The following is a 72,089-nucleotide window of genomic DNA, read 5'->3' on the forward strand; positions in this document are numbered from 1 at the left end:
TCCAGAGCTATTTGAATGTGATACATAGAGAGGGGTGGCTGGGTATTTAGAGTATACCTAAATGTTAAAGAAGCATTCCACTTTTTTTTTATCCCTCCACTTGCTGCACGCTAGCGCATATACTTACTCTTGATAATTGGTGTCCCGTGGTGTCATGTTAGTTTAAAGAAGCATTTCACATTTTTTATCCCTTCCCTGCTGCACGCTGGTGCATATACTTACTATTGATGATCAGTTTCTCGTGGTGTTTGGATCAGTGCGGTCTAAGTGCTGACTGAGACCCCCACCAATCTCTAGATTGATGGCACAGAAGTGCTCAAGTACTGTAGGTAATATGCCCCTTTGTTTCTGCTCAACTGTCCTCCGATAGCTGACCGTGTGGTGTACAGACGGTGAAAGTCTCATAGTGTATCTGCCCTTTTGTTCTTGCCATCTGTAGGGTTCTCAGCACCCAAATCCCACCAAGCCAAACTTCTGACATGTCTGTTAGACATGTCAGAAGTTTCTTTACACCTTAGATGAACATTAAGGATTTTAGCAAAGTTACATTTTGCATGCATGAAAATATTGACAATTTGGAATGTACAGTACAGTATACCTATACAGAACTCCATAGTCCTCTAAATAAGAATAACATGCCACCAAAAACAAGCCGTTGTATGGCTATGTAATAAAAAAAATGTATGGCTTTTTCAAGGTGAAAATGAAAAAAATTATTCAAATTGCTTGGCCACTAAGGCTTAAAGCCAATGTACCATCGGGCACCGTTCTATCCATTTGAAAATCTTAAAGCAAATGTACTGATGGTACATTGGCTTTAAAATAGGCCAGTAACTAAGGGGTTAAGAACGTGGTTGCATTTCACTTCTGCAAAAATGTAATAAAAAGACAACTGAAAAGAAAAGAAAGTCACACATCCTTTTTGCTTCTTCTATTAGAAGTTTAGATGTTTTTTCGATGTTGATTAGATGTTTTTTTTTTTTTTTTTGTACTTAGTGTACAGAAGCATGTGATAGGGGATGTTCCAGCTGAGATACTTTACATTAAACCCATACCATGAACTGCAAAATAGAAGTGACATTAATAAGGGACATTTTAACGTTTTAATTTATATCTAATGTAACCTGGAAACAACCTTGACAGTTCACTGACGCACATCTTAATGAGACATCTGCTGTTAATAATCACTTAATTGTTGCTACGTAGGACTAAATGGATTTGATTTTCAACTTGTAAGTTCCCTCTTATGGTTGTTATGAGTTAGTATGGATGTCAAAGATAAAAAAGTAGGATTGTCTTAAAAGAGTTTTCAAGCAGTAACTAAAAATTCCTACCATGCTCATGCCTTTGTCCTTCTCACTGAGGAAGATACCCTGATATACTGTACAATAAATAATATTGTCTATTTGGTAGATATGTATAATGTTACAATAATATACAATATACAAATAAAAAAAAAAAATACACTGATCAGCCACAACAATAAAGGGAAATTGTCCTCAGGAAACAATCTATTGTTTAAATAAGGTTTCTATGTTAAACATATTTATTAAGAATTTTCTTTCTAATTTTCTATTATACTACCGCCTCTACCAACCCCTGTGTCCTGCTGTATACCCTGCTCCCCAGTCCCCTTCTTTTCCTGCCAATGTACTGCTCTTTCTAAAGGGCATCCATGCTGGCTTACCTTAAAGTGACTGTACCATCAGGCCCAGGCTGAAGCACTGGTGGCGGGCCAACCAGCCTTAGTGGGAGGAAACCCTACCCCCTCTATGATAGGGTCCCATTGATTCTAATGGAGTCACGTCATGGAGGGGCTGGGGTTTCTTCCCACTTGGGGGTGGGTCGGCCTGCCTCCAGTGCTTCAGCCTGGGCCTGGTGGTACAGTCACTTTAAGTGTCTGCTCTCTGCCAAGTCCTCTCTCCTCTACCTCCTGATTTTCCAAAAGGGTGCACATGTACATGGTGCTGAAATTTTAAACTTTAAAATCCATCCCTGGGCAGTCAATTTCTAGGACCATCTATTCTATATGAGGTGATTTGCCTCTTTTTCCCTGCTGGAGCATTTTTGTGATTCCATGGTGTCTATTGGGAAAGATGTGCTGACTTTGACCCTGATTTAATGACTTGTGCCTGTCTCCTGGATTCCATTTGTGTTGGAATCTTCCTGTACTGTACCATCTATCCTGTGACCAACTCAGATTGCTGACCCTGAACCTGTGTTGTGTGCCTCGACCCACTAGGTTTTTTCTGACTTTGCTTCTGCCTACTCCCTGTGTATTATGTCACCTTTCGTGCCCTTGCACACTAAGGAAATCACTCGGATAACTTCCTGCTAATTCCGTCGCTCACCCACTCCATGCCCGCTCCCGCTTAAGTTCCGCTGGTCCCATAGGCTCCATTCTATGGTCACGTTGGTTCCGTTGTCTGCCCAAAGAACTGAAAAATCCAAAAATGGTGGAAATCAGGGTACCGCCTCCCACTATCGGAGCGAGACCCAGTGGTAAAAAATTCTTTATATTATCAGCGACGTACATGGACCACTGTTGGACAACTAATACGTAAATTGTAATAATTCATTAAAAAAACGGTCCATACAACATAGACACACATAAACATCCCGTCGTGTATAATATATACAGTGGGCTTTCCTCAGGGGTACTAGTAGATAGGGGAAACAGATGGCCTAATAGGTACAACTGGATATACTGATAGAGGGCTGTAACAAAGAGCGGCAGAGGTAGAGGGAATGGGAGGGGAGTATAGTGCACCCTCATCTATCTCTAGATATCCTCTTACCCTGCCTTTTGGGGTGTCCACCTCCTTAACAGGGTGGCCCCAACCACAATGACAGTCCCTCTCCTGTTATAGGTTCCGAGTATTGTTTATTTAACATGTACTCCTTATATATTCATGTATATATTTTGCTGTTGCAATTATTTGTCTTTTAGGTGGTTTTGAGCTGTCACATTTCTTGTCACTTTCCTGTCTTCTGTCTCGTCATTCGTTTTTTTTTCTCCTGGGCACTTATAACAGGAAAGGGACTGTCATCGTGGTTGGGGGCCACCCTGTTAAGGAGGTGCACACCCCAAAAGGCAGGGTAAGAGGATATCTAGGGATAAACGAGGGTGCACTATACCTCTCTCCCATTCCCTCTACCTCTGCCGCTCTTTGTTACAGCCCTCCATCAGTATTTCCTGTTGTTCCTATTAGGCCATCTGTTTTCCCTATCTACTAGTGCCCCTGAGGAAAGCACACTGTATATATTATACACGACTGGGTGTTTATGTGTGTCTATGTTGTATGGAACGTGTTTTTAATGAATTATTAAAAGTTACGTATTAGATGCCCAATGAATTGACATGTCATTTCTTCGGGCAGAGGGCTGCATCCGCTGATCATAGAATGGAGTCTACGGGAAAGGCGGAGACTCAAGCAAGAGCGCTCACAGAATCCGTGGCAAGTTATCCACGTGATTTCCTTCCTGTGATTGACCTGGATTGCTGTCCACCGGATTTACTAAGAGGCGCACACAGTTTTTGAATAAAATGTCTTGAAAACAGCAGGGAAAATAGAAAAGCTTAAAGGGAATCTGCCAGCTGCATTTCCAGCTAGGATTTCATTGATAGACAGATAATATATATGAAAGAACCCTCTTCAAGTCAGAGTTTATACGAGTATTGCACTATGGGAAATAGGGCGCTCATTTCATTGACAGAATATGATCCATATCTATAGTAAGTAGAACAATTGAAGGACATTTCAGGGCACTCACCATTAAAATCATTGCTTTATTGAAGAAGAAATTAAAACACCATGTTTTGCAGCCAGCGAGCATGCCAATTACTCAAGGCAGCGTTTTATGGTGTTTTAATTTGCATGGCGTTTTAATTTGTTGTTCAATAAAGCAATGATTTTAATGGTGAGTGCCCTTAAATTTTCTTCAATTGTTCTTTTTACTAAAGATTTCATGCTAAGAACTACAAACACTATTGGATAGAAGTTAGGGTGTAACAGCAAACTGCATCTTTCCTGGACCTAATGGTAGTTGTCAGAGTATAAAATTGTCTTTTTTATTTCTCATCAAAGTGTCAAAAAGGCAGGGTCTTGCTTGCCTTCACCTCTTAGCCCCCCGCCAATCAAGGAGTAGCTGGGAGCTGTTGGCAAGCAAGGTAATGTGCCAGGCTGTGGTACTTGAACAGCTCAGCCCTACCTCTTTGACAAACTGTATGGCTTTGACACAATAAAAAAAAATATTTTCTAGAAAAGGCATGCGGTTTACTTTATTACCCCATCAGCTTTCTAAAAGAATTATTCAGGGCATTTTTAATATTTCTTAATAAATTTGGATCTGCCTTTCACTTCAGGACTTGTCTTTATCTGACGAACTAGATGTAAGTTACTGTTTCAATTATGAATGTAATTTATCCTGTATTTCATCTATTTTATTTAAGTTATCAGACATGACTTGTCAATCTTCAAGACCGTACAGCACATCAATCACTTTCTTTGGGCAGTATCTGCAAATACTATCTGTAAACTGTGGCTGTCCAACTGTTGTGAAACCATAACTCTTAATATGGCGACAGTTTCACAACAACTGCGCATGCACAGACTGTAGACCACTGTATTGTGGTGTACACATTAGTGAATTGCAATTAAAATGTTTCTTGAGGGTGCGTTCACACGTACAGGATATGCAGCAGATTTGAAGTTGCAGATTCAATGCAAAGTAACTGTTTGCCATCAAATCTGCTGCAGATCTGCCTCAGATCCTGTACGTGTGAACGCACCCTGATATGACAATTTGAAAAAAACAAAACAAAAAAAAAAACAACAGTTGACAATAAAAAAAAAAATCTTCTGAGTCATCCAAATTCTACATCTCTCTCATATTCAAAGATGTCTTCCATATCTTCCACCAGTATCATATGTAATTCTGTCAGAATAACCTCTAGTGCCTGGATAAAAGACAAATAGAACATACTGTAGAATGAAATTTTAACAGTGGTCCAATACAAGCAAAAAACATACCAAGCCCACATATTTGATTGGTCTACTGCCCCCAGTGCACTGATCCGCCCCCCTAACTAATTTTCAAGCCAGTCAGTTCGCTTCCAGCTGACTGTCAATCAAGCAGGAATAGGGATGGGAGGGGGTGCGAGAAGATATTCCAGCCTGCAGCTTGGGAACAACTCGTTATCACTTAACAGAAAAAAATAACAGCACAGATAGATATATGGAAGCTACCATGTTCCCTTTTGTACTAACAGCTATCTAACAGTGCCAGCAGTTTCCAATGTGAATTACAGCTGACAGATTCCCTTTAATGTGTACATCAAACAGAGGAATAAATAGATTTCACATCGCATGTCGCTGATTATTTGTATCTTCACTTATATTAAAAGGTGTCAAATATTCAACACATTGTGAAGTTAAACTTCCTCCTTACAGATTATATTATCGTGATGTTGTACAATACGCGAGGATGGCGTTTAACTTTGAAATGCATTGTATAGTTGACACCTTTTAATAAAAGTGAAGGAAAAAAACAATTAGCATTGTAACTGAGTTACTGAGAATCAGCATCGTAGAAGAATTTCTCTGTTTAATAGACACATTGGTACACTGACCTGCAGGCAGGGAAAGAGGGCTGAGGCTCCTACACTATAAAGAGATACCCTGGATTTATCTGTTCATCTGTGTATACAAGGTATTAGCCTAAGCTTGTCTTCTTTTTTATTTTGAGTATTGATGTATTTTAGTGATGAGCAAGTACTAAAATGCTCGGGTGTTTGTTACGAATATCTCCTGATACTCTAGTGCTCGTTTCGAGTAACGAACCCCATTGATGTCAATGAGAAACTTGAGCATTTTTGCAGGGGACCCAAGTTCGGTAGAGGGAAGGTCATGTGAAAAACTGTCAACCTCAGAAAATGATGGAAACACCACGGAAATGGACAGGAAACAGGAGGGGCAGCATGTATTGATGCCTCTGAGGCTGCCTAATGGCACCATTATGCCAAATTCTGGGCAACAGCTGTGGGATACAATCTGGTGGTGGCTGCACTTATACACTCTGTGACACCACCGTTACACTGAACAAGCAGTAGTGAACTTAGATATGCTTTGCGTAAGAAATACAGAAGTCAGAAAAGATAGTAGAGGGCCCAATAAAATAGTACTGAGCCCTTCTTAGTGGGCTGTATGCAACAACTAATGTCCCCTTTCTGCCAGCAGACGATCACCACAGTGCGCTGCTGAAATTGTGGTAGCTGCACTGCAAGTCCCAGCCAGCAGTCTGTAGTAATACAATTTAAAAACGATTTGAATCCCTTACAAGGGCTGTTTGGTTGTTTTGCTAGTATTCCCTGCCTACTGGAACGCTAATTCCCTCCCTAAAGCTCTCCATGACCGGCAGCAGCTCTGTCCCTAATCTCTTCCAGCATCCATGTGAGCTGAGCCTTGGCGGCCGAGATTTTTATATGGCAGGGTCATCTGATCTGGCCAACCAATCGCTGCTATCGACATGCATAGGTCCCACGTGATCGCAGGATGTACCGAAGAGTCTCCTGCATGTTTATTGGCTGAGAAATAGCACCCAAACTTACAGGAAACGGATGATGAGATTTTCTCGAGTATCGCGAGACGCTCGTCCGAGTAACGAGTATCATCGAGTACCCTAATACGTCCAACGAGTACCAAGCTCAGACGACCATGTTCGCTCATCACTAATGTATTTGTAACAATAATAGCTACAGCAAATTCCACACAGTATTCTTATAAATGTACTAGTTGCAGTCTGGATCTTTACTATCAACAGTCCGCATCATTGCAGATCAACAAACCTTAAAACCAAGGTCACGGCTATTATAACATCTGAATAAAGGTCCCCATACACAGTATACTTTTGTTGGCCATACCTGCCGCTAGTTGCTGGTTTGGCCATCGGGATAAGGTGTATGAGCCCTTTCGACTAACCACCAACAGAAGATGATGGTGGACAAAGATGTAGGTGGAGGTTAGGCATGATAGAAAACCCCTTTGTTCTGTGAGAGATAAGCCACAGCCAGACCTCTCTGGCTGCAGCACAACCACCCCCACCTCACAGAGAACACAGGATCCCTCGTCCATGTTCTTGTGTAAGAGGAGCAGAGAACGGGATAGATAACTGACGGCTGAATGATTGTTCGGCTGTCAGTTATTGAAGGTGTATGACCACCAAAATGAATAAGCAATACCCCAAGTTTAAAAGGATTTTCCGGGAAGGTCTTTATCTGCTGCAAGAGATGAGTGAACTTTTAGAAGTTCAGTTCATCAGGGTTCGTCCGAACCGAACATTAAATAAACCACACTAAAACAGCTAAATGCAGGCCTTTAACTTCTCTATCAATACTTACCTGTCCATGCTTCCCCAGCGTCCCTCACTGATTGCAGCTGCTCAGCAAATCACTGTCTGTGGCACTCATCCATCCATGGGTCAGTGATTGTCTGAGCAAGCTGTCACACTTGCTCAGCATATCACTGGCCGCTGCGCTGTCCTGTCTCAGTCAGCGGGTTGCGATTAGCAGGGGACACCAGAGACCCATAGGTGGAAACCGGGGAAGCATAGACAGGTAAGCATAGGCTCTTTTTTATTTTCTATGTGTATTAAAATTTGAGGCTGCCATCTTTACGAACAGTAAAAAAACTAAATCTACTGCCTCCAGAGAAGTGAGAATTAAAAAGCCTATAAAAAAAGTTATACTCGACTTCCTAGTCCCTATTATGTTTTGCTCATGTAGAAACTGCCCTCTCAGCCCAGTGACTGGCTGAACAGGAAGCTTCTGCATGAATGAAACATTAGGTCAGACATGTCCCTGTGCCATCCTCTTTCCCTGTCTCCGTACCTCTCTTGACATTCCTCTGAGCCCAGAGTTTCCCTAGTTTGTCAAGCGAATGAATACAGCAATGTTGAGCCACACATCCACATGCAGTGCAGAGCGTTCCTTAGCCTTTGTGTATTTAATCAGGGTACATGCTGCCACAAGCGTCCATGACTGGTCTTTCTGACTAGCGTGTATCCAGTTTAGTATTCATCTTTCCAGGTATCCTTATTTCCATCCTGTGCTTGACCTCTGCATTGACCTAGCCTACCTGTTTTCTCTATCTGTCTTTCTGTTTTTTACCCTTTGGCAAATGATCGGTGTTTTTTTTTTTGTTTTTCTTGGTGTCTAGTATTTTAGTGGTGACCCAGCCCATCTGACCTCTCTCATCTGCTGAGCACCTATCCCAGTGTAGGGACCATTGCTCAGTCGGGGGCCACTGTCTAGGCCAGAGCGTCCAAGTAGGTAAGGACAGTGGCGTGGGCTGTACTGATCTCTACCTAACATGACAAAATACAGGAACTAGGAAGAGGCAGGAAACTAGGGCAGATGAGTGTACATTCTTTTAAACATTGACTGCCTTTGCAGGAATTGAATAAAAATACCTCCCTGTCCAAAAAAAATGCTTTAAGTCCTTAAATCACTTATAGGCCACACATTGTGAACCCAGAAGCCAAAAGGTAAAGCTTTGGATGACTTATCGATTCTATGGACATGTAACTTATTTGCATGAATGCTTTGTCCTCTGTCTCTAATGCATAAAATATGAAAAGTGAGTGTGCATTTACACGTGTTTGCTATGGTTTTCACAAATGCTCAGCAAAGCATGACAAGATTATAACATTTCTCTTTGTTTTCTATGTATATTAGAATTTGAGGCCGCCATCTTTACGGACAACAAACCAACATTTTTGCACAATTTTTAACGAATCTTGGTTTGTGAAATTTGGTTCATATCTATCTATCTATCTATCTATCTATCTATCTATCTATCTATCTATCTAGAAAATGATTGGGTTGAACGGCACTGTGCAGACTTAAAGTCAAATGGCTTCCAGCCGATGGGTGCACGTCCTTGGCAGTCGACCCCCGACTCCACAGATAATGCAGTAAAATAAAGCAGGTAGACGGCACTCCGATAAAGTAAATAAGTGCAGGTTTATTCACCCGTATACGTACAGCGACGTTTCGACTCACCAGTTGAGTCTTTCTCAAACTGACTTGAGAAAGACTCAACTGGTGAGTCGAAACGTTGCTGTACGTATATGGGTGAATAAACCTGCACTTATTTACTTTATCGGAGTGCCGTCTACCTGCTTTATTTTACTGTATTATCTATCTATCTATCTATCTATCTATCTATCTATCTATCTATCTATCTATCTCCTATCTATCTATCTATCTATCTATCTATCTCCTATCTATCTATCTCCTATCTATCTATCTATCTATCTATCTATCTATCTATCTATCTCCTATCTATCTATCTATCTATCTCCTATCTATCTATCTATCTATCTATCTATCTATCTATCTATCTATCTCCTATCTATCTATCTATCTATCTATCTATCTATCTCCTATCTATCTATCTATCTATCTATCTATCTATCTATCTATCTCCTATCTATCTATCTATCTATCTATCTATCTAGCTATCTATCTCCTATCTATCTATCTCTCTCCTATCTACAGTATCTATCTCCCTCCTATCTATCTATCTATCTATCTATCTATCTATCTATCTATCTATCTATATGTAGTAGAGATGAGCAGCACTCCCGACAGAACTTATTAGGTGCCAGCAGACGGGTCCTAGACCAAGGAGCAGTTCACATAGAGTAAAAAACTCTGCAGCACACTGGTAGTGTAAGAAAACGTGCAATACGTGGATTTATTCCATAAAGATATGAACAGCAACAACACAAGTGATACACGACGTTTCAGCGTCTCCTACGCCATTTTCAAGTGCAAATACAATAACAAACTCAACTACTACTACTTTAACCTGAGTGAGTTTGTTATTGTATTTGCACTTGAAAATGGCGCAGGAGACGCCGAAACGTCGTGTATCACTTGTGTTGTTGCTGTTCATATCTTTATGGAATAAATCCACGTATTGCACGTTTTCTTACACTACCAGTGTGCTGCAGAGTTTTTTACTCTATCTATCTATCTATCTATCTATCTATCTATCTATCTATCTATCTATCTATCTATCTACCTACCTACCTACCTACCTACCTACCCACTAACTGAAGATGGAAAAGAACATACCACTTACCACTTTGCTAACTGTATTTTGGTGGAAAACCATTGCTGGATAGTTTTCTAAGGTGCTTTGTTGTACTCGTTGAATGCTGACTTGCTCTCTCAGAAGTACATCAAGCATAATACCTTTAAAGAAAGATAAAGTACAAATAATGTCAGTGTCATGCACATACAAATATATACATGAAAGTACATATCCTTATGAGGCCTACAACATGGGAATGCAATCACCTTGCCCAAGACCCCCCCCCCCCCCCCCTCCGCAAGCCTTTACAGAAGCAAATAAGCACCTCAAGGGTAGAACTGGTATTTTGTGCTATAGTAGATATATAGATCATTTTAATGCAGGTAGAGATGGGAGTAAACAATGTAGTAAATTATATATATATATATATATATATATATATATATATATATATATATATATACACACAAATCAGACCAAGGCATAAAAAGGCTGAGTAAGAAAACTAACAGATGGTCCAGAGTGGAAATAATGAGACAAGTATGGTTACGTCATCCCATATGGTTACGTCTTTAAAAACTTACTGTCCAGCAGACACTGCATTGGGTCCTTCCCAAATGCCAGTGGTTCATGGGATCCAATCATGCCAAGTAAATGCTCCAGAAGAAATATGTCTACAACGTGTTTGTTCGCTGTCACTGTAATCTGCCAATAGGAGAGAGCACTTGGTCATTTATGATAAGATGGGGTATTCAGGAAATCTGAGTTTTATTAGCTAAGCAGTCCAGCCATATGAGTGATAAATGGTTCCATGTTGGAGTTGATCGAGCATTTTATAGTATAATTTGAACCCCCCTCATGGGTTTAAAGGAGAAGTTTACTCAATTTGTTTTCTTTCAAATCAACTGGTGCCAGAAAGTGCCAGAGATTTGCAATTTAAAAAGCTCAAGTCTTCCAGTACTTATCAGCTGCTGTATGTTCTGCAGGAAGTGGTGTATTTTTTCTAGTGTGACAGGGAGCTCTTTGCTGACACCTCTGTCCATGTCAGGAACTATTCAGGGCAGTAACAAATCCCCATAGGAAACCTCTCCTCCTCTCCAGACTGGAAAGAATAACACTTTCTGCAGGACAAACAGCAGCTCATAAGTACTTGAGCTTTTTAAATAGAAGTATATAGCAAACCTCTGGCATTTTCTGGCACCAGTTGATTTGAAAGGAAAAAAAATTGCCGAACCCTTTAAGACTGTGAAAATGCATTATGTATTTCCACAGCCTTAAAGGGGTTATCCAGCGCTACAAAAACATGGCCACTTTCCCCCTACTGTAGTCTCCAGTTTGGGTGGGGTTTTGAAACTCAGTTCCATTGAAGTAAATGGAGCTTAATTGCAAACCGCACCTGAACTGGAGACAACAGTAGGGGGAAAATGTTTTTGAAGCGCTGGATAACCCCTTTAAAGCTTGTTGAAAGGCTGCTCAGCAAACTTTCAGCAAGCTTTTTGTAACCAGAGCAGCACTTGCTTATCTCTATTCAATATGAAATGTTTTGGACTTGTCTCACATGTCTTTATTCAGGTTCTCAGAGTAAACCATAGATACTTTACACGTCTGTGCATTAATAGCTGGTAAAAAGATGAAAGGACCCTTCCGATTGGGTATGGGTTGCATAGCAATAATCCTAGGGGTAGGTTTGGGACAGGTGAAAAGTAGTTAGAATTTTTTATTAATACAATTTCAAACATAAATAGTACTTGTAATGAAGCAATTTGTATCATCATTATTATTGGAATGTGATTGTTTAGTAGTCCAGGCGATTCCGCAGGCAGCAATAGCAAATATATATTTTTTATTTTAAAATAGGAAAAGGGGGTATTTTAAACTTTTATTATGGAATGATTTATTTATATTTAAAAAGTTTTTTTTGCAAAAAAATTACTTTTTTTCTACACACTTTTGTAGTCCCCCCAAGGGGATCCTATGAGCAATACCATGCCCATAGGGATCAATGCAGTACATATATACGGCATTGATCCATAGAATCGTCACTTGATTGTAAGGGGCTGCTGAAGGCAGCTTATAGCTATTGCTGAATACAGACAACCTGGGAGGCATAAAAGATGACCCGGGCTGCCTATATAACAGGTCGGTTCCTCGCTATTTTGCTGTGGGGAGTCAACTACTGAACACCGGTGAAAGGTATGCAGAAGCCGTTTAAATGCTGCTGTCAGTTTTGACAGCATCATTTAAAAGGTTAAATAGCTGACACAGAGTATTGCTCCATGCTGGCTACTAGCGACGGCCCTGAGCTACTGATAGCAGGCAGGGGCTGCCCGGTATAGGGAGAAGTCTTAATGTGACCCATCTTTATACCCCCTTACCATCACCATGATGCAAATGTATGTCATGGTGCCAAAAGGGATTAAAGTGAATCTGTCACCTGCTGACAGCCCATCAAGCTGGTGGCCCCCATGGATTGATATCATTGAAAACATGCAGAACATAACCTTGTTGCCTGTGTATATGTTGTTGTTTTTTTTAATCTTCCTATCTATCCGCCATGCCTCCAGCTCAGTAGCCAGTCAGAGGGTGATAGATTTACTTTAAAGATTGGTTTGAGAGTTTTGTATTAGGAATATCTATTTACAGAAAGAACAGAGAATTCCATGAATAAATGAAAAGTTCTCCTGGAACTTTTCACTCAAAACTATACATGAATCTTATCAGCTCTGCTCAATAACACCTAAAATTGGACTCCATTTCTTATGGAACAAGTTCCCTTTAATCACTTAATTTAAGGTGTAGAACACATAAAGAATAGTTTACTGCATACAAAAGGTTTGCAATGAATTATTACCTGATTTTTGTGAAATTCAGAGAGTTGATCATCACATTCAGTGAGAACTGAGACAACAGTGTCTTTCACTTCCTTATCAATTACGCTCTGAATAAGATTATCAAGCAGTCTGTCATGTTGAGTTTCTGTGTTTAATTCATCGACCTGAAAAAAAAACAAAGCATTAAAAATACATTTTTAAATTGGAAAATTGGAAAAACAACTACGTCATTATCATAATGTCTCTTCTACAAGCAACTTAGAGAAAGCTAGGTAAAGTGGGTGAACTACTGTACATGTGGAGACTGTCGATTTTATTGTATACACTGCCATTAGACCTTTTTTGAAATGATGGTGGTCCTAGCCAATAGTTTCTCACCTTATCAGATTTCTATTCAATTATTCATATGTAAAGAATGTCTATAGGGCAACCCTGGTATAAGTGTTTGAAAACATTATCAACAAAATTAGGAGTGCACTACCCATGAAGTGAGATGAGATTGTCACCTAGGACCGCTCCTCTCCTGAAACGCATGGTGCAAAATATTGACAGATAGACAATTCATTTCTGCTTTTCCATATATCCATAGGATGCTTTTTTGCAAAGTTATAAAATAGCATTTTCCTTCTAAGTCCAAGCCTTCTCGCTTCCTGCACTCCTCTTTGGCCTGCATGATTGATGTATAAGGCTCAGAGCTAGAGATGAGGGTAACTTGAGTATGCTTCCACCCGATCATTTTCAATTTGAATACAGGTGGCTGAAGAAGTTGGATCCATCCCTAGGGAATCTTGAAAAATATGGACACAGCCTATGGCTGTATCTATATTTTCTCAGACTCCCCAGGGATACCTCCAACTTCTTTGGCTACCGGTATTGAAATGGCGAACGATCGGATGCAAACATACTTGAGTTGCACTCATCTCTGCTATCTGCCCAGATCTGCAGCCATGACCATGTTGTAGAGCTGACAGAGCCCCTCTAAACATGCTGTAATAACAACTAATAGGAAACATTCCAATTTTTTTGTCACCATTTCAGGTTTCGCCTCAGACAGCCGAAAACCTACAATCGGCCCTGCTTACAGGCAAAATAATAACAATATTGTTCCTTTATTTATGTAGCTCCAGCTTACAGTACAGAGATTGCAGTCACTTATATTGGTCCCTGTCCTTAATGGAGCTCCCAATGTTTTGGAGGGTGTGATGAAATCCATGCAGACATTGGGGGACACACTGTACATGTAGCTGTTATCCTTGGTGGCATTTGATCCCAGTACTCCAACACTACAAAGCAACATGGCTAATCTCTGTGCCTCAACAACATGGCTAACCTCTGTGCCTCCCACAACAGGGCTAACCTCTGTGCTTCCACAACATGGCTAACCTCTGTGCTTCCACAACATGGCTAACCTCTGTGCTCCCACAACGTGGCTAACCTCTGTGTCTCCCACAACGTGGCTAACCTCTGTGCCTCCCAGAACATGGTTAACCTCTGTGCCTCCCACAACATGGCTAACCTCTGTGCCTCCCACAACATGGCTAACCTCTGTGTCTCCCACAACATGGCTAACCTCTGTGCCACCCACAACATGGCTAACCTCTGTGCTTCCACAACATGGCTAACCTCTGTGCTTCCACAACATGGCTAACCTCTGTGCCACCCACAACATGGCTAACCTCTGTGCCACCCACAAGATGGCTAATCTCTGTGCTTCCACAACATGGCTAACCTCTGTGTCTTCCACAACATGGCTAATCTCTGTGCTCCCACAACATGGCTAACCTCTGTGCCACCCACAACATGGCTAACCTCTGTGCCACCCACAACATGGCTAAGCTCTGTGTCTCCCACAACATGGCTAACCTCTGTGCCACCCACAACATGGCTAACCTCTGTGTCTCCCATAACATGGCTAACCTCTGTGCTTCCACAACATGGCTAACCTCTGTGTCTTCCACAACATGGCTAACCTCTGTGTCTTCCACAACATGGCTAACCTCTGTGCCACCCACAACATGGCTAACCTCTGTGTCTTCCACAACATGGCTAACCTCTGTGTCTCCCACAACATGGCCAACCTCTGTGCCTCCCACAACATGGCTAACCTCTGTGCCCCTCACAACATGGCTAACCTCTGTGTCTCCCACAACATGGCTAATCTCTGTGCTTCCACAACATGGCTAACCTCTGTGCTTTCACAACATGGATAACCTTTGTGCCACCCACAACATAGCTATCAGCTCCTGGTCTCCTCCATGTCATGCTGCCCTTAATGCCGCAGTTTCTACTGGGCTCTGATGTTTGCTCCTCCTACAGGGGTGGGGCTAACTCAATGTGGATGTATGCCCCACCCACTTGATGACTCCCTCTTCCCTCACTGGCAGGAACAGAAAACAGAAAGGAAACGTGGCATCACAGGAAGTAAAGAAAACAAAGGCAGAGTGGTCATGTGACTAAGCCTGAGAACACAATAAACAGTTTAAATAAAAAATGCAACATCTGGAAAAATCTATACACTACACTACACTGCAATACAATAGTATTAAAAAATCCCAGACAACCCCTTTAAGTTAAACAAGCTGTAACTAGGGGAAAAGCTACCAATGTACGTGCCCTAACTGCTATGTTCAAGGGGAAGAGGGAAGGCCAACAAGCTTTGACCAGGATATTTAGGTTTACAGGCTGCACCTTGCTCCGGGGACAGGCAAGTTTAGTTACTGGTCCATGTAGTGCACATCACCATATCTTTACATTAAAGCGACTCTGTACCCACAATCTGACCTCCCAAACCACTTGTACCTTCAGATAGCTGCTTTTAATCCAAGATCTGTCCTGGGGTCCGTTCGGCAGGGGATGCAGTTATTGTCATAAAAACAACTTTTAATCTTGCATCTTGGGCTTACATTTGTATATGCATTAGACTGGCACACCCTCTCTGTCCTTCCTCCCCACCCTCCTCATCATTAGGAATGCTCCAGGCAGATTGCTTCCTATTCCCCACCTGTGTGTATAATGAACATGGGCTGGATCGTTAATACACCTGTGCAAAGCTCAAACAGCAGTAAATGTTCCTGGATCATTCCTAATAATGAGGAGGGTGGGGAGGAAGGACAGAGAGGTGGTGCCAGCCTAATGCATATACAAATGTAAGCCCCGGCCGTTAGACACAGCGCTGCCGGATTAAAAGTTGTTTTTATGACAATAACTGCATCACCTGCCGAACGGACCCCAGGACAGATCTTGGATTAAAAGCAGCTATCCGAAGGTACAAGTGGTTTGGGGGGGACAGATTGTTGGTACAGAGTCGCTTTAAGCCAAAGTATGTCTATTTCCATACAGGCCACTGCACAAACACATACACTTAACCTATATTAAGTTGTGGATGAGACATTTTTCTCGCCGCTAAGTCAGGTCATCTCTGCCCAGTGATTTGTAATTATTGCAGTTATTATCTTTGACAGTCACATAAACCATCGTCTTATTCAAAATTAAAAAGCCTCCAGTTTTACGCCTTATAACATTGTTACATTTAACCTCTGTAATATTTTGTGTTATGGATCGATAATGTATTTCCATGAATAACATCCATAAACTTTCCTTCTGATTAACGCTCTCTGACCTTCTTCTGTTTCTTCTGCGCTCCAGTTTCTATCACCTCATTCATAATAGATTAGAAAGCTCCGAATATGCAGCACAATTTAACAAACTCTTTATTTTATGTGGAATCTGATGCTTATGAGGTGACAACATACAAAAGAATATAAGGTTACAAGCATAGCTATAGGGGTTACAGAGGTAAGAGACACAGAATGCAATGGGATTTAAAGGGCCAGTTGTAATAATATGGCTAAAATCAACATCTGCATAATTATTATATGGATTTTTGTTTCCGGCAGGGTAACTGTGGTTAATGGGTCTAAGGAACCTGCTTACAGTATATTAAGGAATTTTCATTATTTTGCAGAAAGGCCTATGGGGAGTTTTAATTACCCCGACATTATCCTGTGAATCCAATAGGTACAAATCACATTACATCTCTGTCTGAAATATGGAATTTGCTGGAAAAATCTTGAAAATTATACACCATATACCCATTGCCAATAAAATTTAAAGGGGTTATCCAGGAAACCATAGGGAAGAATTATGAAACTGGTATAAAGTAAAGCAGAGCATTCAGCTTTGATAAAGTGCTATGTATGGAAATACTGAAAATAAAAAGATCCTGGGATTAGTCTTGAGTGCATTTGCCAAACTGTTGGGGTTCGGCAACGTTCTCCAAACCCGAGAGTGCAAGCAGTGGCGGTCTTTGGCACCAAGCACCCCAAGCGATCGCTTGGGGCCCCCAACATCCAGGGGGCCCCCCATGCCCCGCTCTTGTGATCAAGACCGCTAGACAGGGCCGCTGCCTCGCTCGCTGCTGCCATCTGAACTGTAACTATGAGCACTCGTAATGAGTGCTCATAGTTACATGCAGCAGCACTGAGAGGCCGGGAGACATTGGCTCCCCTCCTGTCAGTCACTCTTGTGGCCGCAGGAAGCGTTTTCCCTGCGGTCACAAGTGGCAGCTTTGTCCTTGTGGTGCCGGTGCTCCACTGACATCACTGGAGCATTGGCGCCAGGACAAGGGGAGTGCGGCCTCTTGTGATCGCAGGGAAAACCCTTCCTGCAACCACAAGAGTTAGGAGAAGAGGAGACGCCTGGACCCAGGTGAGTATAAGTGTTTGTTTTATTGTGTTATATACTATATGGGAGGGGGAGCACACAGGGGTCTGTTTAACTGGGGGAGCGCACATCGGGGGTCTATATAAATGGGGGGAGCACACAGGGGGATATATAACAGGGGGAGCACACAGGGAGGCTACAGACTACTGGAGCTTCACAGAGGGGTCTATATACTACTGGGGGCAGCACACAGGGGGTCTATATACTACTTGGGGCTGCAGAATGGGGTCTATATACAACTTGGAGAGCATACAGGAGGTCTATATCTAATTGGGAGAGCACACAGGGGGGCTATATACTACTGGGGGAGCACACAGGGGTCTATATACTACTGGTGGGGTACACAGAGGGTCTATATACTACTAGGGGAACATACAGGGGGTCTATATACTACTTGTGAGGCACACAGGTGGTCTATATATAACTGGGGGAGCACACAGGGGTCTGTATACAACTGGGGCAGCACACAAGGGGTCTATATAATACTGGTTGGGCACACAGGGGGTCTATATACTAATGGGGGAACCACACAGGGGGTTTATATACTACTGGAGGAGCACACAGGGGTCTATATCCAAGTGGGGGAGCACACAGGAGGTCTATATCCAAGTGGGGGAGCACACAGGGGGGCTAAATACCCCTGAGGGAGCACACAGGGGGCCTATATACAACTGGGGCAGCACACAGGGGGTCTATATACAACTGGGGCAGCACACAGGAGGTCTATATACTTCTGGGGGAGCACACGGGGGGCTATATATAACTGGGGGAACACACAGGGGTCTATATACTACTGGGGGAAGCAAACAAAGGGTATATACTACTGGGGGCAGGACACAAGGGGTATATACTATTGGGGGCAGCACACAAGGAGTATATATTACTGGCAGTAGCGCACAAGGGGTATATACTACTGGGGGAAACACACAGCGGTCTATTGTTTTGGAACGCGTGTCGAGGGGGGGGCCTCAGACATAACTTCGCTTGGGGCCCCAGAAATGCCAAGACCGCCCCTGCGTGCAAGCATTTGACTCCTGGCGTCTGTAGATGTTGGACGCTGCCCTAGTGCTGCCAGTAAAACGTGGATCCAGCCTATAGCTGACTCCATGTTTTCCTGGACTTCCTAGGCATCCAACTTCTCCAGACGCCGTCCACTCAATACTGGGATCCATGTCCTAAATCATTAGGAAGAAGAGAGAGCAGTGCAGTATTATTTATGTGGCAAACCTAATCTGTTCATGTGGTACAGCTGGACTGCTGCAGCTGGGTATACAGTGTGTCAGGCCAGAACTGGCTTCCCCTGTTGGGAACAGCTGATTGACGAAACTGGAGAACTTGGATATAATAGATCCAAGATGACCTTCAAAGATAACGTCACTTGCTATGCCATAGCCAGCGGCTGCACAATGTTTCTGGTGTTGCAGCAACATTGTGTGGCTATTGACCACTAAAAGCGGGTGTAGTTTTATGTATGTACGTGGTGATCATAATACAAAAGCAGTCGTGACAACACTGCCTGCTTCCTGTAAGTGGGGTGAGTGAGGTGTAACAGGCTGAGTCACCATGCTCCCTGAAAGTGGACCACTAGGGAGTGAGCATAGAAAGTATTTTTTAATTCGCAGGACAATCCCTTTAACGGAAATTATATATGATCCTATATTATAAAATGCCAATCTATGTAATTCTGATTAATTTGTCAAAATTTAAGTTACATTTTAAAACAAATGTACCACTATGTACATTGCTTTTTTTAATTTTTTTTTTTTTACATGAACAGACCGGCACCCATGCAGGGATGCCAGTGTCTTGGTCTTTTTTTTTAAAAAAAAAATGTCTCCTAGTTCCTGTGCACAGCACTGGTCCATTACCAAGCACTGTGGGAGGGCCCGCCGGTCCCCGTGGTGATGATCGCGGCGCCGGTCTGTTCACATAAAAAAAAAGTACCTAGTGGTACATTCGCTTTAATTTGAATTATTATCCCTCATTTTCACTACTTTGTTGCTTCAGATGTTGGTTTCTATAACAGTTCCTTAATAGTTAAAAGGTTTGGCCAATTTACAGTAAAATTGTTCATTGTACAGTATTAGTAGGTGTACTCACATCCCTTACTTACTTGTGTACCTCATAGAGCTAAAATCTGTCTCCTCTCCTCCAGGCTGGGCTGCCCTGCTCTGTTGTGATTCTGTCCATAAAATTGCTTACATGGAGGAGCATGTGAAATCTATAGCATATGAAATCATAGTTGCATGTTCCATTTCATTACTCACCATCGATAATAGCTCTGTTTGAATGATATTGGTGAGAATTTCATCTATACAATCGTGCAATGCCGCCCGTACTAGATGGTCATCCACAAAGTCTCTCATCATCCTCCTAAGCACGTGAGCGGATAGATCTCTCAAGATTTCAATCAGTAATTCATCCAGAAGAGACTTTGAGACGGACCCTGCTGATTTTCCTCTGTAATCACTATGGGGAAGAAGAAAACTCTGTTCAATGGATATAATCATCATACAGATTATGTAACAACCTTTCCTGCAGCACCCCTACAGGGGAAATAAAGCATTATATTGTTCTTATTAAAATCAATAGCCTGTCTGTGTAATGTGCAGACATGCCCAGAGCTCCAGAGAAGAAGAGGGATGCCATTTGTTGTAATCACATTTTCAGCAGGATCAAAAAGAAACGGATTACAAAAGTATCCTCTAAGACACAATAATTTTATCACTTGCTAGACTGGGGTGCAGCCCCCCTGGATGACCACTCTGTCTCTACTGTGCCTGACCTGGAACCTGTGCCACCTGTCTTCACCCTCTTGTCTGTATCTGACACCATCTCTGCCAGACCCCTATGTACCATACAGATTTTCCAGTGCCCGTCCTGGATTCCTGACTACACTTATTTACCTTACACCCCTGGTGCCAAGCACCAGTACCATCTAGACCACCAAGCTAGCTGCTACCAAACTGGGACCACACTGGGAAGTAACCTGGTACCCTTAAGCTTTCACATCCACGAGTGGGATGAAATGTGAAAACCAAGAGGGTACTTGGACTCCACCACTGAATGTGGCCCAATACCGTTGCCTTGTTAAAGCACTATCATCTGGGGCGATTGTTGTCCAAAAATATCCCCCTCATCATAGGACTAACAGACAAACAAAGCTCATTCAATGGCTGATCAGGCCATTCTGACCTTCGCCGGAATCATCGCCCATTGGACATGCATCTCCCCAGGTTGCTAAACAAAAGCAAAAAAAAAACAACATACCCCTCCGCTCACCCTCAGTCCTGTAACACCCCCCACCCTGAACTGCCCAGCAGACAACCCCCAGTGATATCACTGTATACTGTGAGCAGCCCCGATCACTGGCTCCAGTAGTCACATGCACTGCTTATTGCATTTCACAATGTGAAAATTGCCGGTCAATAACGAGATTTCCTATAATATAGTATAAAGAATATTACTTCGAATACATACTCTGATTTCCAATGACTTCTTTTCTTGGTATTATATTTCTTCTTTGACATCTGTATGTTTTACAAATAAAAAATCATGAAAAAAATAATGAGTATGAGTAATAGACATATTTGTAAGAATATAACATAAATAAGCATTAGGTTTATATGGCTATTTTATTAGTTTTAAAGGTTAACAGAAATTTACTTTGGGATTTTAAAGGACAACTCCCGCGGGACCCCCCCCCCCCCCCCAAAAAAAAAAAAAAAAAAAAGTCGGGGGTCGGAAAGTGGGGGAAGGGGGCCAGACCGGGTATTTAACCACATTACAAAGTTATATAACTTTGTAATGTGTGTTAAATTAGCCAAAAATTTTTTCGTGGGAGTTGTCCTTTAATGTCTCTACTGATTGTGACATATAAGGGGTTAACCTTCTGGAAGTTCCAGGCAGTGGCAGCAGGATTCTGGCTGTGTGACACAGCTGGAGACCTGCTGATTGATCACAGGGTGTAGAGTGGCAAAGCCCCCACGATTAGCCTGAACCCTGTTTTGGCAAAACTCTTATAGTCCTGGCCATCAGCCTGACAAGGCTCTGGATCAGGCTAAGCTCCTGTTAAAGTCTTTCCTGGGATGCACATGGCACAGACAGGTACTAGGCCTAAAACCAAGCTGAGACCTCTTGTATTGTCTGAGGCTGATAAAGACTGCTAAAAAGTGATCAGTAAAGCATTACATAGAATTGTGACCAGTGTCAGACTGGCCCACCAAAGGACCAGAGAAACCTCCGGTGTGCCCCCAGCTTCAGAACATGCACTAACACTCCCTGACATGTCTTTTATCACTGTTTCTTCATTGGTGGGCCCCCAGAATCATTTCTCCTGGTGGGCCCCAGATACCCCAGTCCAACACTTATTGTGACACCAGTAGATAGTTAAAATCACGTTAATGGGACATGTTCTGCTCATTGTTGTCTATGTCTAAGTGCTGCTAAAAGCAGATAAGGCAAGATAAAATGTAAAAAAACGAAATAAAAAATACATTCAGAAAATATAAACAAATAAAAAATAACAGGTTTCATCTGTTCTGTAAATCACAGTCAGGATTGCAGGGGGACCCCATCGGTCAGAACCCCAACCATCTCATAACTACTAGTAGTGTATAACTACTCCAGATGGAAATATTCCTTTCAGTTTCCTATAGTAAAGAATAAAGCCAAAATGTATTTAAAGGGGTATTCCCCCCAAGAGCTAAAAAAATGAAATGCTCCCAAACCTAGCTGGTCTTACTCACCAAGTCCCCCTGAGTATTTTGAGCTGTCTCCCATCTTTATAGCTGCTGCCGTTCCTGAGTTACAAGTTTTTCTAAAAGATGTTCTATATTCAAGATAGGAAACTACATTTCCCATCATGCAATGCTTCTGCCTGATGATGACAATGTAGCAGAGCTGAGAGAGCGACGGCGATGTAGCAGAGCTGAGAGAGCGACGGCGATGTAGCAGAGCTGAGAGAGCGACGGCGATGTAGCAGAGCTGAGAGAGCGACGGCGATGTAACAGAGCTGAGACAGCGACGGCGATGTTGCAGAGCTGACAGAGCGACGGCGATATAGCAGAGCTGAGAGAGCGACGGCGATGTAGCAGAGCTGAGAGGGCGATGGTGGGGTCTGCAGTCACCGGGTGTACTGGCGGGCGGGGGGGGGGGGGGCGATTTATGGTGGTCGGGCCGCCAGGAGATCACACACGGGGGGTGGGGGTTAGTTGCGGGCAGGTGGGTGACGGGGGGAACTGCACTTACCGGACGGCTGGCAGCTGCGGGACCAGGAAATTGTGCACCCAGGGCCTGGATATGGGGCTGCCCTGGGCTCTACTGAGGGGTGGATGGGGGGGCCCGCGGGCGTGCTGGGGGACGAGGGGAACTGCACTTACCGGGCGGCTGGCGGCTGCAGGGCCGGGAAATCGTGCACCCAGGGCCTGGATACGGGGCTGCCCTGGGCTCTACTGAGGGGGGATGGGGGGGACCGCGGGCGTGCTGGGGGACGGGGGGAACTGTACTCACTGGGCGGCTGCGGGGCCTGGAAATCGTGCACCCGGGGCCTGGATACGGGGCTGCACCAGGTGAGCCGGGGGCGGGCGGCGAACGGGGAGATCACACGGGGGCTGCACTCACAGGAGCTCCGGGGCGAGGGGGGCTGCACTGAGCGGGTGAGCTGCGGCCGGTGGGGATTAGCTGCAGAGCCCGGTGATTGTGCGCCCGGGAGGTGATGCGGGGGGGGGGGGGGGGCGCTTTGTGGACGGCCACAGGGAGATCACGGTTGGGGGGCGGGGGGTGTTGGGTGATATCGGCAGGCCACTGGGAGATCACGGGGGGAGGGGGGATACTCACGGTCGGCTAACCGGGAGATCACGGGGGGATGGTGCTCGCCGTCGGCCACAGTGGGGTGAGCATGGGGCAGGGGGGGGTACACTCTGCTGTCAGAGAGGATGACAGTGCTCAGCAGCAGCAGCTGTCAGCGTCTCACTGTCCTCCCTCTCTTCAGTGGACTGGGTTAGAAGCACTAACCCGGCCCATTGAAGAGACTGAGGACACGTGATGCGGGGTGCGGGCCAGGAGCAGGGAGGGTGTCGGAGTGGACTGAGAGCTGATGATTCTATGCAATCTGTGGGGGTGGGGGCACCTAGATAACAGCAAAACTGTGCATAATCCTTAATAAATTTATATTGGAAAGATGGAAAGCTACGGGTGAGCAACATATTAATGCAAAAATAATTTTGGGGGGAATACCCCTTTAAATCTATAGCTGTATATGCCGTGTATGGCTATGTTAACCCATAGTATTTTGGGCAGTGTTTCTGTCAGTATTGTGGGCAGTATTTGTAGCCAAAAGACCCAAAGGTTGATGGAAATACTATGTGTGTCTCTGGTACTTGAAGCCCTAGCCATCTTTGAAGGTAGAGGCTAGCTTTACACTACTGTATGTAAAAATGACGGACAGCTTTCCTAACAACGGCCGTCATTGTGCAAGTAAAATCTGTTATTTAAAAAACAACAGACGTTATTTGCACAATGATGCCCATTATGAAAGATGTCCATCATTTGTTTTACATAGTGTGAACCTAGACATATACTAGAATTTCGGGGTAAAATGTGAAAAACTAGCAGCAATTTGACAATACACTAACTATGTGATGAAATATGACTATGGATGAAGTGACTGCAGAATAGTCTTCATATCGGAGTGCGGGGAACAGATGATGAATTTTTCAATTTTTCACAGTAAATAATATCCCAGAATTTTATTTTATTTTTTTACATTTTTGCAAGATATGGTAGGGTTTTTTATTTTTATTTTTAGGAAACCTATTTACAGGATAATTGAGAATGGAAAACAAAAAGAAGAACCTGTATTGCGGGTGGTAAGTGACCCATAACGCTTATTGCCATGGCACCAGAAGATTCCCAATCTGCCTCTGCTTGACCCAATGATTGAACGGTGTATTGGAGCTGTTGAACTAGCACATACACATACACCAAAAAATATAGCAGCGGCTCTTACCTGTGTACTATTAGTTAAAGTCTCTATGAGAACATCAGGGACAATCTCATCCATCAAAATCTCAGCTATAAAAGAGTCCACAAAATCCTGGGCAAAACGTTTGTTTTCCGTGATATATCTATATGCATTGTGTTCCTAGAAACAGAAAAAAAATTGTCCAAAAGGGGTAAAGTATGCACGTTACAATGTGGCTATAAGACTGGGCATTATTTATTAATTAAGCAATTTTCTAAGTTTTAAATATTTCATGTTCATTGATCTGGAAAGGTCACAGGCTTGTGAGGAGGTTATCTTGTAAATGCTGCAGCTTAGCTCCTCATGTCACTCTTCAATAGCATATAACGTTATTCATTTGATTATGTGTACTTTTGAACTCTTTCCATCGAGACCAGGTTTACGGGGGTCCTTAAAGTGAAACAATCATCATAAAATTACCCCTGCCGCTATAAATACTTTGCTATATGACCCCGAGCCCTGTTTCCCGGCATATGAACGTTACTTATGAGGCTGAAAATATTCCCTATGCAGGCATCAGGGCGGTCCTCCGCTGATAACTAGTCATGGCTGATGGTAAACCTTTTCAGCAATTACGCCTCCTTGGGACCATTGGCGCTCAGAGATGGCCCCTCTGTGACACTACAGGCTCCTATATGCCAATGCCAAGTATTTCTTATTTCATGATGACTGGTTCCCTATAAGGGAAATGCCATTATTAATTGATTCATTGATGAAAGGGAGGGGGGCAACTATTTAATTAATAATGTAATTTCCATTGAAAAGCCTCCTAAGACCACGTTGACACTATGCATTTTATCACTAAGCTATGGCTAGGGTTCTCTGTGGCCGCACAAAATAACTGACAGGTCTATTTTGGACAGTCGCTATTCATTGAACAGTGTCGTACAAGGTAGCCTGTACTCACAGTGTAAAGTACGGCTCCTGGACATTCTTTACATTATGCTCTATGGCAAATTAGAGTGAAGGCACCCCCGATGTGCCCTTACTACAGTATCGGCCGGGTAAACATCTGAGACATGTTCATGCAGCATGTGAACATGGCCTAAACCTGGTCTGGATGGACAGCCCCATGCCAACCAGCTGTTTTACACAACTAGGGCACATGGATATAAATAATGTAGAGGAGCCAGAAGCCTTGGCTCTTTACATTGTATAGATAGAGGTGGCACTGTGTTACTGCAGTGCAGCTCCCATTGAAGAGAATTGGTAATCCAGGACCAACACTATACAATGTACACTATACAAAGTACAGGGTTTTAGATTCTGGCTTCCATACATTGTTTACAACCATACACAATAGCTCTCCAAAACAGCTAACTGTTGGAGAACCAAACTGTTGGCGCCTCTCAATTAACTACTAATGGCCTATCCTGTAAGTTCAAAATATAAAAAAAAAAAAAAAAACATGGACACACATTTGACCATACATTTTAAGAAACTTAAAGTGTACCTATCATTTAAAGAAACTTTTAACATGTCAGAAGTGCATATGAATTGGGGTCCAAGTGTTGAGACTCCTACGGATCATTAGAATGATCTGCCACTTCATTTCCGCTATACAAGTGGCCTATTATTGTAATGGGAGCCTATAGATCTTCCGGTAGATGGACTTGCCAGAAGTTCCCTAGGTTTCCATTATAATTCTGTTGACTGCTAGTTTAGAAATTTAAATGAAGTGGCAGAGCCCCTTTGTTCTAACAATTGGCGGGGGTCTCGGCACCCAAAGTTTGCTTAGATGATGGGTACACGTGTGTGTGTATGTGTATTTTTATGCTTAAATGTCAAAGACAGTATTTGTATTTTAGTTCAACAAATACTGCCACTCTTCTTATTTCTCCGGTATTGCAGATACTGATGATAGAACTAGGACTATTTACTTACTAAAGATGGTTTCATTCTTTCATGTTCCGTACTCTTCACTAAAATGGGTTTGTGGTAGAAAGAATCATATTTAGCCCTTCTGCTCCTAGAATATGAACTACAACAAACATTATTAATTAGCATTCATTTCCAGTATGAAACTACACTTGTTTTTACCCACTATTTTATTTATCAAACAACTCAAAAAATAAATAAATGAAGAATTACACTTGTGTTTTGGTCAGTCTTTTTGAGCCGCTACAACCAGGTGTGAAAGTAACAGAGGAAAACTATAAGGCTATGATCACACAATGATTTTCAATTACCTTTATTTGATACTCAAAACCACGGCCGTTATTTAAAATATCAAATAACAGCCGTTGTTTAATATACTTTGGCGGCCGTCATTCCAATGGTACATTATTCAACTTCAGGTTGATGATGGTCCTTTTGGATGGCGCTAATTTTAAAAGGTCCATAGAATTTAACTGAAAAGATGGTAAAAAATTGTAAAATAACAGCCGCTGTTTATTCATTTACAGTCCTGGATTAATGACACAAATGTTAATTTGACGACTGTTGCAAACAACAACCGTTATTTTATACATTGTGTGTACCAACGGCCATTGTTTCCATAGACTTTAATGGAAATTTTAATGGAATTTTCTCCCCGTTATGGGGCAATTGTCATCTGCCTCACAGGGGTTTTTGCCTTCCTCTGGGTCAGCACAGTAGGGTTTCCCTAGGTTGAACTTGATGGACCCTTGTCTTTTTTCAACCTTAAAATATATATATATATATATATATATATATATATATATATATATATATATATATATATATATATATCTATCTATCTCACAGTGAGTGAAATGCATTTTCACTGTGCCGGGTTCCCTTTAATAAATCTCTGGCTATGCGTTCCTCTGCTGAAATAATGTAAGACCCCGCTTTGTCCTTCTTCTGTAGCACTTTTTAGCAGTTAATGGTTCTTTGCTGCTCCAGTAGGCTTTCCAACATCTTGTATGAGCAGATGTTGTAGCGGCTTATACTGATCTCAGAATTATGCAGTATTATGTATGCTTTTAGCTCTGCGCTCTAAACAAAAGATGTTACATTCTATTTGGAGACTGTGCCCTAGGTTGACTCCATTTTCTGAAATTGCAATGCTTGTAATCAGTTCAAGAGGCTTGAGATGCGTTTCTATTACAGTACATATTGCTGAAAAAAGTAATACTGACAAAGTGCACAACAGCTGCTGTAAGGCTGCAGCACTGAATATGATGAGATGATATCTACCAGATCAGTCGCCGCTCTAATTGTAAGTGGTTAAAATATAATAACATTTACAGATTCCAGAGATACAGATTGGGATGCACTTCATAATTTCCCATGACTAGCATATCCATTGGATAGAGAATGACAATGAGAATGACCATACGGGACCACTTCTCGAGAAGAAACGGGAGCCAGCTATAGCACCCCATAGATGAGGCTTTCATGGCATATACACTATAAGGCCAGGGTCCTACAAACTCTTTATTAGGGGAAAAAAATAATGATAATTAATAATGGCTGTCATTTAAAATAAAATACCATTTTTTCACCTAAGAGACGTTGTGGGAACCTAGCCTAACATTGTAAAAGTCTATTTTTTTAAAGAAAAAAAACTCTCTTAGGCCAGGTTCACACTACGTATAACACCGTCCGTTCCGTGACCTGGTCGGGTCACAGAACGGCCGGTGTTACTGAAGATCATCCCGGACGGTAGTGCAGTACCAGCCAGATGATCTTCATTTGTGTGAACTGACATGTCTTGTGCGGCTGCTATTCAATGAATAACAGCTGCAAAAAACTGACATGTCAGTTTTTCGTGCGATCGGATGGAATCTCGGCCGAAGCATATACTATGTGGATACGCTACGGCCGGGATTCCTTTCATTCCAATACAACGTATTTTGTATAGATCACATCATGCAAATTGCAACAACGTCCGTGATTTGCACAAAACATACGTTGTGTGAACATGGCCTAACATAGGGGGAGATTTATCAAACTGGTGTAAAGTAGAATTGTCTTAGTTGCCCCTAGCAACCAATCAGATTCCACCTTTCATTTATCACCGATTTTTTGAGAAATGAAAGGTAGAATCTGATTGGTTGCTAGGGGTAACTAAGACTATTCTACTTTGCACCAATTTGATAAATCTCCCCCATGTGTTTTAAAAAATTGTATCATAACCCGTGGATGATTAGTATACAGGTAGTAACTATAAAGGATGCAAAGGTTACAATGGCACCATAACTAGAGATGAGTGAACCTCGAGCATGCTTCAGTTCATCCAAACCCGAACGATCGGCATTTGATTAGCGGTGGCTGCTGAAGTTGGATAAAGCTCTAAGGTTGCCTGGAAAACATGGATACAGCCAATGACTATATCCATGTTTTCCACATAGCCTTAGGGCTTTATCCAACTGCAGCAGCCACCGCTAATCAAATGCCGAAAGTTCGGGTTCGGATCGACTCGAGCATGCTTCAGGTTCGCTTATCTCTAACCATAACCCTTGGTGGTCTTAAAGGAACTGTCTCTAAAGGAAATACTTTGGCCTTATAAGTAAATTTATTACCCCTGCTATTATTAACCTTTTACTGTGATGTGATACATTTATCCATCAATACATTAGCCTTATATTATTAGTGTTGAGGAAGCATGCTCCAATGCTGTTCAAATAACTGACATCCAAACGGCTCTTGATGAACCCATTTAAAGGGACTTTGTCACCTCCAACCCACCCTCCTCAAAACCCTTAACTAATCTGTAAGTAGGCTAATGGATGCTGATTCCAAATCTGTAACGTATGGCTTTCTACTCCTTTTATATTTCCCCGTTGTCAGCCTACAATCTGGGCATGTTGATGCATGGAGAGGAATACTGAGCTCAAGAATATAATGGAGAGGACTACTTAGCTCAAGAATATAATGGAGCGGACTACTAGGACTCCATTACTTGTGGCTTATAGCAAAGGAATGCAAGAACACAGGAAAATTAAAAAATTGCAGATATAGAATAAGCATTGTATACTCAACTGATGTATAGTTGAATGATAACTTAAGTTTAACAGGTGTTTTGGAGTCCCTTTAATTTTTATGTTTCAAATGTTGAATATTTTATTTCTTCAGGGGATGTTTAAACAAAATATACAAAAAGTTTAACGAAAAAATGTAAAAACTTTCTGCAAAACACATTTTAAGAATAGCAGGGTTGACGGCAATTTGTACTGAATTTTGAATTATTTTATTTAAACATCCCCTGAAGGACTGAAATATACCAAATTTAGAACAAAAAATGATGAAATTTAACTTAAATCATTTGTCCCGAGTTAAATTCTCTAAGTTAACAAAGCACTCCCTGCTCTCGAGTAGCGGTCACCTTGTAAAACGCTGGAGTCCAACTACTCCAGACGCCAAGAATCAAATGCTGCACATTCAGGTTCGGAGAAGTTGCTGAACTCGGACAGATTCCTCAAGCCCAACGCTATTTATCTCTGTTTCAATAAAATTTCTGCTGCATGGCATTACTGTGGTATCACTGCAATAAATCATTTTCAAGATTTTACAGACATTGGCTATGTTCACTCAACATCTTTTAATGCTATTATTTTACAATGTCGGCCGTCAATAATTTTCAGGAACATTATTTACGGCCGTCATTATCAAAGGACGTTATTTTGTCTACAAAAAGATGTTGCATGAACATAGCCTTAGGCTGTATCCATGTTTTCCAGAACTCTTTGGGCCGGGCTTAAAAATGTCCCCGCAGCTCCGACGGTACAGAGATTAATGTAAAGGCGATCTGCCAGTGCGCGCGTCAGGAAACCTATGCCAGCTCAGAGCTGGAGTAGATTTCCTGCTTATTTTTACGCCAAAAGAATGATGAATGAAGAGGACCTTGAGTCCTTGCCCCTATCCCCGCCCACTCCACACCCCCTTTCCGCCCCACTAGTGTACCGGTTGGAAATGAGCCCGATGCGAATAATTTATTCGCAAAACGGCCATTTGCAAATAAATTTATTCGCATCGGGCCCATTTCCGACAATAAATACGCATTTTCCCGTTAATACATCTCCCCCATAGTATACCCTCCAGCCGGGATCCCTAGCAGTCGCAAGAAAAACTGACATGTCAGTTCATACAATGGAAAGTGTGGCTCTGGCCGCACTCTCCATTGTGTGCAATGGTGAATTGGGATGCGGGCATACACGGGTGCGCTCACATCCTAATTCAACATAAATGAAGTACCGGCCAGAAATGATCTTCACTGACACCTGTCATTCTGTGACACGGTCGGGTCACAGAACGGCCGGTGTCTTATGCTGTGTGAACCCGGCCTAAAAGTGACTGAGCAATATTTCATGGACCCGGCATCCCCTTGATCTGCATGGGGACATCCAGGTATCACTTTGGTCTGTTGAATAAGGCCCAATTAGATATAATGTGAGAGACCCTACACTAGATGGTAACCAGTGTCTAAAATTTATGCCAAAACTTACCCTTCAGGCTGTCTATGTCGCTTCGTGTCAGCATATTCCAACTCTACCCTCTGGAGATCCCAATTAGATTTGGATGCAAGGCTGGAATATTAAAATAGAGAGAAAAAGACATCACAATGGTATCAATATATCCATGTGTGTAAAACTAATTGGATTTTTTAAATGTTTTCAAATTAATTATAACATTAGTTAGAGGGAATGTGTCTCCTTTTACTGATTAGATCCAGATTCTAAAACATGCTCTTATTCTAATACATTTCTGTTTTCTGACTGTATTCCCCCACAACATACACAGACACACTTTTTATACATTGTTATGGGGCTGCCGTGTTCCTCAAGCTGTTTTTAACAACATTTAGTGACATGCTTTACGGCAAGACTCATGGACAACAGGATCTGTTCACTTGAAAGGAATGTGAAATATTACTGAATGTATTCTGTAAGGATTATTTTATAATATAGGTGGTAAAATGGAAAATTTCTAAAAAATGTCACCAAAAATTTCTAAAAAAATAAACATGATTTAAACAATAGGTCATTTTCTTATTATATATTCAATTTAAGGGAACATTATGGTAAAAATGATTAGTGCAGGCCTTAAAGGGAACCAATCAGCCCAATTGGGCTAATATGGTTCCCTGAACTGCTGTACACAGCTCCTGCAGCAGCCACGGCATGTACTGGCCGCGGCTGCAGCAGGAGCTGTATACCCGAAAAAAGGACTTTAATCTCCCGGGCGCGTGACAGGCAGAGGCGGGGAGGTAGTCATCTGGGCAGCTCCCCTCCCGTACCTAGTCACCGAGCTCTGCCTGTCAGTGCGCCAGGAGAGGATGAATGAAAGGCAGAGAGGCCCTTTACTGGGCTCTTTGCCTGTCAATCATTCCTCTGAGCGTGCTGACAGGCAGATCGCGGTGACTAGATACGGGTGGGGAGCCACCCAGATGACTACTTCCCTGCCACTGCTTGTCACGCGCCCAGGGGATTAAAGTCCTTTTTCCGGGTATACAGCTCCTGCTGCAGCTGCGGCCAGTACATGTACGGGCCGCAGCTGCTGCAGGAGCTGTATACAGCAGTTCAGGGAACCATATCAGCCCGACTGGGCTGATTGGTTCCCTTTAAGGGGGTGGAGCATGACACAGTTATCATGTAAGTGTATTCATATGATATTCTCCCACTAACAGTCTGTCTGCCAAATGAGGCCTATTGTGGCCCAGGTGATTGTTTCTAGGAAAAATATAGACCTTTTTTCTTATCCAGGGCATTTCATTGGAAAGTCTTCAAAACTGCAACTGCAATAGTTTTTTTTAGGAATGTATTTAAACCCTATAATCAGTAATTTAGTGGCCAACTCTTAAGCAGCGTCCAATGTTTCTATGACCAACGTATGAAGAAATCCTGATCTTCAACTTTTTTAAAGAAACTGGTTGTGTCACTCAAAGTGACATCATTATCTGCCACCATTGTTTTCACTCCAATTTAGGAGAGAGAAAGCAGGATCACTGTCTTTCCTTACCACTCAAGCCTTGGGCATTTAATGTTTCAATGATTTTTATTAAAAGAACTTTTCAATTTTTTTTTTTTTTTTTTTTTAAAGATACATACATTTAAGAGCAAGACAACCCAAGAATAGTAAATTGCATAGAGATACATGTCTATGGGCCTTGGGCATTTAAGTTTGTCTGAGCTTTTTTTTTATATCTACAGTATGTGGCTTTCAAGGAGGCAATGTGGGGGTACACTTGTTATAAATGTTATAGCTGTTATTGCACAGAAGAAGCTTTTAGCTGGGAGGTGCTGTTCCAGGGTTACTAATTTGGCCAAGGAAAATGTGTCTGCCATTACCAGCAACCAATCAGATTCCACCTTTCATTCCTCACAGACTCTTTGGGAAATGAAAGGTGGAATCTGATTGGTTGCTAGGGGCAACTGAGCCAGTTTCACTTAACACCATGTTTGATAAATCTCCCCTAATGTGTATGCAAAAGTAAACTACACTCACCTTATGAGGTTGTGCTAAGAGATAGGCACAACTCTATTGTGTATAATGTATAAAAAGCACAGGACCAAAGAACTTAATCCCCTCTCCGTAGGAAAGCGCAGGTGTAATCAGTTAGCAGGTCAGATGAACCGCATGGGAACCGCTGCGATAAATACACTTGGGTCAACCACGCATGGAGGAAGGTATGTGGCTTACCCTCCTCCTCGGCACTGGTGCCACGCTGTTAGGTGGGGTAAACTCTGCTCTGGAGTACCCTTAGGGCCCTATTCCACAGAAGCGATAATTGGCCGAATCGGCCCCATTTGGCCTGATTTGGCCGATTTTCGCTCGGTGGAATAGAGAGAACGATCAGCTGATGATCGTGTCATCGGCTGATCGTTCATTTAGGTACAGACCTAAAATCGTTGTTCGCCACCAGTGCATCGCTACCATTGAATAGCGGTGCGCGGCGGCGACCGACGATTTCAGCAGAACCATACATTACCTGTCTGGGCGCAGGTCTTCTTCCTCCCGGTCCTGCGCCGCAGCATCGGCTTCGGAGCTGGGCTGTCTGAACTTACAGACCGCTCAGCCAATCACTGGCCGGAAACGCCTCCGCCAGTGACTGAGCTGAGCGGTCTGTCAGTTCACACAGCCCTGCTCCGAAGCCGATGCAGCGGCGCAGAATCGGGAGAAGAAGACCTGCGCCCAGACAGTTAATGTATAAAGCAAAGGCTGCAAGGACATCGTTAACAATGTCCTTGCAGCCCTTGTTTCACGATCGGGGCCGTGGAATAGGCCTAGTAAACGAGCGCCGATCTAGCAGTCCGCGCTAGTTTACATCATTGCTCGGCCCGTGGAATAAGGCCCTTAGGAGCAGTATAATAATCAATATAGGGGGCAGTCCAGATAATGTGGCAGTGCTCCTAATGGTGCCCCGGAGCAAAAATTACTCCTACTTATATCGCGGCACTGGCGCCAAGGAGGAAGGTAAGACACATTCCTTCCTCCTCAGCGTCCCCAGCGCTTTAGGGGGCTATCAGCAGGTTAGATTCATCTAAAGTGCTGATAGCTACCCTTTAAGGATCAGGCTGTATTTTTTAAATCTGACCGATCTTGTTTTATGAGCTAATATTGTAACTCTGTGACACTTAAACTTATCCAAGCAACTCTAAGATTGTTTTCTGCAAAAAGTGTCTGAAAGTTAAATTGACAGCGTTATTGACAGTGTTACCGGTTGGTGGTGTGTTCCAGTATAGTCTGACATTGACCAATCAGTGCTGGGTGCATGGAGACACACATCTTTGGCAAGAGCAATGGTAAAGCCCAGTTGTCAACCTATTTTTAAATTTCAAGGAGGAATAACAGAGGAACAGCATCTCTGTAGGAAGACATGACGCAGACGTATGGGGATACGATTATTTCCTATATAAACACATCGGCAGAGCTGACAGATCTTTAAAGCAAATACATTACATTGAAATAGCAGCTTTCTGATGAACTCTCACGATTCTGGCAAACTTGTTCATTTAGTAAATGATTGAAAATGAGGAAATCTGCATGTGTCGTGTCTAGACAACAATACTTATGTGAAACAAGCATGTAATTTGTAACAAATGGTTGGAGGAAGAAGGGAGAGAAATCTATGCATACACATAAGAATCAAGTCATTAGCACTCAGCCTATATTGCTGCCATTATTACCCTGCAGACATATTTACTATGCAAGCGCACTTGATTTATTGCATGTTTTCTAATGCTTTCAATGTGATGATATATAATTTGAGCAAAATAAATATAGTTCCCAAGAAGTGAACAGAGGTAGAACAACAAGTCGCTGTGTAAAAGAATTACACAATATGAAAGACCCTATAATGAAAATGTCAGACAAAAGGAGGGAGCGTGCTTCTCCGCAGATGTCAATGTGGAGACAAGAAGTACTCAGACAGCTTAGCAATACAAATACAATACATTTTCTCTTCAAAGTTCACTACTGCATATAAGAACAGCAGGGGCAAACTTTGTGAACATCAAATTCAGTTCAGATTTGGAGGATACATATTCAGCCTCAAACTAATGTTTATGCACTGTCCTGACTCTACATGTAAAACTACATAAATTGAATATTAGATTACAGCAGTCCACCCAGACTTACCTTGTCAATGGTTGTTGTTGGATAGAACATTTGCAGCTCCACCAACTAACAAAACCATATGTTTCACACCTTTCCCTATGAGTGTTGGAGTATTTGTTAGTTGCATGCTATTTATCAAGGGAGGTGACAACTACTAAAGGTGAAAACCAGTATGGAAGTCTCCTAAGCATAACACCATAGAAAGAGAGCTACTTGATTTGGCTATATTCACACTACCTAATATTTTAGTAAAGAACGGATGCTGATTGCAATGGAATGCTGCTGTGCAATGGAACGTCTGCTGTGTCCACACAGCGTTATGTTAACGCCCATTCTTTAGAACAGGCGTTAAAATGATGTACTGTACTTGCCTATTATTTCCGGAAACTGTTTAATGAACAGCATCCAGAAATAATAGCTGTTCACACAATGTAAAGTGCGGAGGTGGCCGCACATTACATTGGAGTGAATGGCTAATTGATATGGTAAATGGTAAAAAACATTCAGAAACATTCTAAAAGCAGCCCGGTGACCGGCAGTTTAAAACTAAACTATGTGGGTTTAGCAACGTTCTACAAACCCAAATGTAGGTTTGCTGTAGAAGCTGGATGCCACCATAGGGAGTCCTGGTAAACAAGCCACATCCATGTTTTCCTGGCAGCCACAGGACAGCATCCAACCTCTTCAGCCGCTGGGAATGTTCCAGCTCAGAGAACGTTGTGGAACCTGAATAGTTAGGCAAGTTCGCTCAACACTACTTATGACGAATCCTAGCTGAGCATGTGTGGGACACCACCCTGCTTATAAGGTGGTGCTTGTAGAAGGTTAATCCAAGCCCGTAACTCCATGAACCTTTATCATTCGCCTCTATAGTATGTAACCGTGGATTAGAATAAGATAAACCTAAGGGTTTGAGAAGTTTTAAACTCTTCCCGAAAGTGGAAGCCCAAATTATTACATATAAGCTCTTACAATATTAGATAAACGATAAACCATTGATTTAAGTGCATATAACTATTATCCTAATGAAGGCTATATATCAGAAATTTAGCCCTACCTTGGCAGAAATGGCCTTGGCAGACTCTTGTTCTTGTATTTCGCTGACATAGCCTTTTCATACGAGGTCATGGCTATGAGATCATCCCACTCGGCTCTTGGTAACAGACCATATTGTTGGCGAACACGAATTAAGCTGTGAAGGACAAACTGGTTATGTGTGTTTTATACTTCAAGGTAAGATAAGTGATTACAGTTATGCAAAAGAAAAAAAAAAGGCACTACACCTAGAGTATAACCACTGGGCTATATAACCAATTAGTTACTGGGGGCTTCCAAGAACAAGCTTTGTGATTGGTATTGTAGAAGTCATTATATGCTGTTCTGACCATCCCGTGTTTGCACCAATTTCTCATTTACCATAATAAATTGTCTCTTTTTACTCAAATTTTACTATTTTACTACACGTAGTAGACAAATTTTAAAATTTTTAGATACATTTAAATTTAGTTTTTTTAGTCAGGTAAACTTTGAGAAACCCTGCTTTACAGCATTTCTATAACATAAACTTCTGTACTATACTGTCTACAGCAGCGGTGGGAAACCTCCGGCCCGCGGGCCGCATCAAGCCCCTGAGACCACCCGATGCGGCTCACGGCTCCCCTGTTATGTGCGCGCCGGCTTCCTGTGTCTGTGACGGCTGCCGGACACAGTAGGATGCTGTGAGTGCCGTCCCCTTCCCCACCAGAGCGGTGCACGTCTTCCTTGTCCTGCGGGCCGCGCGCAATGACGTCATTTGATCGATCGCCGCCTGCAGGAGAAGACGGGCACAGGCTAGAGGGGAGAGAAGAGGACCCGGGCAGCGTGGGAGCAGAGAAAAGGTGAGTGGGGTGTTTATTTTTTTTTTAATCTGGGACAGGCACTGGGGGTTAACTGGGCTACCAGGGACATGACTGGGGGGGTTAACTAAGCTACCAGGGACAGGACTGGGGGGGTTAACTAGGCTACCATTGATATGACTAGGGGGGTTAACTAGGCTACCAGGGACATGACTGGGGGGTTAACTAGGCTACCAGGGACATAACTGGGGGGTTAACTAGGCTACCGGGGACATGACTGGGAGGGTCAACTAGGCTACCATGGACATGACTTGGGGGGTTAACTAGGCTACCTTGGACATCACTGGGGGGGTTAACTAGGCTACCAGGGTCATGACTGGAGGGGTTAACTACCAGTGACATGACCGGGGGGGGGGGGGGGGGGGGGTTTAACTAGGCTACCAGGGACATGAATGGGGGGGGGAGGTTAATTAGTCTAACAGGGACATGACTGGGGGGTTAACTAGGTTACCATGGACATGACTGGGGGGTTAACTAGGCTACCAGGGACATCACTGGGGGGTTAACTAGGCTACCAGGGACATGACTGGGGGGTTAACTAGACTACAAGGGGCATCACTGGGGGTTAACTACAATAGCAGGGAACAATACTTTGCCTTGCCCCGGGTGCTGCAAACCCACACTACTAACTGCCGCGCACAGTATGCGGCCCTCAAATGATTTTATTAATGCCCGACTGGCATTAAGTTAATCATAGGACATTTGATATGCCAGCCATTTTGGGTTTTCTTTTTTACTCTTGTTAGACGATCGGCCAATGCTTAGTGCAGAAGATGGCTGTGGTGCTGGAAATAAACAGCGTACAGGAGCCTAAAGCCTCGGCTCCATATATTGTTTGTTGTGGTGGTTCTTTGTAACTGCACTGCAGCTCCAATTCACTTTAATGGGTTCACAGTTAGAGGCTATGTTCACACAACGTCTTTTTTAGTCAAAATAATGTCTGTTGTTAAATACAGAATACAGAGATCTTTGTAGTGGTCTTTTTACTCCTAGGTCTGTAACCATGACAAGGGGGCATCCTCTACGTCTAGAGGAAAGAAGATTTCATCATCAGCATCGACGCAGGTTTTTTACTGTACGAGCGGTAAGACTATGGAACTCTCTGTCACATGATGTTGTCATGGCCGATTCATTAAATAAGTTCAAGGGAGGCCTGGATGCTTTTCTTGAACAATATAATATTACAAGTTATGGGCATTAGATTTCCGGTGATACGTTGATCCAGGGATTATTCTGGTTGCCATTGGAGTCGGGAGGGAGTTTTCTCCCTGTGGTGGGGTGGTTGTCGTCTGCCTCATAGGGGTTTTTTCCTTCCCTGGATCAACACAGTAGGATTTCCCTAGGTTGAACCTGATGGACTCTTGTCTTCTTTCAACCTTATTTACTATGTTACTATGTTACAGTTACAGGCTATGTTCACACAACGTCTTTTTTAGTCAAAATAACGTCTGTTGTTAAATAATATTGGCCATAATAATGCTCATGATCAACATTGACGGCTGTCATTGTAAAATAACGTACGTTATTAAAAAAAAAAACAATGGCCATTATTTTGCATAAAAAGACGTTGTGTGAACGAAGCACTAGAAACACAACAGAGCTGATGCTCCAGGCTGCCACACCAATCACTGGGGGGTGCTGGGTTTTCGATAAACTACTGATGGCCTATGCTTTGAATCAGGGGCAGATTAACTTTACCATAGGCCCCGGGCTGTTCACCAAGCCTGGGCCCCCCCCCACCCCACTGTAACTATGGCGGCACTAGCCTGGCGTTCATAGTACAGTATAGATAATGTCATGATGTCCTTATTTGTGCAAAATTGCCATTAAAAAAAACTGTGATTTTTTGCAAATCATGGCGAAAGTGTAGCCAGGAGACAGTACACCACTGAAAGTATAAGTCTTTTTGGGTGGTCATGGGCCCCCAAGGAGCTCAGGGCCCCGGGCTGCCGCCCGGAACGCCGCTGTTATGGTCCACTACTGCTTTGAATACTTTTTGCCTGGAAAACCCCTTTAATAACTGATTTATAGTATATGCTTATATTTTATTTAGGCAGCATGCTTATATATTTTTACTGCAAAAACAGAGCTGAGATGTCCCTCTGGTTCAATGTTCTACAATATGATGGCTATTTATGGCGCTGTTATATGGTAATAAGTATTCTTCTATAGAATAATGATTCCAAGAGACAATACCTTCATAATACAGCCCCTGATAAAATATGACATAATAGACTATGGATGCTATATTAGAGATCTGTATGACTAGTACATAGCCATAATACAGCCATGTGGATGGAGTCTAACTCAGGATGTAAAACAATAACTAGTAATAACTATCAAAGCTTTTCAAATTTCTGATACAGAGAGGTTTAGTAATAGAAGTGATCCTGAAGGACAGTGTATAGACATCAATGTACTGGCATGAGAAATGAGTGAAAACGTACTCTTCTTTTTCTGTACAGATAGAAAAAACCTGACAATTACACAACAGCTAGTGTTATATCTATACCATTGACTTGATTACCTTTCCTGGATGTCCGCCCACGTTCTGCTGGATTTTATTGATGCCATTGTCTAGTTTCTGCAATTCAAACAAGAAAATTAACACAGTTTTTTTTTTAAATGGTAATAAAAATCTGCCTAAAGTGCCTTAAAGGGGTTCTCTGGGATTAAAAAAATGTAACTGTTTTCTTCTTGTCCTGAGTTTGGGTGTCGTATTACAGCTCAGTTTCATTGAGGTAAATGGAATTAAACTGTAATATCACACTCAACCTGAGGATGGGTAAGCCAGGGCTTTAGAAAGAAAGCAGCTATATTCCTGGATAACCCATGACTAGTATATGCCTTCACTTTATAATGAGAGTCCAACTTTTAGGGATTCGGACTAATGCTGAAAATAAGCAGTGCTAGTAAAGCTATATCCCACTTACATTTCTCTTGGATAGAAAACCCAAAAAACAGAACCAGGTAAAATGTAAGTACAAGCTGCTAAAGAGAAAGTGCGGCATCTTTATTTGAAGTCCATTGAAACATAGCAACCAGACTATACCTAATGCCTCCTAACAGGGGATGTTCCTGATAATTGGAGAATCATGTCCCATACACAAGAATGGTAGTAAAGACAAGCTTAGTAACTACAGGCCAGTTAGCTTGACATCTATAGTAGTAGGATGCAAACTCTTCTAAAAAAAATAGAAGATAATTATCACTTAAAAACAAACAACAGTATGGCTTTACTGAGGGCAGATCATGTCAGACTAATGTCATTGACTTTTTTCCCACTTCAGGAAAATATCCGGGAAGGCAGCAGTCTCATAACATAGATGGCTGCTAATAATGATCGGGATCATTACTGGTGGCTGTCTATTTAACAAGTCGACAGCCTTTACTCGATGGCCCTTAAAGTGGACTAGAGCTGTGCTCTATTAAAACACTAACTGTATCCCTGGATGTATGATCTAATCATATATATTATCTATAGTATCTATTTTTTTATCTATCCCTTGTCTATCTGATCTATCTACAGTATCTATCTATCTATCTATCTATCTATCTATCTATCTATCTATCTATCTATCTACGCAGAAGATAAATAGCAGCACTACCCAAGCAGTATGGGGTCAGCAATTACAGTCTGAAAAAACTGATTCCATAAAAAGTGAAAAATAACAGCATAGGGCAGTATATAACAGGCACAACATTTTAGCAGGCACTGTAACATTGTATTTTTTCACTTTTATGGAATAAATTTTTCATTTTATTGCAATACAAACCTTAGAGTGTCGTGGACTATTTCCTGAATATCTATCTATCTCCTATCTATCTATCTCCTATCTATCTATCTCTCTATCTATCTATCTATCTATTTTTCTCCTGTCTAGAATGTTAAACTATTTTATAGTATATAAATTATATAATACACTACAAGTGTAAATTATTGCTGCAACTTTAATGTATTAATTTAACCATATGTTACATAGTATATATGTTTATATTGTATCAATATAAACTTTAACCTATAGAGTCTATTGAAAAAAAATAAGCAGACATAGAAAGCTATTTTGCATTCGAATACTCTCGGTCATCCAGTCAAAAAGCAAAAAGTGGCAAACATGCCAGCTAGTCTACTCGACATGAAATCAGCATTACCGCTTCTGTCACATAGCCATCAGAAAAACAGCGGCTTCCATCAGCGTCTGTCAAAGGGAAAACAGTACACTATGTAACCACTGAAACTGTTATAAATATCAGCAAAAGTTACATTTTCCATCTTTGCTTGCTGACTGCTCTGTCTATGGGTGACAGAAACAAAATAGCTACGGTATTTTAGTAGCATTTACAGAAAATTGTCTGCAAAATTATTCTTCAGGTATGGACCGAAACAAAAAGCATGTTACAGGTAGTGCATTTATCACATTCTCTAAAAAGTTTCTTTGTATTCATGAAAATTGTGCTTTCAAAGTCTACGACCTGTGCTGGGCTGTTGTTGATGGCGTCAACTGCCTTCTATACAAAACACTGTAGAGAAGTGGAGGTCATCCTGGTACATTATCAGGGTCTTATATGGAGCCCTTGACTCTATCTGAGGCCACACATTATATTTAGCATTGTGCATCCCTAGATCTGAACAAGAGAGGTGGCTGTCACTTTCCAGTATAGTCTATCCGAGATACAGAAACAGTTAAGCGGACTTGGTCAGCCTTTTCTGGATGTTCTAATCACTATAATGGTCGGTGACTATAAGAATGCTGCCTCATTTCTGCAAACGCTGCCATGGGAGTCCTATTCTTTATATTAGTATTGATCCATTTAATCAGACACCAATAGATCAAATATTTATGCAAGAACCAATCAATAAGCCACAATTGTGTATAGTTGTAAGACCCTTTTAACAGTACAGATAATGCCTATTACAATAAACTGATCATTAAAAATGTTATGGTCTGTGATCTGAAGATGGTCAATTAGACAGTAATGGATAGACAATGCCACAAATGGAATATGGGAGCCAGGGGTCGTCATTAGAGCATGCTTCTGGGCCACCTCCCAGCCACAACTGCTGTGCGGCAAAATAGACAAGAACCTATTACGTGATTACTCTTTATACTTCTGTCAGAAAGAAAAACATAAATCAGGAAAAAAAACTTAACGTAAAAAAACAAACATAAAAACACATAAAAACAAAACAAACAAACAAAACAAAACATAAAGCAGACATGAATATGAACCCCAAGGTCTGGCTGGGGGGAACTGATACAACATGTACAAGGTGCTAAAGCAGGAGGTGCCAATGAGCCACTCTTTCATAGCCAGGACACAAATTATTGTAGTATCTTAAACACGATCCCTTCAACAAATAGAGTCCTTACTGCAGGAAGCCAATAGTTTGGGGTGATTGTTCATTTTCAACTTTTTTATCCCTAAAAATACAGATGGGCCCTTCCCTATTTTCCTCATGGCTTAGTATAGCCCAAAATGTGTGTCGTGAGAAGAGTAGATTAGAACAAAGCACAATAGAGCTGTATGTGCTGTATGAGTCAGCACCAAGGGATTGCGAGGTGATCTGCAGCCTGTGGAGGCTTTTGCAAGGATGCTGCAATATAATATTAAATAAGATAATCAGAAATTGGAGTCCTTCCAGGAATTAAAGATAGGTACATGGTTAGAGATGAGCAGAACTCGAGTATGTTCAAGTCCGATCATCTGGCATTTGAATACCGGTGGCTTAAGAAGTTGCAGCCCTAGGAAGTCCCTAGTGATGGTGGACACATCTGTATCTGAAGAAATGGCATCACCAAACTTTTGCTTGTACAGAGATCCAGAGAGATTTTGACAGTATAAGAACCACATAAAAATGTAGGTAAAAAGATAATGGTTTCCAAGATGAGAATGTGATAGCCTATATCTACAGTAAGGCCATGTTCCCACAGCGTATGACACCGGCCAGGTACCGGATTGGCCGGTCTCTCAAAAGATCATCCCAGCCGGTACTGTAGTACTGGTTGGATGATCTTTCACGCCGCAGAGTTCTGATGCGAGAGCATCTGTGCACACCCGCATCAGAGCTCCCCACAGCACACTATAGAGTTTGCAGCCCCAGCCGCTCGCTCCACAGTGTGCACTGACATGGTTCTCTGCGACCGCTATTCACTGAATAGCGGCCGCAGAAAACTGACATGTCCCGCATGTCTGCAGTATCGTCTAGATGATCCTTTGGGCCGCAGAGTTCTGATGCAGGCAGATCCATGCGCGCCTGCATCAGAACTCCCTCAGCAAATTATGGAGCTTGCGGCTGGAGCCACTCGCTCCACAGTGTGCACTGATATGGGTTTCTGTGGCCGCTATTCAATGAATAGAGGCCGCAGAAAACTGACATGTCAGTTCTTTGCGGCGCTGCGAGGGATCCCGGCCGGAGTGTATACTATGTGTATCTGCTCCGGCAGTGATCCCATATACGGAGATGCAACGTATATTTTCGCCAGAATGATTTTACGAAAATATACGTTGTGTGAACATAGCCTAAGATTGTTATTTGCATCTCTGTTCATTGTCATTGCATGAGTCAGGGTCAACTGCTAAGGTTCACAAAACAATTTGGTGAAAAGTCGACCAACCCCACAGATTTTGGTCTATTATACTGTATGATGGAGAAGTGGTTACCAATAAAGTTGAATTGAGTTTTCTAGTTTCTTGAGTTAGGGGCCTTTAACACCAGCAGACTATTGGTCAGGAGAATTGCTAGAAATGTTCCTTCAGCTGATTGGCTCATGTAAAAGTGACATTGATCAGCCAAGGAACGTGAAAAACGCCCAATCCTCAGATGATCTCACTGTTTGAACTGCTTTAAAATGTATCACTGTCAGCTGCACATATTCCTGTGTAAGTATGGGATGTGCGGCAAATAGCAAAGGGAAACTAACAGCACTGATATGCATACTGTATGTCCATGCTCATAGTTTCCAGATCACACATCATTAGTGCATAAATACCTAGTGTGCTGCTTTGAAATCTGGCATCCTACTCTTTAAAGTGACACTGTCACCTCCTCTTTGCATTCTGACATCTCTACACAGGTGTAAAGGGTAAATTTAGCATTTTTCATACCTTATTTTATATCATAGGTCATGGTTCTTGTTCAAGTAAAAAGTCATCTTTTATCAACTGCAGATTGTGTTAAGTGGGCGGGGCCTCACGGCATTAGCGCCAGTTGGCCCCGCCCCCTCGCAGGCCATTGGAACAGGCTGACCGAAAGGTCTAGACCCCACCCCCTTTACGTCGAACAACCAATGGGCATCAAGGGGGTGGGGCCAACAGTCATTGTGGGTGGGGCTGAGTGGCTCTAATGCCGCAAGGCCACGCCCACTTAATACAATCTGCAGTTGATAAAAGGACACTTTTTACTTGAACAAGCACCATGACGTATGATATGAAATAAGGTATGAAAAAACGCTAAATTTACCCTTTACACCTGTGTAGAGATGTCAGAATGCACAAAGGGGGGTGACAGTGTCACTTTAACTCTCCCTTCCTGCTCTTTGCAGGATGGGAGAACTGGAGGGCAGGATGCCTGATCACACAGCAGCGCAGTAGGTATTTATGCACTCATGGTGTGTGATCTGGAATCTCATAGCGTGGATATATGCATATCTGTACCGTCAGTGTCCATGACCACACAAACAACACAAGGATCATTCGTGTGGCCCAGTTGCTCGATTTTTGGCTGTTAGGTGCTCATTTGCGTCCTTGCATTACCCCTATGTCCACTAGCAGTAGCAGATTATGATAGGTCTGTTTCGGGCAGTGGCCCTGGGCCCTGAGCTCCTGGGGGGCCCATGGCCACCCAAACAGACTTATATTTTCAGTGGTATATTGTCTCCTGGCTACAGTTCTGCCAAGATTTGCTGCTTTTTTACCACTATTTTGCACAAATCAGGGCATCACAACATTATCTATCCTATACTATAAACACCACAGTATCTTCATCACTTCTCGAAAACAGTATCTACATCTCCAATACTGGGTGGAGGCATGCATGCTTAATAATGCACTGTTCAATATCTATAACATTGAAATATAAAATTTGCTGTCCAGCTCTTAATGAAGTATATTTACGTTTTAACAAAAACATATCTATGATCTTAATAATTTCTCAAAGATCTTTTGCTTGTTGATGGTTTGGTGACCAAAGTCTAAATGACACACGTAGAGAGTTCATAGTTCACCTCCATGGACACTACCTTACCCCAACAAATACATTTCCTACCACTCTGCAAGTTTTTTATTCAGTTGCCCCCTACAGAATACAAGACACCTCTAAGAGACCCTATATAACAGATGTTCGTCAGAGGTTGGCTACACCATTCTTTTTTTTTACTTACACAATCAGGCTATGTTCACACAACGTATATTTTCGTAATAATCATGGCCGTTGTATAACGGCCGTGATTATTACGAAAATCTATGTTACCTTTTCTTCTATGGGATCCCAGCCGGAGAGTATGCACATAGTATATGCTCCGGCCGGGATCTCTCATGGCACCGCAAACAACTGACATGTCAGTTTCCTGCGGCCACTATTCATTGAAAAGCGGACGCAGAAAACCATGTCAGTGCACACTATGGAGCGAGCGGCTCCGGATGCTTGCTCCATAGTGTGCTATGGAGAGTTCTAATGCGGGCGTGCACGGATGCGCCTGCATCAGAACACTGCGGCCGAAAACATCATCTGGTCGTTACTGCAGTCACGGCCAGGATGATCTTTTCAGAGACCAGCCGTTACATGTCTCTTACGACATGTGAACATAGCCTCAAACTTAATGCATACATAAAATAAGAACTTAGCTAAATCTTCACACCATAGCAAATTGTCACCATGTAAAAGATCACAACTGAAGCATGGAGGAGCCCTATATTACAACAAGGTATGTCAGCCATATTGCTAGATATACATAGGTGAACAAAAGTGACACAGAATCAAATAATGAACAAATCATAGAAATCACATACAAATTTAAAGGTTGTCTCTCCTAGAGGAGGTGTTCCCCATCCGGAGGACCTCCTTAGCTCAGTTACCTGAAGCTGGAAGCTGGATCTCAGCAGAGCTTATGTTGCTGAAGGCGTGCGATGAGGAATCTGCTGCTTGATCCATATCCCTGCTTCAAGTAATAGGGGAGTGTACAGAACTGAATGGCCCCTGACTTTAGCCTTGGTGTACAGCACTGTGCTCATCATTGCTTCCCATGATACAAGATTTATAACATGTAACATAATTGCTATGACCCTGTAAGATACTAAGATACTGTACAGTGATAATACAGTGCTTGCTGGCAGCTCCCACAGCCCACACATTGCAGAACTCAAAGATGCCACATACATTTACTATGAAAAGAGAGAGAGAGAGAGAGAGAGAGAGGGGGCATGCAAGAACTGAAGATGGCATAAATCATGAAAATGCTTTTACAGACCATTTGATGGATCATGGGCTTGAATAGCTCTTCGTGTTCACTGTGTGAAGACCATGGGAGCGGTAGTTATTTAATTCTGTGAATAGATGAGGAGAATCCAATAGAAATAACATGCCTGCATAGCTCTGTGTGTACTGTGGAGACAAAGCCTGTGCTGCTTAGAGACACCCCACCCTCTAAACAAACCGACTGTCAGTGCTTTACATCAATGATACTAGCAGGCCCAGGCATTCCAGCTAGCTAGTGAAGGGAGGCGTGCTGCCACATATGCTGCATATAGAGCCACACACACATACACACACACACACTATACATATACACAGATACACACACACACACATACACATACATATATATATATCATACAGTCAGACTATACATGTATACTGACACACACACACATTAATATATATATATATATATATATATAAAATCCAGTCTGACTTTACATATATACAGACACACATGCTCATACTGTATATAATATATATATATATGTGTACATGCAAATCATACAATTAGACTATACATATACACACACACACACACACACACACACACACACACACACACACACACACAGGCTAAACACACACACATATACATTGGGACATCTACACATTACTCCTATAGGAATCCTTAGGACATCCCATTCTAAATCTTTAGGGATTAATATGGAGTTCTTCCCCCTTTGCAGTTAGAACAGCAGCTTCCACTCTTCTGGGAAGAGTTTGTACAAGACTGGAAGTATCTGTAGAAATGTTTGCTCTTTTTTATCCACAAGAGCACTGATGAGGTCAGTCACTGATGTTGGACAAGAGGGTTAGGCTCAGGGTACGCTCACAGAGAGTAAAAGTAGTGGAATTTCCCGCCAAGCCCCCGCCGTGGACTCAGCTCGAAATCCCGCCTGCCTCAGTGTGTTAATGCGATGCCACGCATGCCTCAGCTCTCCGCTGCTCTATGCTCAAAGAATCAACATGGAGGAGCATGCGAGGCATCGCATTAACACACTGAGGCAGGCGGAATTCCGAGCGGAGTCCATGGCGGGAGCTCCGCACAGAATTCCTGTCCAAGTTGACGAGTTTGTTGTGTTGAAGAATAATCATCAGTAAGGGTATGTGCACACTGAGCAATTCTCAAGGTATTGAAGCAGAAAGTTTTCAGGCAGAATTCAAGCAGAATTTAAGCTCCCCATTGACTTCTATAGGATTCCTTTAGCAGATCTACAGCAGAAAATTCTGCTCGGAAATTCTGCAGTGTGAACAACAGAGCAGAAAACCCATTGAACACAATGGGACTTTGCTCTGTAGATATTTTACGGGAGGAATTTCAAGCTGAATTTCAAGCTGAATTCCTCCCCTTTTCCTCAGTGTGCACATACCCTAAGGGTGCCTTCACACCTACCGACTCGCAGCGTTAATAACGCCGTGAGTCGGCTAGGTCCTGGCAGATCACTGTCAGTACATACACGCAGCGGTCTGAACGAGCGCTGCGTGTATGTAAATCTGCCGGCCGCCTAACCCCTTCTGATGCCGGACGGCCGCCTCCCGCTCAGCTCTGTATACATTACCTCCTCGCTCAACGGGGTCCCGGCGTCCTGCTCTCCCGCCCGGCCAATCAGTGGCTGCGGCAGGGCAACACACTGATTGGCCGGGACCTGCGAGAGCAGGACGCCGGGACCCCGTGGAGCGAGGAGGTAATGTATACAGAGCTGAGCGGGAGGCTGCCGGTCGGCATCAGAAGGGGTTAAGTGGCCGGCAGATTTACATACACCCAGCGGTCGTTCAGACTGCTGCGTGTATGTACTGACAGTGATCTGCCAGGACCTAGCCGACTCGCAGCAGTCGGTAGGTGTGAAGGCACCCTAAAGCTGTTCTAAGATTACCCGGCTGTAAGAGTGAGTTTGTCACCACCCACCTGCACCCTTACAAGCACAAGGCTGAATGTTTCTGAATGTTTCTGCTACTACCTGCTCCAAAAGTAATAACTCCTTTATTTATAATAAATCCTTTCTTTATATAGGCCTTGTCACCACTCAGACTGGTCCTTGTCCCCATTGGGGATCATAATCTAAATTTCAAATTCACCTAGCAGTATGTTTTGGCACGTGGAAGGAAACCAGTATACTAGTGTACTAGAATGGTTTTGTTGCAAAGCCAGATTCAACCAATATTTGTGAAATTTGTGAACTCAATATAGTGGCTTTAACAAGCATACCCTGCAGTACATGGCCAGTCTGTTGATGATACAACATGGCTGGCAGACTTCCTCTGCCTTGCAGCCAGGAATTTCTGTCTGTGAGCTAATCCGGCATGTATCACCTACATTTTCTTTTACTGATTAGAGTCAGCTACTCAAACTTATTATTTTATTCTAATCTGTTTCTATTTTCTGACTGATTTTTCTTTATTTCATTGTTTGTACATTGATATGTGGGCTGCCATATTGCCTGAACTGATCTTAACAGTATTTAGTCACATACATTACAGTAAGACTCATGGACATAGACGACAATAGACAGAGTTTGTCCCCTTTGGGAATGAACACATCACTTTTGAGGAGATCATTCCACAGGGAGCTGCTTTTGTTTCCTTCATCTACTGATGTCACATGTTGCTGCTATGCCGTACATATCACTTTATAGCAGCCTCCTCTTATCACCTCTCAATGGTGAGGGACAAGGAGACAGACAGTAAGTTGTTAGTAAATTAAAGATCAGTTTGAAAAAATCTTCAGAAAGTGACTTAAGTTTGAGTTCAAATTCCACCATCTTCAAGAAATTATAGCGATACTGGATTGCTGGACAACACCCCCAAACCCCCAGTACAGTTCATCAGGTTTTCTTAATCCATCTCTGGTCCACTGGTTTTCTGTTTCCTTGTATTAGTGTATAAAAACTCTTTTATTAAGGAGGTGCAAGACGGCACAGTGTCAAAGGGGCGTGACTTAGGGCATCCCTCCCTGGGCTGGATATTCTTCTTTGGTAGGCCTTGGGCACATATGCCTTAGGCTCCGCCCCCTTGACACAGCACCACCTTCTGGAATAAAAGAAGTTTTTAACATGAACACTGACCTCAGGATACAGATAGACCACCAGACCAGTCATGGATTAAGAAAAACTAATGGATGATACAGGGGGGTTGGGGGTGGTGTCTGGTGATGCATTATCTTTTTATTATGTTCTCCACAAGTTTTCTTCCAGTTCTTGTTATGAAGTCTAGGCTGTATGTGAATTAATGGCATACTATGACTCACCCCTTTAATCCCTCATAAATAGCTCCCAGGCAGAAGGTCCAGGCTGCAAATCATTATAGGGAAGCCTGTAAGCTTCTCCAAGTAGTCGAATTTAGGTTTCCAAGTCCACAATTACACCTCAGAAATGGATGCAAACACCTCTGGAATGCAACTGGGACAGACGGGGAAGCATGCCTGGGTGCATGTAACAAGCCCAAGTCGCAGTATTAGGCTATGTTCACACTATGTATCTGTGTGGCTGTATTGCGGGCTGTAAATCATCGGCCGTATTTTTCCGGTTCATGCGTACGCTGGAAAGTATACAATATACGGCTGCAGAGTGCACACTATGTATGAGCCTACGGCCCGATCGTAGACGGACCCGTAAAAAATGAACAAGACCATTGTTTGCAGCTGGAACTGGAACATTTTCTTTGTAGTAAAGTCCCTTTCATTGTTCAATAATTTAATTCTAACGAATCCATCATTGTGTAATTAAATATACTGTTAAAATAAATATATATATAAATAAATGTATATTTATATATATATATATATATTTATTTTTTGACAGTATTTAATTGCACGATGGATTCGTTAGAATTAAATTATTGAACAACGAAACTGATTTTATTACAACAAAAATGTGTTTTATTAATTAATTAATTAGTACAGGAAGCTCCATTAAGCCGTTAATTCATATTGCCGGTAAATAGAGCATTCTGTACTAATCAACACTTTACTTTAATTAAAACATCAAATGTTTCTTCTAATTATGTTATCACAATAGCATTATTAGAAGAAACATTTTGAATTATATGTGCACTCAGCTGATTGGCTGAGCGCACATATAAAGAGCTGGTCCGCAGTACAGTGACTTCATTGTGCTGCGGACCAGCGAAGAGGACACATCGGGGTGAGTATAAAGCTCTCCCCACCTCCTCCCCAGCACTGCACCCACCCCAGTAAGGAAGGGGGGTCACTTAACCCCTTCCTTGCTGGGATGGGTGCAGTCTGACATCAGTCTGGCCCCCAAGGGGTTAAGGGGGATGCAATACATCCTCCCTTAACCCCTTGGGGGCCAGTCTGTAAGCAGCGATCTGTAAAGATGCTGCATACTGTAAGTTGCACAACACCGCTCATAATGATGGGTGTTGTGCTCCTGTTTGTGTGTTTTTTTGTGTGTTTCTCCCTTTTTGTTTTTCAGATATCGGTATCCTGTGGATTACGTCGGATTCGGTGGACTACGTCGATGACCAGCGGTTGTTTGTTGTTGTTTTTTTTTTATAAAATGGTCAATGAGGGGTGTGAAGGTGTTTTTATTTGAATAAAAAATTTAAAATATAAATTTTTTTTCACTTGTGTCTTGTCTTTATTTCTTTACTTTATAGAGTTAGTAGTGGAAGCCGTCTAATAAACGGAATCCATTACTAAGTTGGGGCCTAGTGTTAGCCGGTATAAAATGGCTAACACTAACCCCCCATTTTTACCCCAGTACCCAATGCCACCAGGGGTACTGGGAAGAGCTGGGTGCCAGTGTCAAAATTGGCGCTCCTGGACTGGGGCAGCAGCAGGCTGATAAGATTTAGGCTGGGGAGGGCCTAAACCAATGGCTCTTCCCACCCTGGTGTTATCAGGCTGCTGTCGCTTGGTTTTTAACCCGGCTGGTTATAAAAATAGGGGGGACCCTATGCTTTTTTTAAAATTATTTATTTATTTAAAAAAAAACGCATAGGCTCCCCCCTATTTTTATAACCAGCCGGGTTAAAAACCAAGCGACAGCAGCCTGGTAACACCAGGGTGGGAAGAGCCATTGGATTAGGCCCTCCCCAGCCTAAATCTTACCAGCCTGCTGCCACCCCGGTTCAGGAGCACCCCAACACCCCTCATTGACCATTTTATAAAAAAAAAACACCAAACAACCGCTGGTCATCGACGTAGTCCACCGAATCCGACGTAATCCACAGGATACCAATATCTGAAAAACAAAAAGGGAGAAACACACAAAAAACACACAAACAGGAGCACAACACCCATCATTGTGAGCGGTGTTGTGCACCTTACAGTATGCAGCATCTTTACAGATCGCTGCTTACAGTCTGGCCCCCAAGGGGTTAAGGGAGGATGTATTGCATCCCCCTTAACCCCTTGGGGGCCAGACTGATGTCAGACTGCACCCATCCCAGCAAGGAAGGGGTTAAGTGACCCCCCTTCCTTACTGGGATGGGTGCAGTGCTGGGGAGGAGGTGGGGAGAGCTTTATACTCACCCCGATGTGTCCTCTTCACTGGTCCGCAGCACAATGAAGTGACTGTACTGCGGACCAGCTCTTTATATGTGCGCTCAGCCGATCAGCCAATCAGCTGAGCGCACATATAATTCAAAATGTTTCTTCTAATAATGCTATTGTGATAACATAATTGGAAGAAACATTTGATGTTTTAATTAAAGTAAAGTGATGATTAGTACAGAATGCTCTATTTACCGGGAATATGAATTAACGGCTTACTGGAGCTTCCTGTACTAATTAATATTTAATTAATAAAACACATTTTTGTTGTAATAAAATCAGTTTCGTTGTTCAATAATTTAATTTAAACGAATCCATCATTGTGCAATTAAATATACTGTCAAAAAATAAATATATATATATAAATATACATTTATTTATATATATATTTATTTTAACAGTATATTTAATTGCAAAATGATGGATTCGTTTAAATTTAATTATTGAACAACAAAAGGGACTTTATTACAACGAAAATGTGTTTTATTAATTAAATATATTAACCATGAGAGGCATCAGCATTACTGCAGAGGATCGCAAACCCCGGTAATAGCAATTCATGTAAACTGTGTTCCCTGCTTTCCCAGATGCATCCAGAGGTGTTTGCATCACTTTCTAAAGATTTTATTTGTTATTTTTAGTTGAACCAGATTTCCAAGTAAATGACCGTATGTTTTCAGACGCATGTCTATTTTTCCTACGCCCATAGTTTCAGCCGCACATCTCCAGCCGCGTAAAAAATACAGCTGCACAGATACATAGTGCAGGGCTCCAGACTAAAAAATTTACCTAGGAGCCATTGGCTCCTAACCTGAAAAATTTAGGCGCCAAATAGAATATTTGGTCGCCAACATTTTAAAACATGTAAAATTAATGTTATGTTAAATGGGACTTACTGTGTGCAGAGGCCACGGCAGCATCCTCCTTTAGATCCTTTCCTTTTTCAGTTTGAAAACGTTCAACATGGAAACTTGCAACTTGACAACCATATACAGTCTGACTCAGTACTTCAGCTTCACTTGGCTAGCCTTTTAATGAGGCTTACTCTTCTGAACTTGAACTTAAAAGCTTGCAACAGTCTATACATACTGAGCTAGACTTATGACTGCAGCCATAGTTACCCCCCACAAGATGTGTATATAGATAGATACATCTCTCACCTAGTGACTAATGCAAGTGACCCCCTACAATACAGACACCTGAGGGGCCCTGATAATAATAATTGTGCATATATCTATCTCCCAGTGTCTGCAGCCAGTTTGCCCTACACCTATATATATATCACCCAGTGCAGCCATAGTTACCCCCCGGCTCTCTACCCTGACGTGCTGACACTTAATGCTGCGGGGAGGCCATGCTGACATCTGTAGTCCCCCCGCAGCTCTGCGCCCTTACCGAACTCTCCAGTAGTGAGGTCCGAGTCGGGTCCTCCGGGTCCCCCGCTATACGTGTGCTTAATGTCCCGCTTAGCGCTTGGTGCAGCCTTCACGCTAATTGGTTCTTCTTTAATTGCGTCATGAGTTTGGGTAGAAACGTGATTGGCTAAAGAATATAGGCGGAGCCAAGCAGGGGCGTAGCTAATGTCTCCTGGGCCCTGGTGCGAGAGGTCAACTTGGGCCCCTCCCCTTTCACGACCAAGTGATGCTACTGGTAGGTGTATGTGTGTGTATGTATGTATGTATGTATGTATGTATGTATATACATATATATACACTCTCCAAGACAGATATTACCAATAACACCAGCATATAGGAAGTGAAAATAGTATCACCATATATATTACCGCCATACTGTTACTGTATACTGAGACCAATATTGCCAATAATACAAGTATACAAGGGGCATACATTAACGCCACACCACAACCACTACCATCACCACCACATTGTTACTGACCAAAACCAGTATACTGAGACCAATAAAACACAGTACCGGATAACAAGTAACAAATATTACCACCACATACTGACTAACACCGCCACATACTGACTAACACCACCTCTGCTACTGAATAAGATCCACTGTACACAGATCACTATCACCTCATCCACTCATATAGAGGTGGAAGCAGCTCCACACAGGTTGTATACACCATATAAATTACAGCGCAGATATATCAGGTGACTCACAGGGGACGTCTTGTCTGATCGGAGTTCTTTCCTTTTCATCTTCTCCATCTGTCCTGGGCCGTTATGAGAACTTCTCCGAGCCACGAATCCACAGAATCTACCAGACAGATATATTAGTCTCCTCACACTGACACCATCCTCATCTCTATACACACTGCACATCTGTACTGTCCCCTTTACACCCTCATTTGGTGGGTAGCCCTGACTCTATCTGACCCCCTTATAGTATATATAGATGGCCCCCACTGCATGTTGCACCCCCCTTCCCTTATAGATGGCCCCCTCCCCTTAAAGATGACCCCCTCCCCTTATAGATGACCCCCTCTACCCCCATTATAGATGCCCCCTCTCCCCCCCCATTATAGATGCCCCCCTCCCCTTATAGATGACCCCCTCTACCCCCATTATAGATGCCCCCTCTCTCCCCCCATTATAGATGCCCCCCTCCCCTTATAGATGGCCCCCACTCACCCCCTTATAGATACCCCCTCCCCTTATAGATGGCCCCCTCTCCACCCCTTGAAGATGGCCTCTCTTCCCCCATTATAGATGCCCCCCCTTCTCTTTCCCCCATTATAGATGCACCCCCCTTCTCTTCCCCCCATTATAGATGTCCCCCCTTTCCTCTATGCTAAGCAGTATTTAAAAAAAACAAACACACAAACTTACCTGACAACCCGCTCCCCCGGCGATCCTCTTCTTCTTCAGGCACTGTCCCCGGCTGATGCGCGGCTGCCGGGGGTGTCCCGTCCTATCCCCGGCAGCGCGGCGCATCAGTGAGCTTCCTGTACGCCGGGGCTGTGACTTCTGACACAGGAAGCGTCTCTGACGTGCGCTTCCTGTGCCGGAACTCAGGGCCCCAGGCAGCTCACTGATGCGGTGATAGGACGGGACACCCCCGGCAGCCGCGCATCAGCCGGGGGCCCGGACGAGCACGCTCTTGTGACCGCAAGCAAATCAATGCTTGCGGTCACAAGAGTAATTTAAGGGGGGAGCAGTGCAGTGGCAAGGGGGGCCCTCGCGGCCCCCCCCTCGTAGTGGGCCGGGTCGCAGGGGCGACCACTGCGACCCTGGTGGCTACGCCACTGGAGCCAAGGTTGTGTGAGAGGTTAGGGAAGCGCGCGGGAAGGCAGCAGCGCAGCTCATTGTCCTTAAAGAGACAGCGCGCCGCCGCTGGGGCCAGTCGCAAATGGCGCCCAGATTAATAAATCTGGGCGCCATTTGCAATATGTCAGTCGCATTGGCGACCATTTTGGTTGCCATCTGGAGCCCTGTAGTGTAAACATAGCCATACACTACTATCATAGCCTCTCAATAATACACTCCAAACACAATATATGGCGACAGGTGGCAGGTGTTTTGCTTTCAATGAGGCACAGAACGCAAAAAAAACCCTGCAACACTTTATTATTTTTCATAGGTTCAACTATGCCTAAATACTGTACTATATCTCAACATTTACGTGTGTCAACAGGCAACAGGTTGTTGCCAGTTGTTGTACTGCTTTCAATGAGGCGCAGAGGGCAATCAACTACTGCGACAATTACTAACTAGGAGAGGCTCCAGCTTTTCTCCGTGACTACATTTAAGATGGCATCTGATGAGCAGGAAAAGCCAAGTGCTTATACTCTGGAGGTCACATGAGTAAGCAAGCCAATGAATGTAAATGCTGTTCTCGCGATGCCAGCATGCTCCTAGGGCCTGTCACACACTCCCCTGCATAGTTATTGGCTAGAAAAAAGGTGCCAGGCAAGGTGGGAGAAGAAACTAATTTTTACTGCATTTTTGGTCAGATACTCGATCGAAAATGAGTATTTTGAATAGTGTAGTATACAATCGAATAGCTACTCGATCGAGTGCTACTTGCTCATATCTAATGAGCATGTCAAACAAATATTTCTGGTGTCCCTTGGGCTACAGGAAGTGTACAATGGTAGCTGTAATGTACTGTCCTTACATTAAAGTCTATTTTTCTATATTTTATTGCCATTTTTAAGGCCAGTTTCCACTTAGCTTTTGCAATATAGATCTGTCTATAATATTTTGGTTGAATTTCTTCAGCCGAAATAGAACTGCCAGTACACAGATCTATGACATCATCTTAAGTGCTGGGCTATGTGTTCTTGTATATTATCCTTGAAACGCTACATAAATGGTAGATTGTTCTGAAAATAAGCAATCTCTCCGTATAATGTCTTCTTACATTGTATCACATTCCAGAAATGTTCCAATTACAAGTATATCTATGCTTTTTATTTTTATTTTCAAGAGAATACTTGGAAATATCTGAAATTAAATATGGGTTTTCTAAATCTTGATTTGAAACGTTTTCCATATCCATGAATATGTCACTATTTTGTCAGACTGCTTCCCTTTTCCATTTTCATTCCTACCCTGGACATATTAGGCTGCTTTCATTTTATACCAATCTCAATTTTTGTTGCTAAGAAATAAATGAGAAGAGCACTGATCTAGTGCAGTAAAAAGTTGACCCAAGAAAAAGCGTGTTATTCGAGGTCATCCAGACAGGTCACTTCATCTCAGCACAGCAAGTAAATAACTTCAGAGGCGCTTCCAAATGTTTTATATATGTAATGGGATCCCTTCTGTAGGTAATAGACAGCTTATAGATACTTTAATGGGGTATTATCACTATGACTTTCCTCTGACTATATAAAAAATTCTACTTTTTCCCTCGTCATTTTTATCTATCTATCTATCTATCTATCTATCTATCAATTATTGAGCCCCTGAGAGTCCTCCTTGTGATGCACAACTATTTACCATTCTCTTGATCTCATGAGGGGGGACTAGAGCTGAGCTGTTTGCAGTAGTACACACAGAAATATGCAAAAGAAGAGCACGTGGCACCTCATCGAAGAGTCTCGAAACACAGGACTAGCCGGGTATCTCTCTGGCTTCTGTTAGGAAACCATCAAAACCACCATATTAAGTGGCCCTATAAGTCAATGTAATGACAAGGGAACAACCAAGGCCAGGTATCCATCCACATACAGCTGTTTCGGGGTGTTGCCCCTCATCAGTGTGGAGCAGGATTCTGGCTAGGTGGGAGCAATGACTAGTAGAGCCATAAGAGAAACAAGTTGTACATGCAGGTATGTCCTTGCCCTTACTAGTCTGGCCAGTCAAAGGACAGCACAACACCTACTTCACATTGACATGCCATAACATAGTGCACTGGGCAGAACAGGCTAGCAATCCTGAATTTTGTAAGTCTAACAAAAATTTAGCTGCTCTATTCGCTGCAGGAAGTGGTGTATACAGTAGCAAATCTCTATAGAAAACCTCTCCTACTTTGGATCATTCCTGAAACGGATAGAGGTGGCAGCAGCGAGCACAGAGTTAGGTTAGAAAGAATAAACCACTTCTTGCAGAGCATACAGCAGCTGATAAGTGCTGGACATGTTGAGATTTTTAAGTAGAAGTAACTTACAAATCTATGTAACTTTCTGACACCAGTTGACTTGAAAATATTACCCCCTGCAGGAGTACCTCTTTAAGGATTTCCCCCATTTTTCTGAACTAACTTTATGAAGTAAATTGGTTGCCTATAGATTGGTCGGACAAAAAAAACAGAAGGTGCAGCAGCAACCCACAGGTGCAAAGGCTTACCGTATATACTCCTCCCAGCGTACACACGGTAAACACCTGCTCTGTAAATATAAAAAAAGTGAGGATCTTAGCAAACTATTTGATCAGAGTGTACCATGTCGCCACGTTAAGGTGTCCTTGAGACATGGTCCCTACTCTAGCATTTTCACACTAGCAAATGGCCTCTCCTGGGCTGAATAAGCCTACAACTGTACTTTAGCCACGAGCAGCATGCAACCTGCAGTGTGAACAGAGTCATAGATGTGTGGCCAATTTTCCCCTTTTTTTCTGTTGAATGTGGGGTGTGTGGCTACCTCCTGTTGGCCTGCACTCCACCCATGTCCTGAGGGTGCTATAAAAGAGATCATTTGGCTCCTATCTTCCCAGTTGTAGGCTTATTCAGCCCAGGAGAGGCCATTGCTAGTGTGAAAATGCTAGAGTAGGGACCATGTCTCGAGGACGCCTTAACGTGGCGACATGCTACACTCTGATAAAATAGTTTGCTAAGATCCTCATTTTTTTTTTATATCTACAAAGCAGGTGTTTACCGTGTGGTTGGAGTCTCAGTGCTGAGACCTCAAACAATATGTAAGATGAGAAGGGATAAGTGTGTAGTAGCATGCTTCACTTACCAGCAGACAATCATATTTGTCCAGCAGCACCAATAACTTATAATGGAGATGTGGTATCCCACCACGTGCGTTGTTATATATGCACCCCAGTAAGTCATGCACTGGTGAAGGAAGGAAGTTCAGTCTTAGTCAGATTTCTAGTGAGAGAGAACACACCAACCAGTTCCTGAAGAAGTTAAGCCAGGGCCTAGCTCCGGACAGGACTCCTGACAGGGACCAAAAGAAGATGCTACTCAGATATTTCTCTATATAAGCGACCACAATTTCTACTATACAGTGCTAAGATACTGTAGGGGAGAGAAGCTACTTAGGAATTCCCTAGCCCACGCCAGGAACCTCTCACCAACATGCAGGGAAATCTCCTGTTACCAGAGGAATCGACCCCAGTAGGACAAAGCTACCAGAGTAAAGGTCTACGTATCTTCTGTGAAGTACAGGGCAACTGGCAAGTCGCTACACCCAGATAACTGATGACTGAGGCTTGTGCTACACAACTAGGATGGGTTCCACGATACTAGGGGGCAGAGGGTGGTCACACATTGTCTAAATCTGACTACGAGTATCACTTATCTACCTATATATCTACACTACAGTTCCGGCAGAGTACAGGATCTACACTGGGCAAAGGCTCCTCTTGTAACTCCTCTCCTCTTCTCTCTACCTCTACAAAGAACTACAGTACTTCTACCAAAATTCCTACTACCTTCCAGCACCTAAAAGTATTCATTATCAGCACACAAGTTTCTGTCAAGATTTGCACTGCATAGTATGTACTATTTGCAAAAAATACAATAAACTGTTCTATTTTTGAATGAAACGCACGGGACTCTGTCTTCCTCTGTCTGCACCTGCACCCATACACACATCACTGTATACCTTGGGTTATTTTTGCCCTTTTTTCTGGGTACCAGTACCAACACTCCCTATTTCAAATATGCAGTCTGGGCTGAGCCAACAATGCATGTGTATGAGGTGGTAGGGAGGCCTATCTATCTGCTTAATGTTCAGCTGACAACTATCCCAAGTGTATGACCAGCCGATTGTCAGCCAGGAGTGTTGCTAGAAACACTTCTTTGGCCGATAATCAGCCTATGTAAAAGTGACAGCGATCAGCTGAGGACCAGGAAAATGCCCAATACTCTGCTGATCACATCTTATGACCATGCTTTAAAATTTATCGCTATCAGCCGCACATGTTCCTGTACGAACAGGGGTTTGTACGACCGATCTTGGTGATCAGCACTTCTATACTTAGCTTTTACACAACTCAATCATGTAGCTAAGCCATACTAAAGATTGATGGATAAATCAGACAGCCCCTAAACTTCATCATTGCAGTCAGCATATGTCCTGTTTACATACTATATGATTTTATTGGCTGCACAAACAATGTGATCAGCCAATGAATGAGGGTTTGCTTATTCATCGGCTGCTCACTAACCCTTTTAGGAATGTGTTCTTATTAATGCTCAACTACCCGACAATCAGCCAGAGTAAAAACGTCCTTAGTGATTGTAGATAAGAACTGGAAGTACCATTGCACCTTACAGATTATAGATATTAACTAAAAGTACCATCAGTCAGTGATTGTAGATAATAACTGCAAAAACCATTACACCTCAGATGACTACAGACAACTGGAAGTACAGTGACTATAGTTAGGAACTGGAAGTATCATTAGACCTTATAATCTGTTTTATTTAAAAAGTAAAATAATAATAATAATAATAATAATAATAATAATAATAATAATAATAATAATAATAATAATAAATGTTTTTAATTTAATATCGCAAAAAAAAAAAAAAATGCAATGAACTCTATTTCCCTGGTCCCATAACTAAACCTTTCCTGCAGAGGGCGCTCCTGAATAACAATCCAGCGCTTTCTTCCTAGCTTTGAAGTCTGCCTAGCATCAAAGCAGAGGGGGATTTTGTCTCTAAATAAAGAAGATTCTCGCTCTGTATATAATTGTAATTCAAAGCCAGCAAAATAGTATGAAGCTCTCCTGAAGACTACAATGCAGCCTAATCTATTTGTTAAAATGTGCTTGAGGCACCATGTAATAATGATTCAATTAGATTGCATATTCTTCAAGCCTTTCAGAGGCCACCTATTTACCAAAGTGGATTTACAGTATCTCCCAGGTGCAATGTTTTAGTTTTGCATTTTGTTAAATATTTTTCACTATTTAATGATATATCGGGTTGAATAAAATAAGAACAAAATAATACATTAAACCTGGACTATTTAGAGAAGAAAGCAGCGACATACGTTATGCTGCATAAAAGATGGCATGCTCCATATAATAGAAAAAGTATCATGATTTAGTATCACAAAATACATGATACACATGGATGACATATCACATAGTAGACATGGTAGTATATAATAATATATAGCCCTCTAATTATATCTGCTATATATACTAGTGTTGAACGAGCAGGCTCGGTCAAGTTTAATGCTCAACTGAGCAGAAGGGTGCTTGGCCGAGTTTGATTCTCATGGTGCTTGGGTGCTCGGCCATCAGTTACATCTCCTGCCTGCTGCAGTAAACAATTTTTTTTTTCAATATTTAGTCCCTTGACTAGATGTTTAAAGGGAATACCGCCGGAGTTCTAATTTGACTTACAGAAACCTATTACATTTTTTTGGTTCTAATTTTTGGATATTTTCTTCAAACATCCCTTCAATGGATGAAATATAGAAAAATTTGAATGAAAAAATTAAATAGGTTAACCAGGCCCCCTCTGCTCTGCTGAGCGGGTGGAACCTGGATAAATGCTCAAACTCCCCATTGATTTCAATGGGTCTCATTACTTGAGTCGACCACTCAAGCATTTTAGTGCTTGCTCAGCACTAGTATATACACATATTATACTACATGGGTAAGGGCGTAACTAGAAATACCTGGGCCGCATAGCAACTATTTGATTGCCCCACCCAAATATCAGGCCATTTAAAAGGACCCTTGTCCACATAGATGAGTCAATTTGCATGCATAATAACACTATATACATAAATATATTAGGCATTCAACTACCAAATAACCAGTATATAAAAAGCAAATTTTGTGACCATACATGTTACCACCATACTGTTACTGACCAAAACATGTATACTGAGACCAATAACACCAGTATACAATGAGCAGATATTACCACCATTCAATGACCACCACTGTTACCACCATACTGTAACTGACCAGATCCAGTATACTAAGACCAATAATACCAACAGAGAGACAAAAAGACAAATGTTACAACAAGATAATTACTAATACTAACACATACCGACTAATGACCACCGGTCATGCTCATGCGCCATCATTCTCCTCCACATTTGTATTGCCCCCTCTATGCTTAGGTCCCTTTGTCTCCATAGAGTAGTTAGACCCTTTTGTGTTCCTCTCTGTGCATATATAGTACAGTTATATCTTTCTGTACAGGTAGGCCCCCAAGTAGGTAGCATCCTCCATATACTGACCCCCCCCCCAAAAAAAAAAAAGTCTGATGCATTGTACTTATGCATTGTGCTAGTCCTGCTCTCATCTGAGAAATTGATAAAATGGTATCTAGACAATCCTCTGTGAGCCTAATAGCCTGGACTCCAGTCTAGACAATGCATTCATGCTCTAGGTGATGCTCTGTGAGCTAAACAGCATGGACTCCAAAACAATGGGTCACCCAAAGTCACACTTGAAAAAGTCAAACTTATTCACCACCATACGTTGTGAAATGAATAGAAAATAGAGTCAAGACATTGACAAGGTTAGAAATAAGGATTTGTATTTCAAATAACATTGTTATTACATCAAACTTTGCTTTCGTCAAAGAATCCACCTTTTGCAGCAATTACAGCATTGCACACCTTTGGCATTCTAGCTATTAATCTGTTGAGGTAAGCTGGAGAAATTGCACCCCACGCTTCTAGAAGCAGCTCCCACAAGTTGGATTGGTTGGATGGGCACTTCTGGCGTACCATACGGTCAAGCTGCTCCCACAACAGCTCAATGGGGTTCAGATCTGGTGACTGCGCTGGCCACTCCATTACCGATAGAATACCAGCTGCCTGCTTCTGCTGTAAATAGTTCTTGCACAATTTGGAGGTGTGTTTAGGGTCATTGTCCTGTTGTAGGATGAAATTGGCTCCAATCAAGCGCCGTCCACTGGGTATGGCATGGCAATGCAGAGTGATAGCCTTCCTTATTCAGAATCCCTTTTACCCTGTACAAATCTCCCACCTTACCAGCACCAAAGCAACCCCAGACCATCACATTACCTCCACCATGCTTAACAGATGGCGTCAGGCATTCTTCCAGCATCTTTTCATTTGTTCTGCGTCTCACAAACGTTCTTCTTTGTGATCCAAACACCTCAAACTTGGATTCATCCGTCCACAACACTTTTTTTCCAGTCTTCCTCTGTCCAATGTCTGTGTTCTTTTGCCCATCTTAATCTCTTCCAATAATTTATTTTATTGGCCAGTCTCAGATATGGCTTTTTCTTTGCCACTCTGCCCTGAAGCCCAAAATCCCGGAGCCGCTTCTTCAATGTAGATGTTGACACTGGTGTTTTGCGGGTACTATTTAATGAAGATGCCAGTTGGGGACCTGTGAGGCGTCTGTTTCTAAAACTAGAGACTCTAATGTGCGTATCTTCTTGCTTAGTTGTGCAACGCGGCCTCCCACTTCTTTTTCTACTTTGGTTAGAGCCTGTTTGTGCTGTACTTTGAAGGGAGTAGTACACACAGTTGTAGGAAATCTTCAATTTCTTAGCAATTTCTCGCATGGAATAGCCTTCATTTCTAAGAACAAGAATAGACTGTCGAGTTTCAGATGAAAGTTCTCTTTTTCTGGCCATTTTGAGCGTTTAACTGACCCCAAAAATGTGATGCTCCAGAAACACAATCTGCTCAAAGGAAGGTCAGTTTTGTAGCTTCTGTAACGAGCTAGACTGTTTTCAGATGTGTGAACATGATTGCACAAGGGTTTTCAAATCATCAATTAGCCTTCTGAGCAAACACATTGTACCATTAGAACACTGGAGTGATAGTTGCTGGAAATGGGCCTCTATACACCTATGTAGCTATTGCACCAAAAACCAGACCTTTGCAGCTAGAATAGTCATTTACCACATTAGCAATGTATAGAGTATATTTGTTTAAAGTTAGGACTAGTTTAAAGTTACCTTCATTGAAAAGTACAGTGCTTTTCCTTCAAAAATAAGGACATTTCAATGTGACCCCAAACTTTTGAATGGTAGTGTACATCAAGTCCTTCCCCTAACTGAGAAGAGGATGTAATTGTATTCATACTCTAGACCAGTCATGTCAAACTCTGGCCCACGGGCCAAATCTGGCCTACGGCGCCATTATTTTGGCCCGCCAGGCAATTCAGAGTTTGAATTACATCTGGCTCACCATGGCTACTATATAAGAGACTATGGGGGAGGGCTGGCTTTTATATGAGACTATGGGAGGCCTAGCTTCTATATGAGACTTTGGGGGAGGGCTGGCTACTATATAAAAGATTATGGGGAGGGCTGGCTACTATATGAGACTTTGGGGGAGGGCTGGCTACTATATAAGAGACTATGGGGGAGGGCTGGCTGCTATATGAGATTGCAGGGGAGGGCTGGCTACTATAAAAGAGACTATGGGGAGGGCTGGCTACTATATAAGAGACTATCGGGGAGGGCTGGATACTATATGAGACTACTAGAGAGGGATGGCTACTATATGAGACTGTTGGGAGGGCTGGCTACTATACAAGAGACTATGGGGGGAGGTCTGGTTACTATATGAGACCACAGGGGAGGACTGCCTACTATAAAAGAGACTATTGGGGAGGGCTGGCTACTATATGGAATATTTGGGGAGCTGGCTACTATTTGGGCACTATTGGGAAGGCTGGCTACTATATGAGACCACTGGGAGGGCTGGCTAATAGATAAGAGACTATTGGGGAGGGCTGGCTACTTTATAAGAGAATATGGGGAGGACTGGCTACTATATGAGACTACTGAGGAGGGCTGGCTACTATATAAGAGACTACTGAGGAGGGCTGGCTACTATATGAGACTACAGGGGAGGGCTGGCTACTATATGAGACTACAGGGGAAGGCTGGCAACTATATGAGACTATCGGGGAGGGCTGGATGCTATATGAGACTACAGGGGAAGGCTGGCAACTATATGAGACTATTGGGGAGGGCTGGCTACTATATGGGACACTTGGGGGCTGGCTACTATTAAGGCACTATTGGGAGGGCTGGCTAATATGTGGGGCAATTTTGGTTAGGTTGGCTACCACATGAGGCAATATTGGGGGGTGGGGGGTGGCGATTACATGGAGTTGGGTTTAATTATGCCATAGCAATTTATGATGTCATTTATCATAGTGCACATCTCTGGGAGACTCACACCACTGACAGTGCCAGGAACAACGCGCCCTGCTCTGACCAGTGCCAGGACCGCCAAATTCGCAATTAAGTAATTATCAAGGTTGGCCCGCGATTTTGTCCAATTTTTTTATTTTGGCCCACTGTGTATTTGAGTTTGACACCCCTGTTCTAGACAATGCTTTGTGAGATAAACAGCATGGACTCCAGACGGATATATTGTACATAGCTATCCCGGCTCTCAGCTAAGTAGTGGAGACAATTGTATCTAATCTTGACAATGCTCTGTGAGCTAAATAGCCCTACTGGCGGATTCAAGTCACATTCGGAGATAGATTTTTAAACATGGATTATGTCTATGTCACTTTAGTAAGTTTAAAGGGGAGATTCAGTAAAGTCTGGCTCTTCATACACCGCTCTTAGCTGAAATTCACAGATGTAAGATGCTCTAAGTGTATGGTATAAGTGTAAGGCACAAACCTCTTCATAACTTTATTACATTGTGTCCGAAACTGATTTCGACCCTGTGAGATTTAAGATAGCCTGTGCAGAGCAACAATGGAGCAGGTGTCCATAGCAACCAGATAGCTTTTTTATTTTAAAAAAGTGCCTCTATAAATGGAACCTAGAATCTAGCTGGTTGCTATGGGCAACTGTTTCCCTGTTCCTTTGCACAAGGTTTGATAAATTACCCCCCATGTTTATCAATTACAGAAAACGTATCAGACAACGCCTCCTTCTGCCAAGCCCCTCCCACTCTCTATGTTCTGCACTTCACTAAGATAATACACAGAGCAGCAGTGGCAGTTATGATGACATCACAGAGCACATGACATCACTACTGCCACTGAAGCTAAACCGGAACAATCCGGAACCTGGAGTCACTGGAACCTGGCAGCTTGAAGAGGATGAGTCCAGGTATATAGCTCTTCCCTAAATGCTGAGACCTTATCACACATCGTGTAGCTGGGGTGGGTGGAGGGTGTATGGGGTTTACAGTTGCACTATTTATACCAAAAAATGTAAACTAAAACTTTAATAAAACTTCCTGGATGTGATCAGTGTGTGCATGACGTATGCCATGTGCGAACCTGGCCACACAGGAGTTATCCCTCCTCTATGTAAGGGTGCTCTCTCAGTCAGCTGTTATAGGGGTGGGGGCACTACTGCCTCTCCAGGACACATGTGGTATTACATGGCTTGCTTAGGAATGACTGGCTATGTAATACACATAGACTGATGCTTGCAGCTCCTTTCCTCTGTGGCTCATACTGTATATAGGAATCACAGGTGTGCTCCCTCTATGACATCCATAATACGACATATGGACGAGGTTCATCCAGTTAGGACAGTTCCATGGGGCTCCATTGTTGGGTAGTTTGTACCATGATATTTTGTTAGCATTGTGTAACATAAATCTGATAGCAAAACTGCTATAATTCTCTGTTATCAGCTCTTTCTGGTCCTGTTGGATCAGGGGGTGATTGGGGACTTCGGGAACATTTCTGATTTCGTCTTATAGTAAGATTCTTCTTGTTGCCCATAACAACCAGTGCCAGGTTAGCTTCCTAATAATAATAATAATAATTATTATAATAATATTAAGCTCTGGTTGCTATGGGCAACAAAGGACATTTCTATTATAACACTGCTAGAGTATACTACATGACATCATAAGGCTTATGACATCATAGACACCATATGACATCAAAATTGTTGCAGAATGTAGAAACCTCTAAAACTGAACCGTCTTTTCTTAATTGACAGATTGAAGAGGATGATTCTAGACCAGGGGTGGGGAACCTTTTCCATGTCGAGGGCCGGTCGGGCATTAATAAAATCATTCGAGGGCCGCATACCGTGTGCGGCAGTTAGTAGCGTGGGTTTGCAGCACCCAGGGCAAGGCAAAGTATTGTTCCCCTAGTTCCCCTGCTATTGTAGTTAACCCCCAGTGATGCCCTGCTATTGTAGTTAACCCCCCCAGTGATGCCCCTTGTAGTCTAGTTAACCCCCAAGTCATGTCCCTGGTGGCCTAGTTAACCCCCATCAGTCATGTCCCTGGTGGCCTAGGTAACCCCCATCAGTCATGTCCCAGGTGGCCTAGTTAACCCCCATCAGTCATGTCCCAGGTGGCCTAGTTAACCCCCATCAGGCATGTCCCTGGTGGCCTAGTTAACCCCCATCAGGCATGTCCCTGGTGGCCTAGTTAACCCCCATCAGGCATGTCCCTGGTGGCCTAGTTAACCCCCATCAGGCATGTCCCTGGTGGCCTAGTTAACCCCCATCAGTCATGTCCCTGGTGGCCTAGTTAACCCCCATTAGGCATGTCCCTGGTGGCCTAGTTAACCCCCATCAGGCATGTCCCTGGTGGCCTAGTTAACCCCCATCAGGCATGTCCCTGGTGGCCTAGTTAACCCCCATCAGGCATGTCCCTGGTGGCCTAGTTAACCCCCATCAGGCATGTCCCTGGTGGCCTAGTTAACCCCCATCAGGCATGTCCCTGGTGGCCTAGTTAACCCCCATCAGGCATGTCCCTGGTGGCCTAGCTAACCCCCATCAGGCATGTCCCTGGTGGCCTAGTTAACCCCCATCAGGCATGTCCCTGGTGGCCTAGTTAACCCCCAAATAAAAAAAATAAACATCCCACTCACCTTACCTCCGTTCCCACGCTGCCCATGTCCTCTTCTGTCCCAGGTCCTCTTCTCTCCCAGGTCCTCTGTGCCGGTCTTTCTCCTGCAGGCGGCGCGCGATGAAATGACGTCATCGCGCGCGGCCCGCAGGAGACTGAAGACACACGCCGCTCTGCTGGGGAAGAAGCCGGCACAGACAGCATCCTCCTGTGTCCGGCAGCTGTCACAGACACCGGAGGATGCTGTGTATGCCGGCTCCTTCCTCCTCCAGAGCAGCGCGCATCACAGGGGAGCTGCGGGCCGCGGGCCGCATCGGGAGGTCTCAGGGGCCGGATGTGGCCCGCGGGCCGGAGGTTCCCCACCCCTGTTCTAGACGTAAAGTGGTATCAGGAGCAGGACATCTGTTTGGTATTAGATTGTAAGCTCTTTGGAGCTTCTCATGTACACTGAGTGTATGCGCTCAGGCAGGCGGTGCAGCTAGTGCGTGTGGTGAGAATGTCTGCTGGCAGCAGTGGTGTGTGTCAGCCCTGATGTGAATGTGGCCGCAGGAGCCCCACGTCTGGCTGTCCATAGAGCGTACGCTCTCATTAGCAGTGCGCCTCCTGTTTAATGGCAGAGAGTCTGTGGTTGGTTAAACTGTACGCGTCCACGAGCGGTGCACCTGGTGTACATAGAGGATAAGCTCTGAGGAGAAGGGTATGTATTGTATATTAGAGTGTAAGCTCTCAGGAGCAGGGCATGTATTGTATATCTTGTATTGTATATCTTCTGTATTTCTCTACCTCTACACAGCAATATGCAGCAGGCCAGATGGATCCAGGGAGATATCCGATCGCCACTTGTGGGGTCAGGAAGGAATTTTTTTCCCCCCCTGAGGTATAACTCTCCGGGGGGTTGTTTCGCCTTCCTTTGGATACTTAGGTTCAGTGGCTCTTTATTCAGGACAATGTTGAACGGCTGTGAATAACCGCGGCGAGTTCTGTGGTCCCTACCAGGCCTGACCTGAGAGTCACTGTGACCATGTTTAGTGTAATAAAGGCCGGTAATCTTTCATTACAATGTTGCAATAAAAAATTAAGGACTAAAATTATGTTGTGTCCAGTGTGTTTTATCTGAAATCCTCCTTACTTGGCGATGGTACATACTGGGATTTCTTTTTGATGATATTCTGATGTATAGCCTTGGTGTGCAGCCATGTCTTGCGATCAGCCCCCTTATATATTACACAGGATCAGTATTATACAGTATTATGTGAATATACTGTCAGGGGGATATATATTCACATAAGTAACTTGCCAGAATGCAGAGAACAGCAGAACAAGATGGCAGACACAACTGGTTAAAAAGGAAGAAGTAACAATGTTTCTTATTATGGAACACCGAGAGCAAATCACTCAACATCTGTCAGTACCTTGGGCACTGGTTTGGGTACTCACCTACTATGAGCCCAAGAAAATTTGTCGGTCTGGTAGAGGCCTAGCCTAGGCCTAGACAGAAACTATACATAGTCGTATCAAACACTGATGGCTTGCCTACTCTGAGACATTGCAGCAAACCCTCACATGGTGTTGCCTCACATCACTTTCAACCATTTCCTACTCTAAGAGGTGGAAGCTGAATTTAGCAACTAGAGTGTACCAGGTTGCTTGCAAAGTGTGGTCTAGGTATGGGTAGCACCCAGCCCAGCGGAACAGCAGACACTAGTGGAAGTCAAAAGCAAGTAAGGATCTTACCATAGTCAAAATACCAAACCCTCAGGCATACAGCCCAAGGTACAATACCCCAATAACTGAAGATCCCCCTAATGTTAAAACATAACTTTTTATGTTATCAATTAAAAATAATGATACAACAATGAAAGGAATCAGCTCACCCTATTGCCAATGGTGAATATTGCAGTTCTCCAGAAATGGAGCACGTGGATCACAGTAGCGGGCCGTAACCCGTATGCAATGTCCAAAGGAATAGAGTTTCCACAGCTCCTTAAAACGTGTCAAAGCTTTATTTAGTACAACATAAAATAAAAAATCTAAAACCGCGCCGATGCGTTGCAGAGGTGACCCTCCTTAATCATGGCACATGTATATCTGAACGTTCCATACTTTTATATTGCTAATTGTACCTGCCCCATCGGCTCCTCCCCCAAGGTGGGGGAAAGGGACCAGGTGTATGAGCCACATGACATTACATATAGTGGCATATCCAAAGTAAAGTAAAACAATACAGCAAATGAAATAAACACAAATATAATCAAAAATTAGTATATGTACATTAAATCTGTTTTCAGGTTCATACCTTTCGGAAACCGTGTGGACAGGTGCAGAATCCAGTATGCCTCTCTTTTCCGGAGCAGCTGGATCCAGTCTCCACCTCTTGTGGGTTTCTCTACCTTTTCTATGGCTAGTATCCTGAGCGTGTCTGTGTTGCCATTGTGGCATTATTGAAAATGTCTGGAGAAACCTGACATGGCTCTATTACTTTCGAATGAATCCGTGGAGCGAATGTCACGGAGATGTTCAGAAAAACGAGTTTTCAGTTTTTTTTTTGATGATCCTACATACTGGAGTTTACAAGCGGTACAATGAGCCAGATATATGGTGTATGGGGTATCACAGTTAATAAAGCTCCGTATTCTTAACTTACGACCTGTAGTATATGAAACAAAATGGGATTTTTTGTCCACATAAGTACACATCGGACATTTAAAGAAACCTTTTAGTTTTAACCAATTGGACCTACTATCATTGTCTGAACAATGTCGAAGTGCTAAAGGGGAAAGAATATTCCCCAGGGTCTGTCCTCTCCTTGCTACACACCTGATTCCCTGTGATAGGACCTGCTCGCACTGTTTGTCCTGAAATAACATAGGCAGATATTTATTGATTATGGTTTTAATTGCATCAAACTGCGGGCTGTATGGAGTGGAGAACGTGATAGGAGTTTGTTTGTTTGTAGGGGAATGGTTAATGTGTGTATGTCTAACCATAAGATGGTATGACCTGTCAGAATAGCTTCAAACTCAGTGTGCGCCGGAGTTCGAGGCTATTCTCCATAAGATGGTATGACCTGTCATGGCTTTCTGCTATATTCCGGGCCCTGATAATATGGTGCATCTTATAGCCCTTATTCAGTAATCTACGTGTGAGATTTAGTGCGGCTTGTGTATAGCCCTATTCACATGTGCAGTTGCGTCTCGTTTTGCCCAAATTCCCCGATGGGGAGATTTCTGATGACATGTGTTGGATGGCTACTAGCCGCATGTAATATTCAGTTACCTGCAGACTCTTTTCTATAGCGAGTACTGGTAATTTTGCCACCATCAAAAGACAAAGTAACAACCAAAAAAGAAATAGAAAATAATTCATATTGGAAAGTAAATTTAAGGTTAAAGCGTAACTGTCATGTTTTTTTTTTTATTGCAAAAATCAGTAGTATAAGCGATTTTAAGAAACTCTGTATTAGGTTTTATCAGCCAAAAAAGCCTCCTTCTGTACTCAAGAAGCAATCTCCCAGCCTCCCCCCCTGACTTCTTATCTGTGCATTATCAGGCAAACACGTCTTCATTACAGAGAAGCCAGTGAAGACGGGCTCTGCTCTCTCCATTGTAAGCCTATGAAGGGGGGAGGGGCTGAGGGAGATGAGGGAGCAGGAAGAGGTGACATGAAGGTCAGCTGTTTGTAGACTCTCTGGGCACCTAAAACGCTAAATTCAGGTGTCAGAAAGGTCAGTGCTTATCTATGAACTTACTGAGAGAAGATTGCAGGGTGTTGTGCTTCGCAGGACTGCTCCATGCTCAGTCACTCCTAACAGCCCCTCTCCCCTCTATAGCCACATAATGGAGACAGAAATCCTGCTTCATTTGATGTGAGGGGGGAGGCTGGGAGATTGCTTTTTCAGTCCAGAAGGAAACTCTTTTAGTACATAAAACCTATTACAGAGATTCTTAAAATCGTTGATATTTAATGTTTTCAGAAAAATGACCCTGAAATGACAGTTACGCTTTAAGGGTGTTGCCATTGATGTAATGGACAAAGTCCCTTGCGTTCTCTCCGTCGCCAGTCCATATCAGGAGGAGGTCATCAATATACCTGCCATACCACAAGATGTGCCCCCGGTAAGGGTTGTGGATGGTGTATAAGACAACCTCCTCCCAATATGACACGTAGATGTTGGCTAGCGACGGAGAGAAACTAGCCCCCATGGGACAGCACTTAATCTGGAGAAAAAACAAATCATTAAACTGGAAAAAAAATTATTGGAAAGTAAAAAATTTGTGACAATAAGTATGTATTCACATAGACCCCTGGTATACTTGCTGTATTTAAACAGGTGGAAAGACAAGGCTCTGATTGAAAGATCATCTGGCAACGAAGGGTAAAGTGCCACAACGTCACATGACAACCAAGAGGTGCCATGTATGGGTGGCAGTTTATCCAGATTGGCAAGCAGGCTCTGTAATGATCTAAATGTGGTTGGCCAGAATATTGTCCCACTAAACATATTTTTTTCTGAACAGTTGTCTATTCAATGTCTTTTGGATTTGCAGGGGGATAGTGTAGAAAATACTAGTACAGTTACTGATACTAATAGAACTGGTAT

At 42.9% G+C, this 72,089-nt stretch overlaps 1 protein-coding gene across 3 annotated transcripts; it reads right to left on the reverse strand.

Moving 5' to 3' along the window:
• Window positions 1–3,936: 3,936 nt before the first annotated feature.
• LOC138769358 (uncharacterized) lies at window positions 3,937–46,687 on the reverse strand. 3 transcript variants are annotated; one of them, XM_069947772.1, is made up of 12 exons: window positions 46,564–46,687; window positions 39,624–39,680; window positions 36,259–36,393; window positions 31,091–31,171; window positions 26,562–26,658; window positions 24,663–24,797; window positions 21,134–21,183; window positions 19,921–20,122; window positions 12,952–13,095; window positions 10,685–10,805; window positions 10,149–10,261; window positions 3,937–4,960 (listed from the first exon to the last, which is right to left on the reverse strand). In XM_069947772.1, the coding sequence occupies exons 2-12, from the start codon at window positions 39,668–39,670 to the stop codon at window positions 4,868–4,870; spliced, it is 1,218 nt and encodes a 405-aa protein (XP_069803873.1). In that variant the 5' UTR covers window positions 39,671–39,680; window positions 46,564–46,687; the 3' UTR covers window positions 3,937–4,867. The 3 variants fall into 3 exon arrangements, with proteins under 3 accessions (XP_069803873.1, XP_069803872.1, XP_069803874.1); XM_069947771.1 differs by lacking the exon at window positions 46,564–46,687 and adding an exon at window positions 46,172–46,261; XM_069947773.1 differs by lacking the exon at window positions 46,564–46,687 and adding an exon at window positions 41,249–41,298.
• Window positions 46,688–72,089: the final 25,402 nt, after the last annotated feature.

This window comes from Dendropsophus ebraccatus, chromosome 12, assembly GCF_027789765.1.
Source record: "Dendropsophus ebraccatus isolate aDenEbr1 chromosome 12, aDenEbr1.pat, whole genome shotgun sequence".
Lineage (NCBI taxonomy): Eukaryota > Metazoa > Chordata > Amphibia > Anura > Hylidae > Dendropsophus > Dendropsophus ebraccatus.

What these genes read in the sequence shown, in the direction of transcription:
- LOC138769358 (XM_069947772.1), bottom strand. Translation starts at nt 39,670, where the DNA reads ATGGCATCAATAAAATCCAGCAGAACGTGGGCGGACATCCAGGAAAG. An exon ending in AAAGAATGAAACCATCTTTA is followed by an intron (nt 24,798 to 26,561) that starts GTAAGTAAATAG and finishes TTCTGTTTCTAG; the next exon opens with GAACACAATGCATATAGATA. An exon ending in CTTTAACTAATAGTACACAG is followed by an intron (nt 21,184 to 24,662) that starts GTAAGAGCCGCT and finishes TAAAACATACAG; the next exon opens with ATGTCAAAGAAGAAATATAA.